General features: G+C 46.3%; 4 protein-coding genes across 11 annotated transcripts in view; all 4 read right to left on the bottom strand.

Annotated features, from left to right (window-relative positions):
* The window catches only part of LOC117656662 (dehydrogenase/reductase SDR family member 13-like), a 13061-nt gene extending 2830 nt beyond the window's left edge, over positions 1-10231 (bottom strand). Inside the window, exons 1-3 of one of the 2 annotated variants that reach the window (XM_087890535.1) lie at positions 9323-10231; positions 9089-9207; positions 2752-2875 (exon numbers count right to left, since the gene is read on the bottom strand). In XM_087890535.1, the coding sequence (XP_087746661.1) occupies positions 2752-2875; positions 9089-9207; positions 9323-9581 (502 nt within the window). In that variant the 5' untranslated portion in view covers positions 9582-10231. The remainder of the gene's footprint in view (positions 1-2751; positions 2876-9088; positions 9208-9322) is intronic. The other variant, XM_060682312.2, reaches the window with a different exon arrangement.
* A 10305-nt stretch (positions 10232-20536) lies between these two features.
* LOC132709236 (dehydrogenase/reductase SDR family member 13-like) lies at positions 20537-39665 on the bottom strand. 6 transcript variants are annotated; one of them, XM_087890593.1, is made up of 5 exons: positions 39530-39665; positions 35922-36040; positions 33346-33469; positions 32169-32480; positions 20537-21039 (listed from the first exon to the last, which is right to left on the bottom strand). In XM_087890593.1, exons 1-5 carry the CDS (start codon positions 39663-39665, stop codon positions 20780-20782), a joined length of 951 nt encoding a protein of 316 aa, XP_087746719.1. In that variant the 3' UTR covers positions 20537-20779. The 6 variants fall into 6 exon arrangements, with proteins under 6 accessions (XP_087746719.1, XP_087746701.1, XP_087746696.1 ...); XM_087890575.1 differs by lacking the exon at positions 39530-39665 and adding an exon at positions 37220-37355; XM_087890570.1 differs by lacking the exon at positions 39530-39665 and adding an exon at positions 36678-36823.
* Positions 39666-44184: 4519 nt separating this feature from the next.
* On the bottom strand, positions 44185-54777 carry LOC117658704 (dehydrogenase/reductase SDR family member 13-like). 2 transcript variants are annotated; one of them, XM_034406825.3, is made up of 5 exons: positions 53969-54777; positions 52985-53103; positions 49926-50049; positions 46695-47006; positions 44185-45064 (listed from the first exon to the last, which is right to left on the bottom strand). In XM_034406825.3, the coding sequence occupies exons 1-5, from the start codon at positions 54489-54491 to the stop codon at positions 44805-44807; spliced, it is 1338 nt and encodes a 445-aa protein (XP_034262716.3). In that variant the 5' UTR covers positions 54492-54777; the 3' UTR covers positions 44185-44804. The 2 variants fall into 2 exon arrangements, with proteins under 2 accessions (XP_034262716.3, XP_060538354.1); XM_060682371.2 differs by having other exon boundaries at positions 54356-54613.
* Positions 54778-65859: 11082 nt separating this feature from the next.
* The window catches only part of LOC117659740 (dehydrogenase/reductase SDR family member 13-like), an 8836-nt gene continuing 5211 nt past the window's right edge, over positions 65860-69484 (bottom strand). The window contains exons 3-5 of the mRNA XM_060685118.2: positions 68712-68835; positions 67323-67634; positions 65860-66267 (exon numbers count right to left, since the gene is read on the bottom strand). Of these exons, the coding sequence (XP_060541101.2) occupies positions 65975-66267; positions 67323-67634; positions 68712-68835 (729 nt within the window). The 3' untranslated portion in view covers positions 65860-65974. The remainder of the gene's footprint in view (positions 66268-67322; positions 67635-68711; positions 68836-69484) is intronic.

The raw sequence follows: 69484 nt of genomic DNA, 5'->3' as shown, positions 1-69484 counted from the left end.
CTTTACTTGCAGTTTTCAACAAAAGCACCTGATAGTGAACTATCGGTTCGCTTAATAACTGCCTCAAAAAAAGGATGTAAAATCGTGTTCGTCACAGAGGTGACCTGCTTTACAACCATCACAACCTACGACTATAATCGGCAGGCTCCATCATGGCCATAAATCGAGAATTGCATGTAAAATATCCAGTTTGGTCTAATGGTTACGGCAATAGGCTTTTTAAGTCAGTTAAATCAGTTTGGTCTAGTGATTAAGCCTACAAAACAGGAGGACATGAGTTCAAATCCCGCCTTAAGCCATGAAAGCCAGCTGGGTGACTTTCAGGAAAATCACCAGGAGACAAGGAGTTCTAGTCCCGCCTTAGGCATGAACTGAGTGACGTTGAGCCAATCACTAGGAGATGGGGAGTTCTAGTCCCGCCTTAGGCATGAACTGAGTGTCTTTGAGCCAATCACCAGGAGATGGTGAGTTCTAGTTCCACCTCAGGCATGAACTGAGTGACTTTGAGCCAATCAGTAGGAGACAGGGAGTTCTAGTCCTGCCTTAGGCACAAAAGCCAGCTGGTGACTTTGGCCAGTCTCTCTGTCCGCCCAACCTACCTCACAGGGTTGTTGTTTAGAGGAAAATAGGAGGAGGAAGGAGAGTTGGATCTGTTCGCCGCCTTGAGTTATTCATAAAAGTAACTCAAGTAACACCAGAGCTCCTGCATGAGCCACCAGAGCATGGGGTCAATAAGCTGACTTTGTATAAATATACAAAAGTATGAAGGCTATTGCTTAATGCATTGTAAGCCGCCCTGAGTCTCCAGAGAAGGGCGGCATATAAATCAAATTTAATAATAATAATAATAATAATAATAATAATAATAATAATAATAATAATAATAATAATCTATATAAATAAAAATGTAAATGTCCATTTGTACATAACCGCACATCTCTGGAAGTTCTTCACCAATTGCTTTCAAATTTTGATGCAACATTGCATTCGACTACTGGCGTGTTTTTATATACCTATATTATATACATGTCACACCTGTGACAGGTAAAACATGAAAAACATTGGAAAACATTGAAAGACATTGACAAACATTGACAAACATTGAAAAACAGCGCCATCTGCTGGACGTAAAACCAACATGGCAGCCTCCCAGCCCTGATTACGCTCAACAGATTTCTGCTCCTTATATTTAGACTCTCCATATTGCTTCCAAGAAACTGCGCATTTGGAAGGCAGAGACGCCCGAGGGTCATATCCTGCCACCAGGCTCGGCAGGTAAGCAGCTGGCTCCCCGCTGGGAAGCCCTCGCAGCTGGCGCTTCTAGAGCTGGGCAGGGCCCACCTGAGCCTGGCTCTGACCTCCCCCTCCCCTGGCCACCCCGCAAAATAGCTTCGCCCGCCGCTGCTGCCCATCCCCCTCGCCAGCCGCTCTCGGGGCTCCCTGCAAAGAACACCTGGCAATGAGGCTGCCTGGGTCTGCCGAGCGGGAACCCTCTGTCCCTCGCCTGGCCTGAATCGCGCCTGGACCAGCGCTACCACGGGCCCCAAGGTCAGAAAGACCAGCCGCTAACTGGCGCTATGCGAATCCATCGGTGAGCGGGAGATGGAGGCAACTGGAGCCTCAGGGTTGCCTTTGACCAACACCGCCTTTGATTTCCAGGTGGGTGCTCTGGCAGTTCATGGAGCCTACACGAAAATTTCGGCCTCTGGCACAAAAGGGGCTCCGGGGAGGCTTTGCGGGGGCGGAAATGGGCAGGAGGGAGGATGGGCGGCCCTCCTTCATTTCGCCTGGAAGAGCGAGGGATTTAATCATTCCCCTGCCCTTGGCAGGTGAGGGAGGAGAACTGCACAGCAGGGTCCAGTGGGGTGTGCGTGACTTCTGGCTTTGCCGCTTTCTTCCTTTGGGCAGGAAGCCCCAAACCAGCCTCGAACCCACCACACCCCCTCCCTCCCTCCCTTCCCTTCCCTTCCCTGCCCTGCTATGTGTCTCCCCGTCGAGCCCCCAGAGAACATCTGTGTAGGGGGGACGGAGGGCCTCCCCAAGTTTCTGCTGTGGTGCGGAGAGCTGCGAAGGCCTGGCCTGAAAAGGTAAGGGTGATGGCGGGGGATGCAGAAGAGGCCGGGCCAGAGACAGAGATAAACAGAGAGAGGGGAGAGAGAGAGACATAGAGAAATACAGAGAGACCGGGGGGGGGGGGGGGGAAAGAGAGACACATACAGAGATACAGAGAGAGAGGGTGGGAGAAAGAGCAAGAGAGACACATAGAGAGATACAGGGGGGAGAGAGACATAGAGAGATACAGAGGAGGGAGAGAGAGAGACATAGAGAGATACAAAGAGAGAGGGGGAGACAGAGAGGGAGGATTTTGTGGTTCCCATTGTTTTTTAGCAACCGGTTCTCTGCCCTAATCACCAGCTGGGTAGGCGTGGCTCGGGGGCTGTCATGTGACTGATGAAAGTGAGTGACGTCGAGTTGGCCACGCCCACCAAATGTTCGTGGAGACTTTGGAACTTCAGCCTCGCTCTTTTAGCCCAGCGGAAGCACCAGACTGGGCCACAGCAACGCGTGGCCGGGTACAGCTAGTAATAATAATAAAGGCGGTATACGAAAAACAAACAACTACAAATAGAAGATAGCTGCTTCTCAAGTTATGGGAGTCTTCGAAGGAACGGGGAAATCCCGGAGACGGCCAGAATCTTCCCCCTTCCTTCCCCCTCTGGAGACCCCGCGGAGGGTCTGCTCTGCCCCCACCTGCATTGTTGATGAGGATGTCCAGACGGGGCTCCGATTCTAAGAAGCTCTGCGCAAAAGCTCGCACGGAGTTCAGGCTGCCCAGATCCAGGATCATCAGGATCACCTCCGAGTTCCCACTTTCCTGGAAAAGGAGCGGAAGGAATCCTGAGCCTCGGGATCCGGTGTGGTGTCCAAGGCTGATTCATTGTTTACTCACCTTCTGCATAGGTCTGCTCAACTCCCGGCAATCTCTCTGGGTGGTGTGTAACAGGGGTCCCCAACACTCAGGTTGCCGCCTCTACCAGGCCGTGACCCGTTGAGCTGCCAAACTGGCAGGCCAGTGCATGAAGCTTCATTTGCCCATGGGCGGGATTTAGGACTAGAACTCTCGCACCCACTGCCGAACGCGCTGAAGGTGTCACCGCCAGCCTGAGGTATCAAAAAGGTTGGGGGCCCCTGGCATTATAGCAAAATGATACAGGTTGTCCTCGACTTTTTACTAACTATTTAGAGATCATTCAAAACCGATAGTTAAGCCACTGGACTGTATCTTTGAAGCTGCCGTCAGGCCAATACTATTTAGTTTGGCAGAGATGGTATTCCTGGTTAGAGAGAAAGATAAATATAAGAAAATAATGTAGCCTGAATGTCTAAGCAGGAGCCACAGATAGCTAAGCAAGAAGTAGATTACAATTGATTTGTGTATAACTATGTGAATAAATGAATACGTAAAATAGATATGTATAGATATGTATAGAGGAAAACAGGTGGAACAGGAAAATAATCCACCGATGCAACAAATTTATGTTCTTTTTGATGTTGGTTTGTTTTTCGTATTGTTTTATTGTATTTATGTTTGTTTGTATTTTACTGTTGTTTTTCTTTTTTAAACAATAAAAAATTGGAAAAACAAAACAAAACAACAAAAAAGCTCGGACCAAAGTATGTGGGGCATTTCCCAATCACTAGACTCATCAACCCAGTCACAGTTGAATTGGAATTGCCGAAAAATTTGAGACGAATCCACCCTGTGTTTCATGTTAGTTTACTAAATTTAATTTAATTTAATTTAATTTAATTTCCAATTTATATACCGCCCTTCTCCCTGAGGACTCAGGGCGGTGTACAGCCAAGATAAAAAACATAGGATACAAATATTAAAACATTTAAAAATATATATAAATTTTGGCCCGAAAGTTAAGAATCACAGACTAATTAAAAGAATTTAAAAATTTTAAAAATTTCTTCTTAGGCCAACCCGGCTTGTTGAAAAAGATGGGTTTTCAGGGAACGACGGAAGGCATTGAGGTCCTGGATTCTTCTTATCTCCGGGGGCAACTGATTCCAGAGGGTGGGAGCCCCCACAGAGAAGGCCCTCCCCCTGGGGGCCACCAGCCTACTAAAACCGGAACTTTTGTCCCCTTTGCGGCCGAACCAGGACTCTCCTCCGGTCCCCATACTGATAGAAGGGGAACAACATTTTGAAGTTTGGACTGACCATAAAAACTTAGAGGCTTTGAAAACACCACGTAAACTGTCACCAAAGTAAGCTCAACGGGCCCAACACTTCAACCGTTTTAATTTCACTTTACACTACCTTCCTGGAGGAAAGAACTTCATGGTGGATGCACTTTCCAGATTGCCTCAATACAACAGTGCCAAGGAGGAAGTGGTTCGGCCTATCATACCTGTGGCACAACTAGCAGCGCCAGTAACTTCCAGAGCACAGTCGAGGGCTGATCCAGCCCTCTCGGGCGATTTGCTTCAGAAACTACAAGAAGCTCTAAAGACTGACAAGTGGTTTCGAACTCACTCGAATGAATGTACACTCTGTGATGGACTAGCTTGGATTGGGACCAAATTGTATGTTCCGGCCATTTTAAGAGTAGCGGTGTTGCAGCAAGCTCATGATGCCAAGACGGTGGGATACTTTGGATTTGTTAAAACTCTACATCTCGTTAAAAGACAATTCTGGTGGCCTGCACTCAAAAAGGACATAGAGGCATATGTAGCTAGCTGTCTGGTGTGTGCCTCAGCTAAGAGACCTTCGGGGAAGCCACCGGGTTTACTTCAGAGTGTGGCGAGGCCAAATGCTCCTTGGAAAGAGATATCCATGGATTTTATTGTAGATCTGCCGGAGAGTGGGGGGTTGCACAGTCATTTGGACAGTAACGGATTTGTTTTCCAAACAAGTGCATTTCATCCCGTGTTCTAAAATCCCTTCAGCTAAAACCCTTGCAAAATTGTTTATTCAGCATGTTTATCGATTACATGGGGCTCCTAAACGTATAATCTCAGACAGGGGTGTGCAATTTACCTCCAACTTTTGGAAGGAGTTTTTAGGGTTAATAGGCTCCGCCCAGGGGTTAAGCTCCGCCCACCACCCCCAGACAAATGGGGCTTGTGAGAGAACCAATGCTGTGTTAGAACAGTACCTAAGATGTTACATAAATTACCAGCAAGATAACTGGGTGGACTTATTGCCATTTGCGGAGGTGGCGTATAATAACTCCATACATAGCAGCACTGGTTTCATTCCATTTAAGGTGGCCTCTGGCCAAGAGTTTGTGCCAATCCCAGAGCTACCACAGGATAGAACCCATAGAACCCCTCTTTAATTGACCCATAGAACCCCTCTTTAATTGAGTGGATCGAACAACTATGGGGTACTTGGGCAGTAACTTGAAAAGCCTTAGATGATGCACACCGAGCACATAAAGCCCAAGCTGACAAAAAGAGGTGCCCGGCACACGTTTACAAAGTGGGTGATATGGTTTATCTTTCCACTAAATATTTACAGACCTCCCAGAAATCAAAAAAGCTCGGACCTATACCCGCGAAAAGGGAGACCTTGGTTTACCGGACTGGGAGCTATACTATAAGGCAGTATCGCTTAATTGGATAAGAGAATGGATAGAATTAAAAAATAAGAGAATGCTATATCTGGAGGGATTTGATTTGAACCGAGGCTGGCACGCTTTCTTGTGGGAGGGCGCCGACAAGCAACAAAGATACTTCCAACAGCATATTATTAGAGGCTCACTGTACAAAACCTGGCAAGAAATTAGAAAGCAGCATTATACTAAAATCCCGAGATGGTTAGCGACCATGGAAGCATCGATCTACCCAAATGTAATGGACATAGAAAAAAATGAGGAGCTATCAAGAATTACTGAGCGAAGAAAGGAATTTATATACGAGGCAGGAACTCGAGAACCAGGGTATAGACATTGACCGGTGGCCGTATCTCCAAATAGAATCAAGATACAAAGCAGATCGGGCAAAATTCGGATTTCAAAATGAACCAAATGAATTAGACAAGATATTAAAAAGTACGGATGAGAAAATGATAACCAAAATTTACAATTACCTAATAAAATACAAACTAGAGGAGGAGACTGTGAAAGAAAATATGATAACTTGGGCAAGAAACATTGGATATACTATTGAATTGGATAAGTGGGATAAATTATGGAAAGAAAATTATAAGATGACAATGTCTACACCTTACAAAGAAAACCTTTATAAGATGTTCTACAGATGGCATCTACCACCGGCACGTTTAGCTAAAATGTTCCCAAATGTGTCACCAATGTGTTGGAAATGCAAGTCACAGAAGGGGTCATACTACCATCTCTGGTGGTCATGGAGAAAGGCGCAACATTACTGGCAAGAAATCAAGAAAATGATTGAAGAAATAATGAAACAGAGAGTTGAAATGAGACCGGAATTTTTTCTCCTTGGAATAATTACCCCACAATTTACTAAGGAAATAAAATATCTCACTATACATATCGTAACAGCGGCACGCATACTGTATGCTTAGAATTGGAAATCTGAACAACTGCCAACAGAAGACAAACTAGTTGCCTAAATAACAGAATGTGCAGAAATGGACAGACTTACAAAGCAATTACAAGAGAAAGATGATTCTGAATACTATTTAGTTTGGCAGAGATGGTATTCCTGGTTAGAGGGAAAGATAAATATAGGAAAATAATGTAGCCTGAATGTCTAAGCAGGAGCCACAGATAGCTAAGCAAGAAGTAGATTACAATTGATTTGTGTATAACTATGTGAATAAATGAATACGTAAAATAGATATGTATAGAGGAAAACAGGTGGAACAGGAAAATAATCCACCGATGCAACAAATTTATATTCTTTTTGATGTTGGTTTGTTTTTCGTATTGTTTTATTGTATTTATGTGTCAGACTTCGATGCTATCTCAAAATAAATGAATTTCCAAACTGCCAATCTTTAAGGAAATCTTTTCTTTAATTGAGCACAGCCACCAGATCATGACTCGATGCGGAAAAGACTGACCTTTTGCCCCCCAATCCCTCCCTTTCCGATCCCCAAATCTCTGCTTCTCATTGGCTATCTTCTAAGTCATTCTTCAGACTTCTTGTCTCATCATTTCCCAGGAATGTCTCCCCCCTTCATTTCCATGATGACCCGACTTCAAAGGGATTTAGCAGGCAAAAGTTCAGAGCTTATATCTCTCTCTCCTCTGCTCTCTATGCCAGCGTCGAAACACTGACATTATGTTTGTTTGTATTTTACTGTTGTTTTTCTTTTTTAAACAATAAAAAGTTGAAAAAAAAACCAAAACAAACAAACAAAAAAAAAAGCTCAGACCAAAGTATGTGGGGCATTTCCCAATCACTAGACTCATCAACCCAGTCACAGTTGAATTGGAATTGCCAAAAAATTTGAGACGAATCCACCCTGTGTTTCATGTTAGCTTACTGAAACCGGAACATTCGTCCCCTTTGCGTCCGAACCAGGACTCTCCTCGGTCCCCATACTGATAGAAGGGGAACAACATTTTGAAGTTAAGGAAATCCTGGATTCTAGGAAGCATCATGGTAAAGTGCAGTATTTGGTGGCTTGGAAGCATTTTCCATTATCTCAAGCTGAATGGGTGAATAAACGTGATGTCCGGCCACCAAAGAAAGTTCCGTTGTTTCACACCAAATATCCTGATAAACCCTAATTTCTGTGTTATGTTGTTTTCTCTTTCCCTATTCAGGACTAACATCTCTTCTGCAGAGGGGCCGAATGTCAGCCTCCGCCTTTTCTGCTTTGGCTGCCATAGTAACGGGAGGGGGGAGAGCAGGTAGCATGGGGGTGGGGGGGAAAGCGTGCTGGAGGAGGAAAATGAAACCGATACTTAAGCTATCGGACTGTATCTTTGAAGCTGCTATTGGGTCAACAGTCGTGGCATTCCTGATTGATGACGCTGGCAGACGTGTGCTTCCACCTGACCCCTGGGAGACCTTTGGATTGGATGATTTACGATGGACAGTGGGAGGGGACGCTTTCTATATGCAATTTTCGCGCTTATTGCCTTTAATTTCATCTTTCCTGGGTTGCGTTCACTTCATCTCTAGTAAAAGTACCTTTCTCTATAAACAATGGAGTTTGGGTCATTCTTTCCTGGACTTTGAAGGAAGCACACCTGACACAGTTGTTAACCGAGTCTTGCCCCTATTTTATGACCTTTCTTGCCACAGTTGTTAAGTGAGCCACCGCAACCGTTAAGTTAGTAACACCATTGTAAAGTACATTGGGCTTTCTTATTGAGTTTACTTGTCAAAAGATTGCTAAGAGATCACATGATCACATGCAATTGTCATAAATAGGAGTCATCTCTCTTTTGATCACATGACCATAGAGATCCTGCAAAGGTTGTAAATGTGAAAAATGGTCATAAGTCACTTTTTTCAGTGCCATTGTAACTTTGAACAGTCATTAAATAAACGGTTGTAAGTCAAGGATTATCTGTGTAACATCTATTCTATTGTGACTCTATGGCGCCATTGATTATGGCAATGTTATCATGCTTTTACCGTAACTTAATGTTTTATCTCGTCTATTGTACTGCCCACCTATTTTTTTTTTTTAAATTTGATTTATATGCCGCCCTTCTCCGGAGACTCAGGGCGGCTTACAATGCGTTAAGCAATAGCCTTCATCCTTTTGTATATTTATACAAAGTCAGCTTATTGCCCCCACAAACTGGGTCCTCATTTCACCTACCTTAGAAAGGATGGAAGGCTGAGTCAACCTTGAGCCTTGGCGAGATTCGAACCAGCAGTAATTGCAGGCAGCTGTGTTAATAACAGGGTGCTTAGACCACTGTACTATCAAGGCTCAAAACATGATATACATGTATTTGTTGACGCTTTATTTAAACATACATTTGTGTTTGTGTGTATAATGTGTTTTATCTGTGTTGCGTATCAGAGATCGCATGATCCCTTTAGATGCCACATGCTAAATAAATGAATAAAAACCATCAGGAAAACACCTGAATATCAGAAGAGTGGAGGGATGGCCGATGCTTACCCGTCTGATGTCGTACACGGCTGATTCTCCCCTCGCTTTGTCGCGGCATGCCAGAACAACACGGGCGCCTCTCCGGGCCAGATCCACCGCGGTGGCCTTCCCGATCCCTGAATTTCCACCTAGGAAAAGGCAGAGAAAGGATCCATGGAGATCGCCCAGCCTTTGATGGGGACCCAGGAGCCGAAGGAAGAAAAACCAGAAAGTCCAGTTGCCTCTCAGAAAGAAAAAAAGCACCTTTGGGACAACCTGTCACTTTGGCTTCCGCTGCAATCCTTTCCTGCGCAGCCAGCAGAGACCACCAGAGTTTCCCGCAACCATCAATGCTGGCAAGGAAGCGAAGCAGGCGCGAGATTCGCCCTTCCGAGGCCCCCCCTGGCTGGTCCAAGCAGGGTCTCCGGCAGCCCAGCCCAGCCCTCCCCCCCGCTCTTCCGCACCCTCCTTCCTCCCTTCCTTCCTGGCCGGGGGTCCGGGGAAGCCCCAGGACGGCTGGCATCTGCGGGGGTCCCGGGTCAGTTCTCAGCCGGTTTCTTCCCGAGGGGCTTTTTTGGCCGGACTTTCTCGGCTGCCTCTGAAGCCCCTTTCAGTCGGGGGCAAGCAGGACCTGCACGGGGCAGAATCTGCACGGAGCCACTGAGGTGGGAGGGAGAGAAAGAAAGAAAGAAAGAAAGAAAGAAAGAAAGAAAGAAAGAAAGAAAGAAAGAAAGAAAGAAAGAAAGAAAGAAAGAAAGAAAGAAAGAAAGAAAGAAAGAAAGAGAGCAATGCCTCCTCCAAGACTCCCCTTCCCCCCCCAGCTGACCTGTGATGAGCACCGTCTTGCCCCGCAGGCTGACCGCGTTCCTGCACCGGGTGGCGACCCCCAAGTAGTAGTGGAGCAGCGCGTAGAGACCCAGCAGCAGCGCCGCCCCCGCCCCCAGCGCCCCCAACGCCTCCATGGCCCCGCAGCCCCACGCCGCTTCCTTCCCTTTCCCCGGGACGCCACTCCCGTCGCCCTGCCTCCCGCCCCGCTCCCGCGTGGGAAAGCCACTCTCTCGCCCCCCCTCCTGGCTGACAAGGAAGGAAGGAAGGAAGGAAGAAAGGAAGGAAAGAAGGAAAGGAAGGAAGGAAGGAAGGAAGGAAGGAAGGAAGGAAGGAAGGAAGGAAGGTGGGTAGGTGATAGGAATGAAGAGGAAGGATGGAAGAGATAGACAGACAGACAGACAGACAGAAAGAAAGAAAGAAAGGAAGAGAGCAATGCCCCCTCCAAGACCCCCCCTTCCCGCCCAGCTGACCTGTGATGAGCACCCTCTTGCCCCGCAGGCTGACCGCGTTCCTGCACCGGGGGGCGGCCACCAAGTAGTAGTAGAGCAGCTCGTAGAGCCCCAGCAGCAGAGCCCCCAGCGCCCCCAACGCCTCCATGGCCCGATGTCCGCTGGCCCCGCAATCCGCCTCCGCTTCCCTTTTTATCTCCCAGGAGCCCGTCCCCGCCCCGCCCTGCCTGGGACGCCCACAGCTGCCCGCTGTTCTGCCAACCTCTCGCTCTCCTGATGGTCTCCCGTCCGGCATCCGAAGCGGGGTGGGTGGGTGTGTCCCCGGCCACCCGCAGCCTGTCGCCCTTTCGCCCTCCACTCGTCCCCCCTAGGGAAGGAAGGGAGGAGAGAGAGGGAGGGAGGGAGAAAAGTGATAGGAATGAGAAGAAGGGAGGGAGGAAGGAAGGAGAAGGAGAGAGGGATGGGGGAAGGAAAGGAAAAAAGCAAGGAAAGAAGGAATGAGGAGGAAGGAAGGAGAGAAAGATATGGCATAAGGCAAGGCAAGGCAAGGCAAGGCTGGCTCCTCAGGGGGAGATCTAGGGAGCAATTTCATTCTAGGGAGAAGAACTCATCCGTGGAAGGGCTTCCCTCCAGAAGCTGTGGGTCTCCATCACTGGAGGTTTTTAAGGAGAGACTGGACAGCCATTTGTCTAAAGTGGTATATAGGGGTTTCTGCCTGAACAGGGGATCCGACTGAAAGAACAGACGAGAATACCAGAGTTGGAAGGGACCTTGGAATCTTCTAGCAATCAAATTTCTCTGGCATGATCTGTTTTTGACAAACCCATCTTGGCTTCGTTGCTTGATTATCTTTTCCAGAATCTTCCCAGGGATTGAGGTCAGGCTGGTAGGTCTGTAGTTTCCTGGCTTCATTTTTCCCCCTTTTTGAAGATGGGAACCACATCAGCTCTTTTCCAGTCCTCCGGCAGTTCCCCGGTGCTCCAGGATCTTGGAAAGATACAGTTCAGTGGTTCTGAGATCTCGTCTGCCAGGTCCTTCAGGACCTTGGGCTGTAATCCATCCCGTCCTGGTGATTTGAACCCACCTAGGGTGGACAGGTGCTCACTTACCATTTTCTTCCCTATTTTAACTTGTGTTCCTAATCTGTTTTTTATGGTGGTATTTTTGATAGGTTGGACTGGTTTTTCCCCTTTGTGTAAAGGTGGACGCAAAAAATGTTCTGCTTTCTCCCTGTTGCTTGTCACCTTCTTGCCATTTTCTCCCATTGATGGAGCAATCGTTTCCTTGACCTTTTTCTTGTTTTTTACATGCTGAAAGAAGTTTTTGTTTTGTTTTGTTTGACTTTTGTCACATTCTGAGTTCATTTTGAGCCTTAGCTTTCCTGACTTCATCACTGCAGGCTCGGCTATTTGCTGATATGCTGCCCTAGTTATGTGCCTCTCTTTCCACTTTTTATATTTGTCCTTTTTGTCTTTCAATTTCTCTTTGTGCAGCCATCCTGGTTTCTTTTGAGAACTGTTATATATATTTCTTCTTCATTGGTATAGTGCATGTTGGATTTTTCTTTTTAAATTAATCTTTATTTACATTTTTTGTTAAAAAACATAGAAAAAACACATCATAAAAAGATAACACAAAAAAAACAAAACAACAATAAACATACATACTTCCTTGCTTCTTTGTAGTACCTTAATACACAAATATTCGGTACTCTATCTCTACATTATAATCCGGGGAAGACAAAACAACTTACATGCCTTAATATATCAATTAGGTCTGTCCGACCTCACTTATCTTATATAAGATAGGTTTCTCAATAGGTATCATTCCTCCTCTAAAATGGGATTTACTTTCCTCTTTTCTAGCCATTTATAAAATTTATCCCATACTAAACCTCCCTGTGATTGCTCTCTCTCCTTTAATTTTTTGGTTAATGTATCCGCTTCCGCACAATCTAAGATTTTTTTAATAATAGCCTCTTCTGTTGGGATATTCTAGTTTTTCCAGAGTTGGGCGTAAGTCAACCTCGCTGCTGTGATGATATGTAAAGCCAAATACCACAAATATTTTTTTATATTTTCCGGCTTGAACCCAAGCAGGCATGCCTCTGGTCTCCAATCTATTTTTACCACTAGAATCTCATTGAGCCATTTTTTTATTTCCCCCCAAAATTCCGTTGCTTTCGGACACGTCCACCACTGATGATAATAAGTGCCATGTTCCCACCCACATTTCCAACATTCTGCCGTATGTCCCGGGAACATTTTTGCTAATCTATCGGGGGGCAGATGCCATCTATATATCATCTTATAGATATTTTCCTTATACGCCGTAGATACAACTAATTTCATATTATCCCACCAAATCTCTTGCCATTTGTCTAAATATATTGGGTATCCAAAAATTTTTCCCCAAGCGATCATGGTGTGCTTAACTGTTTCCTCACCTCTCTCCATTTTCATAAGCAATTTATAAGTTTTTGAGGTCATGCCTTTTTCTTGGCCCATCAGAATTTTATCTAGCTCTTGTGTGTCCCCATTAATGCCTTTCCCATCCTTATCCTTTTGAAATTTAGATTGGATCTGCAAGTAGCTCCACCAATCTATTTGCACCCCTTTGGAATTTAGTTCCTGTCTAGATTTTAATCTCCCTTGTCTGTTCATCAACTCCTTATATGTTAATTTTTTGGCCACGTTGTAAAGGTTGGGATATGTCACTGCTTCTAGAGGTGCTAACCAGCAAGGCGTTTTAGTGTAATATTTTCTACTAACTTTTTCCCAATTCCGAATTAAGATATTTCTTAAGTAGTGTCGGGTAAACCATTTACTTTGTGGGGTATTCTCACGCCAAAGTGCCTTATGCCACCCTTGTTGAAGGTCAAACCCTTCTAATTTAAGGAGACGACTATTACCTAAGGTAATCCATTCTTTTACCCAAGTTAATAATGCAGCCGAATAATAATTCTCCCAACTAGGTAATCCTAACCCTCCTCTTTCTCTTAATTCTTGCATCATCTTTCTTTTGATCCACGGTTTCTTCCCCTGCCAAACATATTTAGTTATTCGTTTTGAGCCTTAGCTTTCCTGACTTCATCACTGCAGGCTCGGCTATTTTTTTTTTTTTTTAATTTTGATTTATATGCCGCCCTTCTCCGAAGACTCAGGGCGGCTTACAATGTGCTTACAATACAGCTTACAATATTTGCTGATATGCTGCCCTAGTTATGTGCCTCTCTTTCCACTTTTTATATTTGTCCTTTTTGTCTGGGTGAGCCGACATCGATGTGAGGTAAGCATACATTTTTATACTCTTATTTTACAATGGAAGTTCTTTGTTTTCTTTTGTTCTTTTGTGTGTGTGCTCGCTGATCTTCTTGTGGGATCCGGGAGGACCTGCTGCCCCCAGCAGTGAGTACTGGCACCTCCTCACACTATCTCCGCGTCTGGACTTTTCGTACTTTTAGACACACCGGGATTCCCTTAATTTCCTTTTATTACCCTCTTCACTTTCATTTGACGTTCGCTCGGCTTCCATTCCCTTTAAAAGTCCCACATTCGGTGACCCCCCCCCCTTGCTTTCTCTATGCTACCGGTCATGGCTTGGTGGAGCTAGCGGTAGGCAGAGGTGTGGCTACAGGTCGCTCAAAGAGGTGAAATCAGACTTGCTTTTCCATGCTTTAAAATTAACATTTAGAGGTACTCACCTTCTTTCCAAGCAGCCTTTGAGCTCAAAACTCAAAACCCCTTTAAAACCTAGTTCCAAATGGCCAAGGTCCAGGAAAACCTGCCCACAGACTCAATGAGTCTGCTGCTAGCAAGGGAGGCTTACCTGGGCCAGATCCATTGGTTAGGTTAGCTTGGAGTCCCATCTGTGTGGGCCAAATTGTAGGAAGAAATATCCTTCTGGGTTCAGCTCCAAGTGGGAAAGAGACACTGGAAACATGGAGACTGCTTGGAAAGATGGTTTAATGGTGGACAGGATCACATGGTTTGAGTTCCTGAACAGAAAAGGGCGGAGTCCCCAGGTTTTATGCCCTTTCTAGCTTTGAACTTCCTGGAGCCCAGAAAGAGCATCCTGATTGGTTGTCAGACTCCCAGGGGGTGGGGGTCTTAGCTAGCTTTGCTGGCTAATGTAATCTTCCCAGGTGCCATGTGGTGAGTTTCTGTTGCTAGATGGGTCCTATTGTGTTGCAGATGATGGTCCATTGACAAAGATTGAGTTTCTGCCTCTGGCCCATTGACAAAGGGTGGGGGCAGGAAGATGGGAGCTGCTTCCTCTTTAAAACATGCTTCTCCATTTCTCATCCAGGGAAACATAATATTCTGCCTTTTTAATATTTCCCAAAATATTTCATTCTTCTAGGAAAGGGGTGGGTGCTAACTTCCTCCGCTGGCACGTCCTGCTCTTTGTACTGTCTTCATGAGTTCTCTTTTGTTTCCTAATAGCCCTGATGTTCCTGTGTTTCAATTTTGGGAAGGTCATTTTTTCTAAACCTATGCATAGCTCCATGTAGCTGCTCTCTCCGCCTCATCCTGGTATTTTAAAATCTATTCCCAACTTCCCAGCAAGTTGGGAAATGGAAATTGCATCCATTTAAATAACACAGAATTAAGGTGCAATAAGGTGCCTCATGGCTGGTTCATATTGTGTGGGCTACAAGCCTACTCATACCTACCAGCCAACCAGGGGGGCCAGGTACCCTAGGGAAGCTAACCATGTCAATGCCATCCTTACAGAGACGACGACAGGAGGGCTTTCCATTTTCTAGAGGCAGACTGTGACTCCCAAGTGAGCCTACTCACCAATGTAGAATATATTTCATTGGCTATTTCACTAGTGGGAGTGCCAGGGCTAGCAGTTCGAAATTCTAGAAACTTGAATATCCTGGCACGCACCCTAGCAAAAGATCTAAATTCAACTTCCCATGCATTAGACGCCCTAAACAGAGAATTGAGACAAGTCAGGGAGACTACCCCTGACCGAGGTGGCGCAGTGGTTAGAGTGCAGTACTGCAGCTACTTCAGCTGACTGCTAGTTCAGCAGATCAGCAGATCAAATCTCACCGGCTCAAGGTTGACTCAGCCTTCCATCCTTCCGAGGTGGGTAAAATGAGGACCCAGATTGTTGGGGGCAATATGTTGTTCATGTTGTCTTTGTTGTACACCTCCCAGAGTCCTCGGAGAGTGGGCGGCATAGAAATACGAATAATAAATAAATAAATAAATACCCTTGAGAATCGAGCAGCAATCGATTATTTACTATTAAGACACAATCATGGCTGCGAAGAATTTAAAGGGTTATGCTGTTTTGACTTGGAACAAACTCAAAAATTGTAGACGCAGACATCAATCATCTGAAAGAACTGGCACAGAACATTGGCCATAGCCAGTCATCCCTAGATTTCTTTTGGCTCTTTTCTTGGTTGCCAGACTTCTCGGGGCTTAAAGCGCTCCATGGCATAGGACCTGGGTACCTTCGAGACCGTCTTCTGCCACCAATAGCCTCCCACCGACCAGTCTGTTCCCACAGAGAGGGTCTCCTCAGGGTGCCATCAGCCAAGTTATGTCGGCTGGTGACACCCAGGGGGAGGGCCTTCTCTGTGGGAGCCCCAGCCCTGTGGAATGAACTGCCCCCGGAAATACGTAAGATCTCCGACCTCCGGGTGTTCCGCTGCGCACTGAAGACCCTGTTGTTCCGCCAGGCAGGGCTGTCAATATAATAATTTTAAATTGGGGTATTTTAATTTTTAGGGTTTTAAATCGGCCAAATCTATTTAATTATTTTAATTTTTAATTATTGTTGTGTTTTGTGTTTTTAAATTGGCTGTACACCGCCCTGAGTCCTTCGGGAGAAGGGCAGTACAGAAATAAAATTATTATTATTATTATTATTATTTAAAATTGTCCTAACAGGTATAGTCACTATCTGTGTGCTGGGAGCCCTCATGTGTTGTCTCTGTCACTGTATTCCTCCCTGCCTTAGCCACATAGGGACTTGTAGGCCGAACCGTTCCCAGCAAAAGGCAGGAAACAATCAAGCAGCTCTCATGATGGTCCAGATTGACCACGAGTATCAAATCTACTCAGACCTGGATCCAGCTAAAATAAAGGAAGATGTAGAAACACCTGAATAACACACATAAAGAAAAATATATATATTAGGGATTGTAGGAGAGGAACACCACCAAGACAGTGCCAACTCTGTCAGAACATAATAAAACTTCATAGTTCAGGATCAACTCAGAGAAATAAAAGCCACACAGATATAGGAAAACGACCTCCCCAAATAAAACACATAAACATCAGGGCTATTAAGGAACAAAAGAGGACTCACGATGTAACACAAAGACCCAGAACATGCCAAGAAAGAAACAGCAGAAACAGCAGAAACAGCAGAAATTAGGAGAGCAAATAACGGGATGATTAGCTTAGGGCAAAGAAAGAGGATTTAAGCAATAGCTCAAGCGATCTAATAAGAGTTAAGCCGGACCTAAGGGCTTATTCGATAACAACTGTGAAGTTTCCAAAAGATACATTAATTAATTCATGGGCCTGAGTCAAACTTCAAAAGAAATACAGTTGTTTATTAGGAGCACCATTTCGGCAATACTCGGATGCAGTTAGAACTAATCCCACGTAGATTTACGTTCCCCTATGACCCTGTCTCTCCCCTCCTCCCTGGCCAAGTCATAAATCACATTCTCCAATTAACCACTTTGGCTGGCTGTGAAATCCTACTGATTGCTTCAGTTAGGGAAATCAATCAGCTGTCAACTTGCAAAGCTTTCAAGTTGCCACGAGCAGGAGGGAGGTAGAACTGATAGAGCTGATCCCCTCCTTTGCGAAGATTGCCAAACCCATGACGGACCTCCTAAAGACAGGGAGCCCAGGAACAAAACCCCGCCCAGGACAACCTCTATAGTTTGGCTGGCTCGATGAACCCTCTTTGGCTGGCTCGATGGCGCAATCTGCCTCCCGGTGGGGAGGCAGGACGTTGCACTCAGCCTCGCTGAATACTTCTGCAAGGTCCTCGGGAACTGTTCAGTCTCTGGGTTTTTTTCGGATGTGGCTGCCAGTTGTTCTGGTGTGCTCTTTCGGAGGGTTCCCTGCATGGGCGGTGTTTCTGCTCGCTGGTGTGGGAGGGGTTGGGCCCCCTTGCTATTCTCAGTCTGCGGGTACCCCCTTGCCACCAGATGGTTGGTCCCCACTTGTCTAGCCAGGAGAGTCCCAGTATGACTGGATGTGTCATTTGGGGGCTATTACGAATCGAATTACTTCCCAGTGATCTGCTAGCTCTAGCCTCCCTGGTTCGGTCAGGTGAGTGGCATAGGCTCCCCCCATTAGGGACCCATCGACCTGTTCGAACCAGATTGGGTGGGTCAGTCTTTTTGCTCTGATCCCCCGTTTCAGGACTGTGGTTAGGTTGATCAAGCATCTAGTGCAGCCTGAGTCTATCAGGGCATGAAAAGCCCCCTGGGTCCCCGTTTTTGGGGCTGTGAGGCGTATTGGGAAAACGAAAGGGTGGACTGGTCCCCTCACCATTGGGTCGTTTTCGCCCCCGTCCTCGCTGTCATAGGATTCTGGCGACTGGTCATCTTTGCTTGGGGTTGCCCCCTCCCTTTCGTGTCTGGTTGCTTTTTCATGTTGTTGGCACACAATCCACTGTCGTCTTTTATTGCTACTCAGAACCACTCAGAGAGCTGATTTGGGATGTCCCAGTAAGCAGTTCCTGGGCAATTTGCTTCTCCAGGCTTGTTCTGAAAAAGTGCACCAGCAACCGCTCTGATAAAGGGGGGGGGTAGCCTCCCAATGACTCTCCTAAATTCACGAATGTGCTCTTTAATGGGACGGCCCTTCTGCTTTAGATAGCTGAGCTCATCTTCTGCATATGGGTCTTCCTCCACCTCCTCAAATCTCAAATTCGAACCCAAGGAGAAACCTTGAAAAAATTCCAACAAGTGTCATCTGCAAATTTGATGAGTTCCCCTTCTATTCCCTCATCTAAGTCATTTCTGAAGATATTGAAGAGTACTGGGCCTAAGATGGAACCTTGTGGTACCCCACTGCTTACTTCCCTTCCTGCAGATGTAGCACCGTTAAGGATTACTCGCTGAGTATGATTTGTTAGCCAGTTACAGATCCACCTGATGGGGGTGTTTGCTGTCTATCCTGCACTTCACTAGCTTGCCAAGAAATAGATTGTGGTCTACTTTATCAAATGCTTTACTGAAATCTAAGTATGCTATAGGGACCTGGTGGCTCAGTGGCTAAGACGCTGAGCTTGTCAATCGAAAGGTCGGAAGTTCAGCAGTTCGAATCCCTAGTGCCGCGTAACGGGGTGAGCTCCCGTGACTTGTCCCAGCTTCTGCCAACCTAGCAGTTCGAAAGCACGTAAAAAATGCAAGTAGAAAAATAGGGACCACCTTTGATGGGAAGGTAACAGGGTTCCGTGCACCTTTGGCGTTGAGTCATGCCAGCCACATGACCACGGAGACATCTTCGGACAGCGCTGGTTCTTTGGCTTTGAAACAGAGATTGAGCACCGCCCCCTAGAGTCGGGAACGACTAGCACGTATATGCGAGGGGAACCTTTTAAGTATGCTACAGTCGCTGATCTACTAATTTGGTCATTGTTGAAGAATGAAATGAGATTTATTTGGCACGATCTGTGTTTTTTTTTTTTTTTTTAATTTGATTTATATGCCGCCCTTCTCCGGAGACTCAGGGCGTCTTACAATGCGTTAAGCAATAGCCTTCATCCTTTTGTATATTTATACAAAGTCAGTTTATTGCCCCCACAATCTGGGTCCTCATTTCACCTACCTTAGAAAGGATGGAAGGCTGAGTCAACCTTGAGCCTTGGAGAGATTCGAACCAGCAGTAAATTGCAGGCAGCTGTGTTAATAACAGGGTGCGTAGACCACTGTACCATCAAGGCTCGTTTTTGACGAACCCAAGTTGGCTTCTGGTTATGACCTTGTTTGTTTCTAGGCGTTTCTAGATGTGCTGCTTGATTATCTTTTTCTAGATCTCCTAGGTATTCATGTCAGGCTGATTGGTTTGTAATTTCCTTGATCTGTTTTCCAATAAGCCAGGTCAATGGGCGTGGGAAGCTGGGTTTACTTAATGACGATGGGTGACATGATAGCAGCCTTCCAATATCTCAGGGGCTGCCCCAGAGAAGAGGTCAAGCTATTCTCCAAAGCACCTGAGGGCAGGACAAGAAGCAACGGGTGGAAACTAATCAAGGAGAGAAGCAACCTGGAACCAAGGACATCATAACTTGGCCATCTGCCAAGTTATATCGGCTGGCGACACCCAGGGGGAGGGCCTTCTCTGTGGGAGCCCCTGCCCTGTGGAATGAACTGCCCCCGGAAATGCGTAAGATCCCCGACCTCCGGGTGTTTCGCTGTGCCCTCAAGACCCTGTTGTTCCCCCAGGCCGGGCTATCAACGTAATAATTTTAAATTGGGTGTTTTAAATTTCTGAGGTTTTAAATCTGAGCCAAAATTATTTAATAATTTTAATTAATTTTAACTGATGTCTGTCCTTGTGTTTTTAATATACTGTACACCGCCCTGAGTCCTGCAGTAGAAGGGCGGTATAGAAATATTTATTTATTTATTTATTTATTTATTTATTTATTTATTTATTTATTTATTTATTTATTTATTTATTTATTTATTTATTTATTTATTTATTTATTGAGACATTTCCTAATGCTCCAACACTGGAAGTGTTTAAGAAGAGAACGGACAACCATGTGATGCACTTAACGCTTAACCATGGCAAAAAGGTCATGAAATTTGGCACAATTCACTTCACAACTGCCTGGCTTAGTAGTGGGAATTCAGGTCCCAACTGCAGTCTTAAGTCGAGGACTACTTGCATGTGCAACCTATTGAGGAGTTTCTGACACGGGCAACCCAAAATGAAAAAGATTCCCCCCCACTTGAAGAGCTGCAAAAGACCCACTGCCTCACTGCTACCATTTCAGGCTACATGGACCAAACGGTTTAATTCCCAGTTCTGGAAGGGACCTCGAAGGTCATCTGTCCAACCCTGCCGACCCCACTCCCTTCCAGCACTGATGACATTACCTAGTCAGGTAATGAAATGCCTCAAGGGATGGGGAGGAGTAGCCCCTTTCAAGACTGGGGGGGAAAGGGCCAGGATGGAGAAAAGAGAGACCAAAACCTGGATGGAGTTTCTTTCTTTCTTTCAAAGATTCTTATGGCCGCCCACCTTCCAAATCAACGCTGGGCAACTCACCATGAGAAAACCCAGAATGCTTTCCAGTTTTTAAACTTCTCGGAAACTCAACGCTTGTCTCAGTCACACCACGACCCCAGGGAAGTTTCCAGATTCCCTGCAGTTTAACCTTCCCAGGTTAATGGGATGCCAGCTTTCGGTTACCCCAAACTCCGTCTCTGTCCCTTCCCGTCTTAAGTGGTCAGTCCCAGCAGCCTCTCGCTGAATTCCCAGAGCTTCTTGGCCATGTGGTCATCGCAGGCCTGTGACGAGGGTTCTAAGGGGTGGCAGTCCATGAAATACTGCCCGCTCAGCCTCTCGATGCCCTCCTCGGTGGCGCAGTAGATGGAGGTCTGGGCACCCGCGTCGCAATCTCGTCTGAACATCTTGGCGAACCAAAGGAACCAAACTATCCACCAGGCACAGGAGTAACCAAGTTCGGTTCCAACGGTTCCTGAAAGGAAAAGAGAGTTGATTGTGTGAACAGCCTCGGACAGAAAAAAGCACCTGTCAGCGTTCCAGAAATCCCGAACTCCAATTAAAAACTCCTGTGGGGCAAGGCTGAGGGAGAGAAGGGGAGAGGATAGGGGAGGCCTCTGTTGGGCAAGGCTGAAGGAGAGAAGGGAAGAGGATAGGAGAGGCCTCTGTGGGGCAAGGCTGAGGGAGAGAAGGGGAGAGGATAGGAGAGGCCTCTGTGGGGCAAGGCTGAGGGAGAGAAGGGGAGAGGATAGGAGAGGCCTCTGTGGGGCAAGGCTGAGGGAGAGAAGGGGAGAGGATAGGAGAGGCCTCTGTGGGGCAAGGCTGAGGGAGAGAAGGGAAGAGGATAGGGGAGGCTTCTGTGGGGCAAGGCTGAGGGAGAGAAGGGAAGAGGATAGGGGAGGCCTCTGTGGGGCAAGGCTGAGGGAGAGAAGGGGAGAGGATAGGGGAGGCTTCTGTGAGGCAAGGCTGAGGGAGAGAAGGGGAGAGGATAGGAGAGGCCTCTGTGGGGCAAGGCTGAGGGAGAGAAGGGGAGAGGATAGGGGAGGCTTCTGTGAGGCAAGGCTGAGGGAGAGAAGGGAAGAGGATAGGGGAGGCCTCTGTGGGGCAAGGCTGAGGGAGAGAAGGGGAGAGGATAGGGGAGGCTTCTGTGAGGCAAGGCTGAGGGAGAGAAGGGGAGAGGATAGGAGAGGCCTCTGTGGGGCAAGGCTGAGGGAGAGAAGGGGAGAGGATAGGGGAGGCTTCTGTGGGGCAAGGCTGAGGGAGAGAAGGGAAGAGGATAGGGGAGGCTTCTGTGAGGCAAGGCTGAGAGAGAGAAGGGAAGAGGATAGGGGAGGCTTCTGTGGGGCAAGGCTGAGGGAGAGAAGGGGAGAGGATAGGAGAGGCCTCTGTGGGGCAAGGCTGAGGGAGAGAAGGGAAGAGGATAGGGGAGGCTTCTGTGGGGCAAGGCTGAGGGAGAGAAGGGGAGAGGATAGGAGAGGCCTCTGTGGGGCAAGGCTGAGGGAGAGAAAGGAAGAGGATAGGGGAGGCTTCTGTGGGGCAAGGCTGAGGGAGAGAAAGGAATAGGGTTGCCAGGTCTGCTTCCAAAAAATAGCGGACAAGCGGAGGGGGGGTTGTTAAGTAGTAAAAAAATAAAAAAAATTACAATTAAATTATATATTTTCTTACAAACATTTTAAAACGTATTAAAATAATCACTTCAAAACTTTACTTAAAATTCAAAACATCAAATATAATAATATGTAAAATATTAAATTACATTTTACTTTGCTGTCGTGTGTATTTTTTATTTGACTGCGCAGCTTTGATCAATTCTTTGTGTTTAAGGAATAATTCTTTAATTTCAGTACAACCTTGAGAAATATTAAAAAATATACAAAGTTCACTTCGAACTGATGGTACAAGCAGTCGGTTACGTTCGTCAGTCCACAAATTTCCCATGATGCTGAAAATTCGTTCAACGTTTGCATTTGATACCAGAATTGATGCACAATACTGGAACAGTTTCAGTAAACTCGGAGCTGCCTCTTTCTTGAAAAAGTACGTCCACTTATCAAGGGATGAATCGCCCTGCAGATGAACATAAACTTCTTCTAAGGCAGAAATTTCATCGAAGAGAGTGTTGGGTGGAAGTTCTTCTCGCCATGGTGATAATAACCAGATGTTCGTCATTTCTTCTAAAGTTGGAGTATTATTGCGATCAATTAGATTGAAACAACTTAGCGTCTCATATACTGAATCGATAAAATTATACCACTTTTCTAGGTACGCAATGGCTCTTTGATACACGTTGATGGCTTCTTTCTTGAACTTTTGCACGGCTGTCAGGTATGCTTCCTTCAGTATCCAGGAAAGAAAACCCCAAACTCAAGCATTTTGAAGAATTTGGTACTTTTACTGAATATGAAAAGATTAACACCCCAGTGAAAAGCTGGAAGTGACCAAAACGCGTGAAATGCATCTACTAAGCTTCTTCCCCCCCCCGTGTTTATATTTTCTCAGCCAATCTAAAGGTCTTCCAAAGGTCAGGTGGCAACACGTCTGGCAGCGTCATCCATCAGGAATGTCGAGACAGTTGGTCAGCCATCCCCTTCTGAAATCCAGTTTCGATTCCCACGAAGTCCCCTCCTACAAAGACAAACCCCCTCCTGCTCTCTTCCCCCCCTTTGCTCCATACCTAATCCCTCCCTGTTTCTTATGGCAGCTAAAGCAGGAAAGCTGAGGCTGACATTCGGCCCCTCTTGCAGAAGAGACGTTAGTCCTAATTAAAAGGAAAAAGAGAAAGAGAAACAGAATCTATACAATGATCAAGGTTTATCAGGGTATTTGGCATAGAACTGTTGTACTTTCTTGGGAGCTCGGACATCCCGTTTATTTACCCATTCAGCCTGAGATAGTGGAAAATGTTTCCAGGCAATTAGATATTGGACTTTACCATGGTGTTTTCTAGAGTCCAAGATTTCCTTAACCTCAAAATGTTGCTCCCTTTCTATGAGGATGGGAATTGGAGGGTTGCTATGATCAACCCTTAGGGGAGATGAGTGTTCAGGTTTCAATAAACTAACATGAAATACAGGATGTATCCATCTCAAGGTTTTTGGTAATTCTAATTCAACTGTCACTGGATTTATCAGTCTGATCACACGGAATGGTCCTACATACTTAGGCCCCAGCTTTTTAGATCTCTGGGTGGTTTGTAAGTATTTGGTAGACAAATAGACTTTATCCCCCACTTTGTAAATGTGAGCTGGGGACCTTTTCTTATTGGCTTGTGCCTTATGAGCTCGGTGTGCCTCATCTAATGCCTTCCGAGTCACTGTCCAGGTGCTCCTTAATTGTTCCATCCAATCTATCAAAGAGGGATTTTGGGGATCATCTTGAGGTAACTCGGGAATGGGTACAAAATCCTGGCCCGATGCAACCTTAAAAGGGGTGAATCCGGTGCTACTATGCACAGAATTGTTATACGCCACTTCTGCAAATGGCAACAAGTCTACCCAATTGTCCTGTTGGTAATTCACGTAACACCTAAGGTATTGTTTGAGCACCCCATTGGTTCTTTCACAAGCACCATTTGTCTGAGGGTGGTGACTGGAACTCAACCCCTGTGCGGAGCCTATCAGTCTTAAAAATTCTCTCCAGAAACTGGAAGTAAATTGCACACCCCTATCAGAAATTATTCTTTTCGGAGACCCATGTAGTCGGTAAATCTGCCGAATAAATAATTTTGGGAGGGTTTTTGCTGAAGGGATCTTTGAGCAAGGTATGAAATGTACTTGTTTGGAAAACAAATCAGTTACTACCCAAATGACAGTGCAGCCCTCACTGTCGGGTAAGTCCACAATAAAATCCATAGATATTTCCTTCCATGGGGCGTTCGGTCTAGCCACATTTTGCAGTAATCCAGGGGATTTTCCTGGAGGTCTTTTAGCCGAGGCACATACTGGACAGCTAGCCACATATGCCTGTATGTCCTTTTTTAGTGCAGGCCACCAAAACTGTCTCTTAACAAGATGTAAAGTTTTGACAAACGCAAAGTGTCCTGCGGCTTTGGCATCATGCGCATATTTCAATACGGTTGGTCTTAATGTGGTCGGAACATACAATTTTGATCCAACCCAAGCTAGTCCGTCGCGAAGTGTGCATTCATTGGAGTGGATTTTAAACCACTCGTCAGCTTTTAGCGCTTCTCGTAACTTTTTGAGTAAATCCCCTGAGAGTTCTGGATCGGTTTTACTCTGCGCTCTGGTAGTGACAGGTGTTGCCAATTGCGTTAAGGGGATCATTGGTTGAACCACTTCCTTCTTTATGCTGTTGTACTGTGGTAATCTGGAAAGTGCATCCGCCATGAAATTTTTCCCCCCAGGAAGGTAACGTAAAGTGAAATTGAAACGCTTGAAATGTTGGGCCCAGCGTGCCTGTTTGGGTGACAATTTGCGTGGTGTTTTTAATGCTTCTAGATTCTTATGGTCAGTCCACACCTCGAAAGGGTGTTTTGCCCCTTCTAAAAATTGTCTCCATGTTAACAGCGCCCATCTAACTGCAAACGCTTCCTTCTCCCATATGGCCCATCTCCTTTCTGTCTCAGATAGCTTACGGGATGTGTAAGCACAGGGTTGTAATATTCCATTCTCATTCTTTTGCAAGAGTATCGCTCCTACGGCAACGTCGCTAGCATCTGCTTGTACTACAAAAGTTTGTTCTATGTCGGGGTGTTTGAGCACAGGTTCAGCTGCAAACAACCGCTTCAGTTTTTCGAAAGCGGCCTGACAGTCCATAGTCCATTCTAGTGGGTTCGAGGGTTTGGGTTTTATTTCCCCTTTGGTTTTGAGCAAGTTTGTAATTGGCAGTGCGATTTTTGCGAAAGAGGGGATAAATTGTCTATAAAAGTTAGCAAACCCTAAGAAACTCTGCAACTGTTTACGGGTGCGTGGTGCGGCCCATTCCATTACTGCCCGGACCTTTTCCGGGTCCATCTCTATTCCCTCATGCGATATACGATATCCAAGATAGTCGATTTTGTCTTGATGGAATTCACATTTAGAAAGTTTGGCATAGAGTTCAGCTGCTCTGAGTTTATTCAAGACCGCTCGAACCAATCTTATATGGTCAGCCATGTTGTCAGAATAAATTAGAATATCGTCCAAATAGACCAACACCCCCTTATATAGATGCTCATGCAACACTTCGTTGATCAACTGCATGAATACGGCCGGGGGCCCCTGTAGTCCAAAAGGGAGTACTCTAAATTGGAAACACCCCAGTGGGCAATTAAATGCTGTCTTCCATTCATCTCCCTCTTTTATTCTCACTCGGTAGTATGCCTCTCTTAAATCAAGTTTGGTAAAAAAAATTCCCTTTCCTAAATGGGCCAACATGTCCTTCATAAGTGGGAGGGGATAGACATTTTCCACGCAAATGGCGTTCATGTTTCTATAATCAACAAAAAATCTGAAGGATCCATCTTTCTTTTCGCGGAACATTACTGGCGCTGCTACCTTGGGTTTGGCTCATTCGATAAATCCCCGTTCTAAGTTTTTGTCAATAAAATTCCGCAATTCCTCCAATTCTCGAGGTGTCATGGGGTATATTTTTGGTTTGGGAAGCTTCACCCCTGGGAGTATTTCAATGGTGCAGTCAGTGGCCCTGTGGGGAGGCAGAGTATCAGACGCTTTTTCACTAAACACTTCCTTGAGGTCCCAATATTCCTTCGGAATTTTCTCTTCTCCCTCAATATAGTTAATGGCTACTGCGGCCCCTTCTGGTCTTATGTCGTGCCTTAGGGAGGGGCCTTCCTTTTCCGGAATTGGTTCTGCCGTACGGATGCGCAGGACCCCCGTTTTCCAATTTACTCGTGGGTTCCATTTACGAAGCCAGGGCAGTCCTAGAATTAGGGGCCTTTCCATGCCAGGTGCTACGATAAAGCTGAGCTTTTCCATATGATTCCCCAACTGTAGTTCAAGGGGTTCGGTCATAAAACTAGCTGGGCCCCCTCCTGCAATCGACCCATCTAATTGACAAAATGCAATGGGTCTTTTTAAAGTTTTCAGTCTCAGTCCCATTTCCTCCACTACTTTGGGGCTAATTATGCACCTAGTGCACCCCGAGTCCAACAGGGCTAACAATTGCGCGTGAGTTCCTGTGGAGGGCACCCTTACTTCTACGGGGATGAGTAAGGGTTCTTCCGTGTGACTCACCCATTCATCGGTGTCCGAGTCGGAGTCCGTCTCGCTGTCGTCATCGTTGGTCGGAGTTCCCAACTCACGCTGGTTCCGGGGAGTGAACTCAACGACTTCTCCTTTCAGGGCGGTGCCGCGGGTTTTGGCGGGTATTTTATCGCTTTTCTTTTGGCTGGCCCCGGTGGCTTTTGGCGGTGGTTTGGAGAAACATTCGGCCGCCCGGTGACCCTCCTTCCCACATTTGAAACAGGTGAAGGGCTTTGACTTGGGTTTGAATTCGGTCTTCCCGCCAGTCATCTTGGCCGCCCCCTTACGGTAGAAAGAGGATGACTGGTCCCCCATCCGCCTTCCTCGGAGTTCGCTCCGTTTCAGCTCGATCTCCACATCCTCAGCTACTATGTACCATCTATCCAAATCATCGGGGACCCCCATGCTCCTGCAATCTCGATATATCTCATCATTCAATCCATCCTTGAAACTCTCCAAAAGCACCATTTCTGACCAGCCTGTCATATAAGGTGCCAGTTCACGAAACTCTTGGATATACTCTGCCACCGGCCTCCGGCCCTGCTGAATGCTCTTCATTCTGAGTCTCGCCTTTCGTTCAGCTAAATGGTCTTCAAAACGCCTTCTAAGGGCCCTCATGAACTGGTTGTAATTTCTCAGCAGGAGGGAGTTGTTATTGTGGAGAACTACCATCCACTCAGCCGCCACTCCCTCTAGGGCATTCGCAACGCTTCTGACTTTAGCCGCATCCGTTTCGTAGTCCTCCCCCCAATCCTGCATGTGGTTCCACACTTGGGTCAGGAAAAATCCCAAGGTTTTAGGATTTCCATCAAACTTCCCAGGAAGGGGGGGGATTTTTGGCTTTTTACGTCTGCGGGGGGGGGGGGCCTGCAGGGCTGGGGTTCTCTGGCCGGCTGCATCTCTTCCTCGAGCTGCCGAAGCCTGGGATGTTCCCTCCTCAAACTCTTCCTCTCCCCCGCCGGCTGTCTCTTCGGCCTCCCCCCTGGGGTCTGCTTCCCCCTTCTCCACAGGAGTTTCAAAAGACTCACGGTTTTTTCTGCTTTCTTCCACATCACGGATAAGCTGCAAGGCTTGGTCTATCATGAGACGTTCCTTCTGCTATTGCATCCACACTGCCTCCCTTTTTCGGGGTCTGGAAGTCGTCACTCCCCGGGGATTCTCCCCCCAGTCCGGCAGTCTCCCCACTCCTTTGGACCATCTAGCTTCCTCCGGTTCCAAACGGAGTTTTTCCAGCCATTCTGCAGTTTCTCTTTCCGACTGGAGGGCGATTGAACTCACTGCCCCCATCTTCCCTTCTTCATCACTCCCTCGATCTGACATACTTTGGATTTTCAGTCCCCTCGGGTTTTGTCCGGGATGACTGAGATGACTTCCAGCTTAATGTCAGGTATGCTTCCTTCAGTATCCAGGAAAGAAAACCCCAAACTCAAGCATTTTGAAGAATTTGGTACTTTTACTGAATATGAAAAGATTAACACCCCAGTGAAAAGCTGGAAGTGACCAAAACGCGCGAAATGCATCTACTAAGCTTCTTCCCCCCCTCGTGTTTATATTTTCTCAGCCAATCTAAAGGTCTTCCAAAGGTCAGGTGGCAACACGTCTGGCAGCGTCATCCATCAGGAATGTCGAGACAGTTGGTCAGCCATCCCCTTCTGAAATCCAGTTTCGATTCCCACGAAGTCCCCTCCTACAAAGACAAACCCCCTCCTGCTCTCTTCCCCCACTTTGCTCCATACCTAATCCCTCCCCGTTTCTTATGGCAGCTAAAGCAGGAAAGCTGAGGCTGACAACGGCATTCTCAGGCAAATGTTTTTTACGTAAGGCAAATAAAACTTTCATTCCAAAGAACTGCTCATCGTATTTTTTTTGCAAAGAATCATGCAGCTTACACATGATAATGTGAAGATCGCATGCAAGAATTTTCTTGCTTTCCAGCTTCAGTAGGGTGTCTTGCATTATTGACATGAAGAAGTGCGTGAAATATAAATACAATTCTGAAATTGTTGGTTCATCGTCCTTTGCGAGTTCATTTTCCTGATCCGAAATAAGGTTCCAGATAACCTTATGGCACTCATCAGATCCAAGAGAAATAAAATACGATTTTAGAGGTATCCAGTTTAAAAGAAGTCTTTCGACCGCTTTAAACAAACTTAACCAACGTGTTGGAACATGGCGCAAAACTTCATGGAATTCTGACTCGCAAAACTCAAAATATGATTTCAACTCTTCTCGTTTCTTCGCAGAATTCGAAAATTCGGCAAAAACCTTCAGCACTACATTTTCAATATCAAAAGATAACTGCTTTAATGCATTTTTTGCACTGTTGTGTAAAATGTGATTATTGCAATGAGCAGCTACAATATTGTCATTTTCCAGCAATAATTTTTGGTAAACAGATTTGTTCACTCCATAACTGACCGATGCATTATCTGCTGAGTAAGCTGAAACATTATTTATTTCCAATTCGTTATCACTAAGAACTCCACACAGCTGATTTTTTATTGATATAGAATCTTCAAAAGAATCCTCATAAAAATCTAAAATTTTCACACACAGTCCTTCTTCACAAGTAAAATATTGTACAACAACGGGATACATTTTGCGATTTCCCTTGTTTGATGCATCAGTGGAGAGAGAAAATGGAATTCCAGTTTTAAGATCATTGAGAACCAACTCAATAGAAAAATATACAAAACCTCATTGACAATAGCTGATGATTTGGTTCTTCCACAAGACATCTTTTTTACAATTTCTGAATCATCAAAAATTTGCTTCATTAACTTAATACCGCAATCTTGAGCCAGGAAAGAAATATGGTGTTTGATCCCATGGTAAGTTTCAGCCATTTCAGCTACAGTCACTTTCTCACTGAAAGAGTAGTCTTTAACAATGAAAAACGAATTGATTTGCTTGTTGCTGGAAGCTATTTTCTCCTTATCTAAATGATTTTTTGTGCTTGCATGCTGTGTGACAGCTTTTATACCATTATATTCAATTGTGAACGATTTCTGACACAATATACAGTAGGCCGTCATATTTGTTCTGTTGGTTTCGTTGTTGGTAATCCATGCAAAAGTAGTTTCCCAGTCTTTGGTGTATTTGCACACTTCTCTCTTTCGTTTTAAAGAATTCGAAATCTCGCCACTGTCACTCTCATCACTCGACACCATTTTAGGTCAGTCGACACAAGCTACAATACATTTTAAAAATGTGAACTGTACATAATTTTATAATATATTTTTATTTAATCTCATCATTAATTTTTTCAGAGAATCGAGTTCAATGGATATTCTAACATGAAAAAAAAGACAAAATGCGATTCTCCTATCCTTATTCTCTTAGACTGTACAGCTTTAGATTACGTACCATTTCATCATAAAGCTTTTGAATAAAAAAAATGTCCACTATTTTGTGACAAAAAAATAGTGAACATAATGTGAAAAAAGCGGACTGTCGGCTCAAATAGTGGACACCTGGCAAGGGTAGAAAGGGAGAGGATAGGGGAGGCTTCTGTGGGGCAAGGCTGAGGGAGAGAAGGGGAGAGGATAGGGGAGGCTTCTGTGAGGCAAGGCTGAGGGAGAGAAGGGGAGAGGATAGGAGAGGCCTCTGTGGGGCAAGGCTGAGGGAGAGAAGGGGAGAGGATAGGGGAGGCTTCTGTGAGGCAAGGCTGAGGGAGAGAAGGGGAGAGGATAGGAGAGGCCTCTGTGAGGCAAGGCTGAGGGAGAGAAGGGAAGAGGATAGGGGAGGCTTCTGTGGGGCAAGGCTGCGGGAGAGAAGGGAAGAGGATAGGAGAGGCTTCTGTGGGGCAAGGCTGAGGGAGAGAAGGGGAGAGGATAGGAGAGGCCTCTGTGAGGCAAGGCTGAGGGAGAGAAGGGAAGAGGATAGGAGAGGCCTCTGTGAGGCAAGGCTGAGGGAGAGAAGGGGAGAGGATAGGAGAGGCCTCTGTGAGGCAAGGCTGAGGGAGAGAAGGGGAGAGGATAGGGGAGGCTTCTGTGAGGCAAGGCTGAGGGAGAGAAGGGAAGAGGATAGGGGAGGCTTCTGTGGGGCAAGGCTGCGGGAGAGAAGGGAAGAGGATAGGAGAGGCTTCTGTGGGGCACGCTTGAGGGGGAGAAGTGGAGAGGAGAGCCAATCGTAACTACTCATTAATTATCTTTTTTTTTTAAAAAAAAAAACCTTTATTAAAAAAGATAAAATATCACATCAACCACATACATTGTAAAATATGAAATAAAGAAAGATAAAAGAACAGCAGGAAAGAGGAAAAAAAGGGAGGGAGACAGAGGAGAGGAGGGAACACAAAGGAGAAAAAAGAAAAGAAAAAAGAAAGAATCTTTCCCCTTTAAAACGTAAATTTTAATTTGTTTTTAAAATTATTGGGTGTTTTAAATTTGTCTCGGCCAAATTGTTTAATTCGGTTTTATTCTGTTTTTAAATTTTGTATTTATGTGTTTTATTCTGTGGCTGTTCACCGCCCTGAGTCCTTCAGGAGTAGGGCGGTATATAAATCCAATAAATGAAAATGAATGAATGAAATGAAAGAAGAAAATACACACAATATAACAATACAAACTATAGTATATATAGACATATATAGACATATATATATATGTCTTTCTCTTTAGCCAGGTTCTACCTATGTAAACCAAGATGTTATGCAGCCCTAGTTCAGTGAAATCACAATTCACTAGTTTCTGGGCTTTTTTTTTCTCTCTCTCTCTCTTTCTGGCAGCCAGCAGACTCTTTGCTGCCCATTGGGAGACTAAGATAGATCTATTTCGGCCTTATAAGGCCTCATCAGTTAGCCACACCCTCATCTCATGTATCCTCCCTGTAAAGGTACAATATTTGTTTTTCTTTCTTTTTCGTAGGTTTTATGTGTCTTTCTCTTTAGCCAGGTTCTACCTACGTAAACCAAGATGTTATGCAGCCCTAGTTTAGGGAAATCACAATTCGCTAGAAACTAGTTCTAGTACCAATAGCTCCAATGATCAGCTGGGAGCAAAATGGTTTGCTCTGACGATCAGGCGGGCCCGCCCACCCCTGAGCGCTTTATATACCTTTATCCTCTCAGCTGATTCGCGCGGCATAGTGGATTGCTGCGCCTCAGCTGTGTTACTGCCCAAAAGTAATGTGGAAGTTTAGTTTTGTTAAAACTGTGCACACATGCATGAAACAAGCAATCCCTGAACTGGTTGTTAAACCGGAAGGATCCCACCACTGCTTCCCACCCTAAGATTCTAGGATTCTGGAGCTGAGGGGTGGTGGTAGGAGACGTCTCCCTCTGTAGCTGAGCTCGATGGAGGAAACTCTGCAGACGGGGTCGAGGGAGCCCCCAGTGGGAGAGAAACGTCTGGTGGGGGGGCCTCCATCTGGGGCAACTTGGAGCCGAACTTCCACTCACCTGGATGAACCGCGTAGCAGGTGACGTTGGTTGCTTCCAGCCGATTGGCCAACTCTCTTGCGTGAAGAATGTTGGCTAGTTTGCTGCTGCTGTATGAACATAGAACTTTCCACATTCCCTCCCCTGGCTTGTGGATGGTCCGAAAGTCGATCTTCCCAAAGGTGTGCCAACTCGAGGCCACAATTACGATCCTGCTTGGGGCGCAGTGCTTCAGCCGGTCCAGGAGCAGGTGGGTCAGCAGGAAGTGGGCCAAGTGGTTGACCTGGAAGGCCTGGTCAAAGCCATCGGAGGTTTGGCCATCCTGAAAGACCCCTGCCAGAAAGATAAGTGGATTACATGCAGTCCTTGGCTTACAACACATCACTTTGTGATCATTCAGTGTTGCAACAGATGTAATTACCAAAGGGATTTACAATCCACTTCCAAAGTTCCCCCTTGTGATCACATTCTGGGTGCTTGGCAAACAGCCTGCCTTTGGCAACCTGTCAAGTGACCCGTGATTTACAACATTTTTGTCACAAAAGGCATTTACAATTTTTAGCAAAAACATCTGATAGTGAACAATCAGTTCATTTAACAACCACCTTGGAAAAGGTCGGAAAATCGTGGTCACAGGGAATGACCTGCTTTAGCACCAACACAACTTACAAAAATAATTGGCAGACTCCATCACGGTCATAAGTCAAGGACTACCTGTAAAGTATTCAGTTTGGTCTAGTGGCTGAGTCTTTTTAAGTCAGTTTGGTCTAGTGGTTAAAATGGGAGGCCATGAGTTCAAATTTTGCCTTAGCCATGAAAGCCAGCTGGGTGACTTTGGGCCAATCCCCAGGAGACGGGGAGTTCTAGCTCCACCCTAAGCACGAAAGCCAGCTGGGTGACTTTGGGTTAGTCCCCCCCCTCTCCCTCTCTCTCTCTTTCTCAGCCCAACCCCACCTCACAGGGTGGTTGTCGTGGGAAAATAGGAGTAGGAATGTGAGTTGGATCTGTTTGCCACCTTGAATTACTCATAAAAATATTAATAGAGGCAGTATACGAAAAACAAACAGTCATAAATGGGAGAGAGGTGCTTCTCAGGTTATGGCCAAATCCCCAAAGGAAGAGAGATCCCGGAGACAGCCAGAATCTTCCCCCTTCCTTCCCCCTCTGAGACTCAGGGGAGGGTCTGCTCTGCCCCCACCTGCGTTGTTGATGAGGATGTCCAGACGGGGCTCTGATTCTAAGAAGCTCTGCGCAAAAGCTCGCACGGAGTTCAGGCTGCCCAGATCCAGGATCATCAGGATCACCTCCGAGTTCCCACTTTCCTGGAAAAGAAGTGGAAGGAATCCTGAGCCTCGGGATCCGGTGCGGCTTCAAAGGTTGATTCCATTTTACTCACCTTCTACGTAGGTCTGCTCACCTCCCAGCAATCTCTCTGGGTGGTGTGTAATAAAACAATACAGACAATCCTCGCTTTACAACCATTCATTTAGTGACCGCTCAAAATTACAATGCCAATGGAAAAAGTGATTTACGACCAATCCTCACACTTTCAACCCTCGCAGCATCCCCAGGGTCATGTGATCAGAATTTGGGCACTTGGCAACCAGCAATAATTCCGGTGGTGGCAGTGTCCTGGGGTCATGTGATCACTATTTGTGATTGTCCCAAAGGATTCAGACAATTAATGTCAATTGGGGGAGCTGGATTCACTTACCCATGTGATTCCCTTAAAACTGCAGTGATTTGCTTAAAAGCTATGGTGTAAAATTGTGTCAGATGCACTTAACAACCGTCTTATTTAGCAACAGGAATTCTGGCCCCAACTGTGGTTGTAAGTCAAGGAGTGCCTGTATTTAGCCATCAATCTTACAATCAACTCTGGGCAGCTCTCAAAATCTAAAACATAAAAAAAAACCGTAATAAAACTATAAAACTGGAAAAAAGCGCTCGAATAGATCTAATTTATTGTCCATCAGAAGATAATTTGGACGATCTCATGGCAAAGCCATTGGGAACGCAAAGCCACAAGGATTTTGTAAAGCAACTTGGTTTAAATGCTGTCCAGGTATAAGTCGGAGGAGTGTTAAGATATTGAATTTCATAGCTGGAATAGTAAAGGGTACACTTGTAGTTGAGTGCTGGCTCCTGCATGAGGCAATCTGCACTATGATTGGTTGCTGTGAGTGTAAAGGGGGAGTTTCCCTTTTTCCCCGCCTTTTTCTTCTATGGGCTCTGTTTACTGTTTGATTTACCTCATGAATGTTCCTGTGTTGCTGACTATCTTGTCAGCTGTATAGAAGTTAAATATATTTATTTATATAAAACTACAAGTTTGTGTCAGTGTCTCTGATTTCATTTGGACAGTTATGCAGTTCCCTGACCCAGATCCAACAAAACCACTTCCAGGAATGAGGCTGCCCCGAAAATATGGAGCCCCCTAAATAGAACCAGGACAGGCCCTGCCAGAATTCAAGGCAAAGCTCTTTATGTGGGGAACAGCCGAGAGTCCATAATGCGACTGAGGCGCATCAGAACTGTTGGGATATTGAATGGAATAGCTGCAACAGTAAAGTGTACAGTGGTAGCTGATTGGTTGGAGGTTGCTGGCTCCTGCATGAGGCAATCTATGCTATGATTGGTAGCTGTAGGTGTAAAGGGGGTGGTTCCCTTTTTCCCGCCTTTTTCTTCTGTAGCCTCTGTTTACTGTTTGATTTACCTCATGAATGTTCCTGTGTTGCTGACTAGCTTGTCAGCTATATAGATGTTAAATATATTTATTTATATTAAACTACAAGTTTGTGTCAGTGTCTCTGATTTCATTTGGACAGTTGTGCAGTTGCCTGACCCAGATCCAACAAAACCACTTCCAGGAATGAGGCTGCCCGGAAAAATATGGAGCCCCCTGAATAGAACCAGGACAGGCCGTGACAGAATTCAAGGCAAAGCTCTTTATGTGGGGAACGGCCGAGAGTCCGCACTGCGACTGAGGCGCATCGGAACAAACAATAACACACATAGTCTAAGATTGTCCCTTCAGAAATTTCAAGACACCTGGGATGATCTCATCGCAATCACACCAGAAGGAGTTAGATGGTTAGATATCAAATTACAGGTCGTCCTCGACGTACCACCACAACTGAGCCCCAAATTTCTGTTAAGCAAGATAGTTGTTAAGTACATTTTGCCCCAATTTATGACCTTTCTTGCTATAGTTGTTAAGTGAATCACTGTGGTTGTTAAATTAGTAACAAGGTTGTAAATTGAATTCCCCATTGACTGTGTTTGTCAGAAGGCTGCAAAAGGGGATCAGGACACTATGAGTGAGTTGCCAAGTGTCTGAATTCTGAACATGTGAACATGGGGATGCTGCAACGGTCGTGCAAAAAATGGTCCCAGATCACTTTTTCAGTGCCATTGTCATTTTGAACAATCACTAAATGACCTGTTGTAAGTCAGGGACTACCTGTATAGCATCTATCGCATTGTGACTCTATGGGGCCATATTATGGAGATTTTATGATGATTGTACCCTAACTTAATATTTTACTTCCTCTGTTGTATTGTCCACCCATTTGATATACATGTATTTGTTGACACTTTATTTAAACATACATTTGTGTTTGTGTGTATAGTGTGTTTTATCTGTGTTGCATATCAGAGATCGCATGATCCCTTTAGATGCCACATGCTAAATAAATGAATAAAAACCATCAGGAAAACATCAGAATATCAGAAGAAGGGAGGGACGTAGAGAACCGCATGGCAGGCGCTTACCCGTCTGATGTCGTACACGGCTGATTCTCCCCTCGCTTTGTTGTCGCATGCCACAACCACACGGGCGCCTCTCCGGGCCAGATCCACCGCTGTGGCCTTCCCGATCCCTGAATTTCCACCTAGGAAAGGGCAGAGAAAGGATCCATGGAGATCGCCCTCCCATTGATGGGGACCCAGGAGCCGAAGGAAGAAAAACCAGAAAGTCCAGTTGCCTCTCAGAAAGAAAAAAAGCACCTTTGGGACAACCTGTCACTTTGGCTTCCGCTGCAATCCTTTCCTGCGCAGCCAGCAGAGACCACCAGAGTTTCCCGCAACCATCAATGCTGGCAAGGAAGCGAAGCAGGCGCGAGATTCGCCCTTCCGAGGCCCCCCTGGCTGGTCCAAGCAGGGTCTCCGGCAGCCCAGCCCAGCCCTCCCCCCCGCTCTTCCGCACCCTCCTTCCTCCCTTCCTGGCCGGGGGTCCGGGGAAGCCCCAGGACGGCTGGCATCTGCGGGGGTCCCGGGTCAGTTCCTGGGTCAGTTCTCAGCCGGTTTCTTCCCGAGGGGCTTTTTTGGCCGGACTTTCTCGGCTGCCTCTGAAGCCCCTTTCAGTCGGGGGCAAGCAGGACCTGCACGGGGCAGAATCTGCGCGGAGCCACTGAGGTGGGAGGGAGAGAAAGAAAGAAAGAAAGAAAGAAAGAAAGAAAGAAAGAAAGAAAGAAAGAAAGAAAGAAAGCAATGCCCCCTCCGAGACCCCCCCTTCCCCGCCCAGTTTACCTGTGATGAGCACCGTCTTGCCCCGCAGGCTGACCGCGTTCCTGCACCGGGTGGCGGCCCCCAAGTAGTAGTGGAGCAGCGCATAGAGCCCCAGCAGCAGCGCCGCCCCCAACGCCAGAGCCCCCAACGCCTCCATGGCCCCGCAGCCCCACGCCGCTTCCTTCCCTTTCCCCGGGACGCCACTCCCGTCGCCCTGCCTCCCGCCCCTCCCCGGCACCGCTGCCACTCTCTCGCCCCCGTCCTGGCTGACAAGGAAGGAAGGAAGGAAGGAAGGAAGGAAGGAAGGAAGGAAGGAAGGAAGGAAGGAAAGAAGGAAAGGAAGGAAGGAAGGAAGGAAGGAAAGGAAGGAAGGAAGGAAGGTGATAGGAATGAAGGGGATGGAGGGGAGAGAGGAAGGAAGGTGGTAGGAATGAAGAGGATGGAGGGGAGAGAGGAAGGAAGGATGGAAGAAAGAGAAAGAAAGAAAGAAAGAAAGAAAGAAAGAAAGAAAGAAAGAAAGAGAGCAATGCCCCCCCCGGACCCCCCCTTCCCCCCCAGCTGACCTGTGATGAGCACCGTCTTGCCCCGCAGGCTGACCGCGTTCCTGCACCGGGTGGCCGCCACGAAGTTGTAGTAGAGCAGCGCGTAGAGCCCCAGCAGCAGCGCCGCCCCCGCCCCCAGCGCCCCCAACGCCTCCATGGCCCGAAGTCCGCTGGCCCCGCAGCCCCCCCACCTTTTTATCCCTTTCCCCGGGACGCCACTCCCGTCGCCCTGCCTCCCGCCCCGCCCCGGCACCGCTGCCACTCTCTCGCCCCCCTCCTGGCTGACAAGGAAGGAAGGAAGGAAGGAAGGTGATAGGAATGAAGAGGAAGGAGGGGAGAGAGGAAGGAAGGAAGGGAGGAAGGAAAGAAGGAAGGAAGGAAGGAAGGTGATAGGAATGAAGAGGAGGGGAGAGAGGAAGGAAGGAAGGATGGAAGAGAAAGAAAGAAAGAAAGAAAGAAAGAAAGAAAGAAAGAAAGAAAGAAAGAAAGAAAGAAAGAGAGCAATGCCCCCCCCGGACCCCCCCTTCCCCCCCAGCTGACCTGTGATGAGCACCGTCTTGCCCCGCAGGCTGACCGCGTTCCTGCACCGGGTGGCCGCCACGAAGTTGTAGTAGAGCAGCGCGTAGAGCCCCAGCAGCAGCGCCGCCCCCGCCCCCAGCGCCCCCAACGCCTCCATGGCCCGATGTCCGCTGGCCCCGCAGCCCCCCCACCTTTTTATCCCGTTCCCCGGGACGCCACTCCCGTCGCCCTGCCTCCCACCCCGCCCCGGCACCGCTGCCACTCTCTCGCCCCCCTCCTGGCTGAGAAGGAAGGAAGGAAGGAAGGAAGGAAGGAAAGAAGGAAAGGAAGGAAGGAAGGAAGGCAGGAAGGAAAGAAGGTGATAGGACTGAAGAGGAAGGAGGGGAGAGAGGAAGGAAGGAAGGTGATAGGAATGAAGAGGAAGGAGGGGAGAGAGGAAGGAAGGAAAGAAGGTGATAGGACTGAAGAGAAAGGAGGGGAGAGAGGAAGGAAGGAAGGAAGGAAGGAAGGAAGGAAGGAAGAGGAAGGAGGGGAGAGAGGAAGGAAGGAAGGTGATAGGAGTGAAGAGGAAGGAGGGGAGGAAGGAAGGAAGGAAGGAAGGAAGAGAAAGAAAGAAAGAAAGAAAGAAAGAAAGAAAGAAAGAAAGAAAGAAAGAGAGCAATGCCCCCCCCGGACCCCCCCTGCCCCCCCAGCTGACCTGTGATGAGCACCGTCTTGCCCCGCAGGCTGACCGCGTTCCTGCACCGGGTGGCCGCCACGAAGTTGTAGTAGAGCAGCGCGTAGAGCCCCAGCAGCAGCGCCGCCCCCGCCCCCAGCGCCCCCAACGCCTCCATGGCCCGAAGTCCGCTGGCCCCGCAGCCCCCCCACCTTTTTATCCCTTTCCCCGGGACGCCACTCCCGTCGCCCTGCCTCCCGCCCCGCCCCGGCACCGCTGCCACTCTCTCGCCCCCCTCCTGGCTGACAAGGAAGGAAGGAAGGAAGGAAGGTGATAGGAATGAAGAGGAAGGAGGGGAGAGAGGAAGGAAGGAAGGGAGGAAGGAAAGAAGGAAGGAAGGAAGGAAGGTGATAGGAATGAAGAGGAGGGGAGAGAGGAAGGAAGGAAGGATGGAAGAGAAAGAAAGAAAGAAAGAAAGAAAGAAAGAAAGAAAGAAAGAAAGAAAGAAAGAAAGAAAGAAAGAGAGCAATGCCCCCCCCGGACCCCCCCTTCCCCCCCAGCTGACCTGTGATGAGCACCGTCTTGCCCCGCAGGCTGACCGCGTTCCTGCACCGGGTGGCCGCCACGAAGTTGTAGTAGAGCAGCGCGTAGAGCCCCAGCAGCAGCGCCGCCCCCGCCCCCAGCGCCCCCAACGCCTCCATGGCCCGATGTCCGCTGGCCCCGCAGCCCCCCCACCTTTTTATCCCGTTCCCCGGGACGCCACTCCCGTCGCCCTGCCTCCCACCCCGCCCCGGCACCGCTGCCACTCTCTCGCCCCCCTCCTGGCTGAGAAGGAAGGAAGGAAGGAAGGAAGGAAGGAAAGAAGGAAAGGAAGGAAGGAAGGAAGGCAGGAAGGAAAGAAGGTGATAGGACTGAAGAGGAAGGAGGGGAGAGAGGAAGGAAGGAAGGTGATAGGAATGAAGAGGAAGGAGGGGAGAGAGGAAGGAAGGAAAGAAGGTGATAGGACTGAAGAGAAAGGAGGGGAGAGAGGAAGGAAGGAAGGAAGGAAGGAAGGAAGGAAGGAAGGAAGGAAGGAAGGAAGGAAGAGAAAGAAAGAAAGAAAGAAAGAAAGAAAGAGAGCAATGCCCCCCCCGGACCCCCCCTGCCCCCCAGTTTACCTGTGATGAGCACCGTCTTGCCCCGCAGGCTGACCGCGTTCCTGCACCGGGTGGCGGCCACCAAGTAGTAGTAGAGCAGCGCGTAGAGCCCCAGCAGCAGCGCCGCCCCCGCCCCCAGCGCCCCCAACGCCTCCATGGCCCGAAGTCCGCTGGCCCCGCAGCCCCCCCACCTTTTTATCCCTTTCCCCGGGACGCCACTCCCGTCGCCCTGCCTCCCGCCCCGCCCCGGCACCGCTGCCACTCTCTCGCCCCCCTCCTGGCTGACAAGGAAGGAAGGAAGGAAGGAAGGTGATAGGAATGAAGAGGAAGGAGGGGAGAGAGGAAGGAAGGAAGGGAGGAAGGAAAGAAGGAAGGAAGGAAGGAAGGTGATAGGAATGAAGAGGAGGGGAGAGAGGAAGGAAGGAAGGATGGAAGAGAAAGAAAGAAAGAAAGAAAGAAAGAAAGAAAGAAAGAAAGAAAGAAAGAAAGAAAGAAAGAAAGAAAGAAAGAGAGCAATGCCCCCCCCGGACCCCCCCTTCCCCCCCAGCTGACCTGTGATGAGCACCGTCTTGCCCCGCAGGCTGACCGCGTTCCTGCACCGGGTGGCCGCCACGAAGTTGTAGTAGAGCAGCGCGTAGAGCCCCAGCAGCAGCGCCGCCCCCGCCCCCAGCGCCCCCAACGCCTCCATGGCCCGAAGTCCGCTGGCCCCACAGCCCCCCCTCACCTTTTTATCCCGTTCCCCGGGACGCCACTCCCGTCGCCCTGCCTCCCGCCCCGCCCCGGCACCGCTGCCACTCTCTCGCCCCCCTCCTGGCTGAGAAGGAAGGAAGGAAGGAAAGGAAGGAAGGAAGGAAAGGAAGGAAGGAAGGAAAGGAAGGAAGGAAGGAAGGAAGGAAGGAAGGAAGGTGGTAGGAATGAAGAGGATGGAGGGGAGAGAGGAAGGAAGGAAGGAAGGTGGTAGGAATGAAGAGGATGGAGGGGAGAGAGGAAGGAAGGAAGGAAGAGAAAGAAAGAAAGAAAGAAAGAAAGAAAGAAAGAAAGAAAGAAAGAAAGAAAGAAAGAAAGAAAGAAAGAAAGAAGCTGACCTGTGATGAGCACCGTCTTGCCCCGCAGGCTGACCGCGTTCCTGCACCGGGTGGCCGCCACGAAGTTGGAGTAGAGCAGCGCGTAGAGCCCCAGCAGCAGCGCCGCCCCCGCCCCCAGCGCCCCCAACGCCTCCATGGCCCCGCAGCCCCACGCCGCTTCCTTCCCTTTCCCCGGGACGCCACTCCCGTCGCCCTGCCTCCCGCCCCGCCCCCGCGTGGGAAAGCCACGGATTCTGGCACCGCTGCCACTCTCTCGCCCCCACTCCTGGCTGACAAGGAAGGAAGGAAGGGGAGGGAGGAAAGGAGGAAGGATGGGGGACGGAGGGAAAGAAGGAAAGAACGAAGGAAGGGAAGGGAGAAAAGGAGGATGGAGGGAAGGAAGGGGAGGGAGGTAGGAAAGGAAGGAAGGAAGGAAGGAAGGAAGGAAGGAAGGAAGGAAGGAAGAGGGATGGAGGGAAAGAACGAAGGAAGGAAGGAAATGGTTGAAAGCTGGTTTGAGGGAACCTACAGTTGAGCCCCAGCAGCCCTGCTGCACTCTCGCCATCCCCTTGCCCCCTCCTCCGGGCCTCTCCTGGTGGTCTCCCATCCTATCCCTGAGGATGCCTTGCTAACGCAGCTGGGTCTCTTCACATGGAAAGGGAATGGACCACCCTCTAAACCCCAGGCTCTGCCTTCTGCCGCCACATGCAGGTCCCTTGGCTCTGTGCCCAGCCCCTGAGGCCAGGGGTGGGCAGGGGGGCAGCCTTGGGTCAGAAGTGGTGTGGGGACCTAAGGCAGCCCCTCCCTTGAGAAGGGTGCGCCGTATTCAAAAGATGCCAGACCTTGCCTGGAGACCGCAGAAGAGGGGAGAAGGAACTGGAGAAGATCACAAAATACACAAACATCTGCAAGTGGAAAGCAAAGTTTGCAGCAACAGCAATAGGCGCCTTGGGTGCAGTCCCAAGTGGGTGCAAGGGCAGCGGTCGATAGCCGTCCTCTGGAGGGCAGCGTGTTTTCTACAGGTAGCCAGTTACTACGTTTTACGTCGATGGCGATTCATAGTCATCCAGATCATGGTTGTCCCAAAGATGCTTTTTCAGAAGGCAACTGGATTTGGTTTTCCCTTGAAGACGTTTCACTTCTCATGCAAGAAGCTTCTTCAGTTCTGACTGAATGGTGAAGGATGGAAGGATTTATATTGCTTACAATCCTTTGGGCAATAGCACTCTTTCTGCAAAGGCAACTCTGAGGTTTATTTGTGCCCTCGAATAGTTCAAATGGCTGTGAAACCTTCTTGGAACTGCTGAAAGGATTGTAAACAGGAGAGAGGTGGAGTGGTATCCCTCCCCCACACACATTGTGAGAGGGCTGTTAAATGTAGATGACCTCTTTGACCCCTCTTTCCAACTAGCAGTCCTCTCTATCCATAATCTTGCCCTGATGGGTTTGTTCTTCTATGCTGTGCCATGCGTTTGTGAAGTGGTTGTTTTGTTTCTCCAACATACAGATCTGTACATGTCTGACTGCTTTGAACTGCAATATATCACATTGCTCAGTTTGTGTCCGGGTGTTTTCTCCTTGGAGTGGACAAGCTTCTGCCTTAGTGTATTTTTGTGTTTAAAGTGTGTAGGTATGTTGTGTTGGTTGAAAATTATTGTGAGGTTTTCATATATTCCTGCAACGTACGGAATGACAGTGTTGCTTCGTTTATTGTTCTCTTTGTTGTCTGTTATGGAGTTGCTCCTGCTCAGTCCTTTTTTGGATTTGATGAAGGTCTAGTTGAGATAGGCATAGGTTCTGAGGACTTCCTTGTTGTATTTTAGTTCCTTTTCTTTTCCCTCTTTGCTGATCAGTCCCATTTTGTGCTCCAGTGAGTGGTGAGAATCAAAATATATAAATACCGTATTTTTCATAGTATAAGACGCACCTTAGTTTTTGGGGAGTAAAATAAGAAAAAAGCTGATTGGCAGGTGGATCGGCTTCCCGGAATACCCCCAATCAGCTGTTCCCAGAGGAGAATTTTAGCAACAGGTTCCTTGGTTGTGAGCTCTGTGCCTTGCTTTTTTTTCTGCCTCTGAAACTTCTGAAACTCCTTTCAGAAAAAAAAAAAATTCTGCCTCTGAAAGCCTCCAAAACAGAGCTTCAGAAAAAAAAAGCCTCTGAAGCTCTCTTTGGGGGCTTATTTTCTGAAGCTTCATTTCTGATGCTTTTTTTGAAACCTCCGTTTGAGAAGCTGGGCGGGGCTACATTCGGAGTATAAGACACACCCAGATTTTCAGCCTCTTATTTGGGGGGGGGGGAAAGGTGCATCTTATACTCCGAAAAATACGGTACTGATCTCTCTGTGGGAGGGGGGGGGTTCCTGTAAACGTCAGTGTTGAGGTTTCTGTCTTCCTATTGGACAGTCTAGGAAAGCCAGTGTCAGCGTTTCAACGCTGGCATAGAGTGCAGAGGAGAGAGAGATAAGCTCTGAACTTTTGCCTGCTAAATCCCTTTGAAGTCGGGTTGTCGTGGAAATGAGGAGGGGGGACATTCCTGGGAAATGACGAGACAAGAAGTCTTAAGAATGACTTGGAAGATAGCCAATGAGAAGCAGAGATTTGGGGATCGGAAAGGGAGGGATTGGGGGGCAAAAGGTCAGTCTTGTCCGCATCAAGTCATGATCCGGTGGCTGTGCTCAATTAAAGAAAAGATTTCCTTAAAGATTGGCAGTTTGGAAATTCATTTATTTTGAGATAGCATCGAAGTCTGACAGCCAGGCTGTTTTCCTTGACATCTTCCTGAGTGAACTTAATGTACCTGCCCATAGAATTGATGTGTTGGTGAATGTGTTGCTTCCAATTCCTGTGGTTAAATCTCGACCCAGGTATTGTCCACAAAGCTATGCCACTGGGTCTAGGCATACCAGTAGGGGGTATGGGGTGGGGGTGGGGGCATCCTTAGCAGTCTTCCCTCAATGCTCAGACTGGGAGAGGCCGAATCCCCTTCAGCAGGGGGGTTCCTGTAACTGGAATGCAATGGGCAAGGTTTCTAGGAAGGAGGGAGGGAGGGAGGGAGGGGTGCATCCCAGAGGAGGAAGAGGCAACATAGCCAGTGGACGTATTCAGCCGGTTCTATCGAGTTTGGGTGAACCGGTAGCGGTGGCTGTGGGTGGCTCTGCGGGGATGTAATCACGTCCCATCTATCCACGTTTTTGACGCTTTGTGTATATGTGGAGGTGTCCCGCGCGCACTCACATTTGCAAACCAGTAGTGAAGGTAAGTGAATACCAGCCCTGAACATAGCATAGAGATTATATTTGGGAGAAAAAGGCTCAGGCCGGCTCCTCCCTTATCATTTGCAGCTAATACACCTCTTGTACATAATAATTTGCTTTGATCTGGCAAGATTCTGTCTCTAGGTATTGAACTATCAAGGAATCTCTTGGCAGAATCACTGCCTGTCTTTTTGGATCCTGACGTTTCCTGACTCAACTCCGTGCCCTGCTCTATACAGGTAGTCCTTGAATTATGACAATTGAGCCCAACATTTCTGTTGCTAAGCAAGACCGTGTTCTGACCCAGCCTTCACAAGCAATGAGAAGCCACTTACTCACAAGTAAAACATACCCTGTTTTAAAACAGGAACAGTCTTTATTCACGTTGGATAGATAAAAGCAAAAATAATTAGTCACAAATGAGTCTGGGTAGCTTCCAGATTCCCTGCACTTTGATGTCCCAGGTTAATCGGACTCCCACTTTCAGCTAGGAAGGAAGGAAGGAAGGAAGAGGGATGGAGGGAAAGAAGAAAGGAAGGAAGGAAGGAAGGAAGGAAGGAAGGAAGGAAGGAAGGAAGGAAGGAAGGAAGGAAAGAAAGAAGGAAGGAGCCCAGCATTTCTGTTGTTAAGCAAGACCATGTTTTGATCCAGCCTTCGCAAGCAATTTGAAACCACTTACTCACAAGTAAAACATACCCCCTTTTAAAACAGGGCAGGAACAGTCTTTATTCACGTTGGATAGATAAAACCAAAAATAATTAGTCACAAATGAGAGTCTTTGGGCAACACTGGGCAACTCACCATGACAAATCCCCCAATGCTTTCTAATGTTTAAACTTCTTGCAGATTCAACCCTTGAATTTCCACATCAAACACAACCTCTGGGTAGCTTCCAGATTCCCTGCAGTTTGATCTCACAGGTTAATCGGACTCCCACTTTCAGCTACTGCAAACTCCGTCTCTGTCCCTTCCCGTCTTAAGTGGTCAGTCCCACCAGCCTCTCGCTGAATTCCCAGAGCTTCTTGGCCAGCTGGTCATCACAGGCCTGTGGCCAAGGCTCCGAGAGCCTGCAGTCCACAAAATACCGCCCACTCAGCCTCTCGATGCCCTCCTCGGTGGCGCAGTAGATGGAGGTCTGGGCGCCCGCGTCACAATCTCGGCTGAACAGCTGCATGAATGAGAGCGACCAATGCAACCACCGTGGAAAGGAGCGACCAATTTCGGTTCTAACAGCTCCTGAAAGCAAAAGAAAGTTGGTTGTGTGAACGGCCTGGGATGGCAGGAAGCATCCCTTGAATACGGTGCCCCCCTCTCAAGGGTTAAGGATAGGGTTGACCCGTTGCCCATTTTAAATATTTTTCGGAAGACCCAATGCTGAAGTGAGTGGGCAATGGTTCAAAGGTATGTCTGTGTGTCTGTGAACATCTGTGTGCTGCATTGCACACCTGAATCCACTGCCGTTGGGTGCAGTGCTGGGTTGCTCCCAGTTCGCACCGGTTCGCAAGAACCGGTAGTAAAAATTTGTAGTAGTTCCGAGAACCGGTAATAACATTGGCTGGCCACGCCCCTGAACCGGTCCTCGGCCCAGTCGCCGCTCACTTACCCTGCCCACCTCATCAGAGGCTTTTTTTTTTTACTTTTAAAAGCACTTTTTCTACAATATCTTTGGCCGAAGAGGTGGTGAAAAAAATGCTTTGAAAAGCCTCTGGCGATCCCAGCTGAGTTGCCTAATCGGCAGAGGCTTTTCAAAGCATTGTTTTCTGCAACCTCTTAAGGTTGTAGAAAAAATTCTTTTAAAAGTTTATTTTTAAAAAAAGTGGGCCACGCCCACCCAGTCACATTACCCCACCACCAAGTCATGCCCACAAAATAAGCCACGCCCACAGAACCAGTAGTAAAAAAATTTAGAACCCACCCCTTGTTGGGTGGCTAATAGATTCAAATAAATAATATTACGTAATGATGGTCTATCTGTTCCAATGATGCGTTGCTACCGGTTCACCCCGGATTGAGCAAATCGGTGGTGGTGGTGGGAGTCTCCGCCCACCCTCTTGGATGCTTCTGCACATGTGCAGAACCATCACACGTGCCCGCGAGTGTGCAAGCGCCCACAAGCAAACCAACAGCGATGGGTTTTGAAATCCACTGCTGATCTGTTCCCTGAGTTGGTTAAAATAGCATTTTAGGTACAAGTCCGGATTAGGCGAGACGTGGCTCAAAAACAGTAACTCTGAGAGGGACCTTGGAGTCCAGCAGACAATCACTTAAACGTGAGCCAGCCGTGTGCGGCAGCAGCCAAAAAAGATAATAAGTGTATTTAAAGGCCTGCAAGAAGTGGGTTTGGCCAGTCTAGAGAAAAGAAGGACTACAGGTGACATGACAGCATCTTCCAATGTTTGAGAGGCTGCCCCAAAGAAGAAGGGGGTCAACCTATTCTCCAAAGCCCCAGAAGACAGGACAAGAAGCAACGGATGGAAACTCATCAAGGAGAGAAACAACCTGAAATGAAGGAGAAACTTCCTAACACTGAGGACAACTAACCAGTGGAACAGCTGGCCAGCAGAAGTTGTGGGTGCTCCATCACTGGAACTTTTGAAGAAGAGATTGGATAACCAATTGTCTGAAATGTTATAGGGTTTCCTGCCTAATCAGAGGGTTGGACTAGAAGACCTCCAAAGGCCCTTCCTACCCTAAGATTCTAGGATTCTGGACCTGAGATGGTGGGAAACATCTCCCTCCGCAGCTGAGCTCGATGGAGGAAACCCCCGGGATGTCTCTGCAGAGGGGGTCGAGGGAGCCCCCAGTGGGAGAGAAATGCCTGGGGGGGGCTCCATCTGGGGCGCCTTGGAGCCAGACTTCCACTCACCTGGATGAATCGCATAGCAGGTGACGTTGGTTCCTTCCAGCTGGTTGGCCAACTCTCTCACATGGAGAATGTTGGCTAGTTTGCTGTTGCAGTAAGAAAGTAGAGCATTCCACATTCCCTTCACCGGCTTGTGGATGGTCCGAAAGTCGATCTTCCCGAAGACATGCATACTGGAGACCACAGTTATGACCCGGCTCGGGGCGCAGCGCTTCAGCCGGTCCAGGAGCAGGTGAGTCAGTAAGAAGTGGGCCAAATGGTTGACCTGGAAGGCCTGTTCAAAGCCATCAGCAGTTTGACCAGTCATAAAGACTCCTGCCAGAAAAGTAAGCGGATTACATGCAGTCCTTGGCTTACAACAGGTCACTTCGCGATCTAATTAAAATTAACTACCAGCCAGTTCCCAAGTTCCAATGGCTCCCCCTTGTGTCCATATCACATAATTGCATTCTGGGTGCTTGGCCACCAGTCTGACCTTGGAAAGTGACTGTGATTTATGACATTTTGGTCAAAAAAGTGTTGAGGGTAAAACTGCCCTCTGCAAAATGGTGCAACGGACCAGAAAGCGAATAGATACGTTGCTTAGCAAAACACACAGATACTCACAGACTCTGAACGTTTAAAGAAAAATAAACAGTCTTTACTTGTAGTAAAAAAAAACAAACTTGGCTTCTCAAAACAAAGATAACACTTCTTCAAATAATCACGGTTCAACACGAAAACATAGTTTGCTTACAATTCCGGTTCTCTTCAGTAACACAGACACAGTTCCTTTCAATAGTTCAACCTTCTAATAGCAGGAGGAGAAGTGAATGAACTTCCTGCCTTCTTCCTGCTGGGTTTAAAATGAAGAGACCACTGGAAGTGGTATTTGCTGATTTAATAGGGCCAATGAAGGCTAGTTTAGGGGGTGCTTGCTATGTTCTCAGTATAGTTGACCATTATTCCAGGTATGGTTTTTGCTACCTATTGAAGACTAAGATAGATACTTTTCGGTATTTTGTTCAATGGATTAAGTTTGTGGAGAGAAAAACAAATCAAAAAATAGTTACCATTGTAACTGACAATGGTACTGAGTTTGTAAACACAAGGTTTAAATCAATGTTAGATAATGCTGATATAAAGCACAAATGTTCAGCTCCATATAGACCACAACATAACTCATATGTTGAAAGGAGAGGACAAACCCTACAAGCAATGATGAGATCAATGTTAGCTGATGCAGTTTTACTGGCTAATTTATGGGGAGAAGCAATTATGTGTGCAAATACACTCTTAAACAACACCATAAATACAACCACTAACAAAATTCCATATACCGTATGGCATGGAAGGAAGCCGGATTTAAGCTACATACACACATTTGGATCACCTGCATGGGTACATATTCCATCGCAGTTAAGGTGTAAGGGCCAGAATAGGGCACAACAATTAATATTTGTTGGTTATAATTCAAACCACAGGTCCTACAGATTTTAGGTAAAAGGAACAGCAACAGTAGTTAACAGTGCAAATGCCAGGTTTATGGAGCATGTAGGGTGGAATAAATTAGATACTGAAAATGAGGTTATCATTGAAACTCAGACTGAAGCTACCAATGAAATGCCAGAGATCCAGAGCGAAGAGGTAGAGAAAGATGTAGTACAGGAAGAGGTAAAGGTGGAGAGGCAATCTGTAAGTCCTGAACTCCCGAGAAGGTCGAGTAGAGTAACAAGACCACCTGATAGGTATCAGGCAATTACAGTCTATCAAGTAAATAAAGTCCCTACTACATTTAATGAGTTGACCACGTTTCCACCTGAAGACCAGAAAGTGTGGAGAGGAGCAATGACTAAAGAAATACAATCTTTGCAGAATTTGAAAGTGTATGAGTCTGTAACAATTCCAAAAGGGAAAACTATACTCGGTAGTAAGTGGATATATAAATTAAAGACTGGGATAGATGGGACACCAATATATAAAGCTAGGCTGGTAGCTCAAGCAGTCTCCTAATGATTATGATGAAATATTCGCTCTAAGTTTAAAAGCCATTACATTAAGAGCAGCGTTGGTATGGGCAGCTAGAAATAAATATATAGTTAACCATTTAGATGTAGAGACTGCATATCTGCATGCACCATTACAGCATGAAATTTATTTAAAGAAACCCTCAGGATTTGAGGAAAATGGGAAGGCTGACTGTTGGTTATTAAAGAAAAGTCTGTATGGGTTAAAACAGTCAGGTTATGAATGGAACCAGTGCATTGTAAAAACATTGAAGAATATCAGATTTAAAGCAGGATTAGCAGATCCATGTTTATTTAAAATGGAAAGGGATGGTATAGTATCATTATTACTTCTTTTTACGGACGATATAGCTCTGATTACAAAGAATGAGCAAGAGGCCAACAGGATTGTTTATGAATTAAAAGCTCATGTCAGGATTAAAAATCTAGGGGAGATACAACAATACCTAGGTGTAAAGATCGAAAAAACGGGAGGACATGAGTTCAAATCCCGCCTTAAGCCATGAAAGCCAGCTGGGTGACTTTCAGGAAAATCACCAGGAGACAAGGAGTTCTAGTCCTGCCTTAGGCATGAACTGAGTGGCTTTGAGCCAATCACCAGGAGATGGGGAGTTCTAGTCCCGCCTTAGGCATGAACTGAGTGACTTTGAGCCAATCACTAGGAGATGGGGAGTTCTAGTCCCGCCTTAGGCATGAACTGAGTGGCTTTGAGCCAATCACTAGGAGATGGGGAGTTCTAGTGCCGCCTTAGGCATGAACTGAGTGGCTTTGAGCCAATCACTAGGAGATGGGGAGTTCTAGTCCTGCCTTAGGCATGAACTGAGTGTCTTTGAGCCAATCACCAGGAGATGGTGAGTTCTAGTCCCGACTCAGGCATGAACTGAGTGACTTTGAGCCAATCAGTAGGAGACAGGGAGTTCTAGTCCTGCCTTAGGCACAAAAGCCGGCTGGTGACTTTGGCCAGTCTCTCTGTCCGCCCAACCTACCTCACAGGGTTGTTGTTTAGAGGAAAATAGGAGGGGGAAGGAGTGTTGGATCTGTTCGCCGCCTTGAGTTACTCGTAAAAATAATAATAAAGGCGGTATACGAAAAACAAACAACTACAAATAGAAGATAGCTGCTTCTCAAGTTATGGGAGTCCTCGAAGGAACGGGGAAATCCTGGAGACAGCCAGAATCTTCCCCCTTCCTCACCCAGAGACTCTGGGGAGGGTCTGCTCTGCCCCCACCTGCATTGTTGATGAGGATGTCCAGACGGGGCTCCGATTTTAAGAAGGTCTGCGCAAAAGCTCGCACGGAGTTCAGGCTGCCCAGATCCAGGATCATCAGGATCACCTCCGAGTTCCCACTTTCCTGGAAAAGGAGCAGACGGAATCCTGAGCCTCGGGATCCGGTGTGGCGTCCAAGGCTGATTCATTGTTTACTCACCTTCTGCATAGGTCTGCTCCTCTCCCGGCAATCTCTCTGGGTGGTGCGTAACAGGGGCCCCCACACTCGGGTTGCCGCCTCTACCGGCCCATGACCCATTGAGCTGCTGAACTGGCAGGCCGGTGCATGAAGCTCCGTTTGCCCATGGGTGGGATTTAGGACTAGAACTCTCGCACCCACTGCCGAAGGCGCCACCGCCAGCCCGAGGTATCAAAAAGGTTGGGGGCCCCTGGCATTATAGCAAAACGATACAGATTGTCCTTGACTTTTTACTAACTATTTAGTGATCATTCAAAGTGACAATGCCACTGAAAAAGCTATTTTCGAACAGCCGCCACACTTATGACTCTCCTAGCATCACCAGGGTCACTTGATCCCTATTTGTGATCGTCCCAAGAGGTTTCGGACAAGCAAAGTCAATGGGGGGAGAAGCTGGATTCATTTAACAACCATGTGATTCGCTTAACAACCAAAACAAAAAATGTCACAAAATTTGGTCATAAAACAACTGTCTTATTTAGCAATGGGAATTTTGGCTTCAACTGTAGTCATAAGTCGAGGATTGCCTGTCTGTAACCGCCAAACCTATAATCAATTCTGGGCAGCTCTGAATTTAAGTTAAACAACATAAAAAACGGTAATAAAACTATAAACCTGGAAAAAAATGCTCGTAAAGATATTGGTGAACTTGAGTCCAACTTCGGGGAGGATCTGTAGTGGGAGAACAGGATGGTGATGGACCTCTGTAGCTGTGCACTGTGTGGGCATTACAGGTAATCCTTGATTTATGACCACAATCAAGGCCAAAATTTCTGCTGCTAAGCAAGACAGTTGTTAAGTCCTTGACAGTCCTTCGGGAGAAGGGCGGTATAGAAATTTAATAAAATAAAATAAACCGAGTCTTGCCCCCATTTTATGACTTTTCTTGCCACAGTTGTTAAGAGCCTTGATAGCACAGTGGACTAATGCACTGTTATTAACATCTGCTGCCTGCAATTACTGCAAGTTCGAATCTCTCCAAGGCTCAAGGTTGACTCAGCCTTCCATCCTTTCAAAGGTAGGTGAAATGAGGACCCAGATTGTGGAGGCAATAAGCTGACTTTGTATAAAATATACAAAAGAATGAAGGCTATTGCTTAACGCACTGTAAGCCGCCCTGAGTCTCTGGAGAAGGGCGGCATATAAATTAAGGCAAAAAAAAAAGAAGAAAAAAAGTGAGTCACCGTAACACCATTGTAAAGTAAATTGGGCTTTCTTACTGAGTTTACTTGTCAAAAGATTGCTAAGAGATCACATGATCACATGCGATCGTCATAAATAGGCATCAGTTGCCAAGCATCTCTCTCTGGATCACATGACCATAGAGATGCTGCAAAGGTTGTAAATGGGAAAAATGGTCATAAGTCACTTTTTTCAGTGCCATTGTAACTTTGAACAGTCATTAAATAAACGGTTGTAAATCAAGGATTACCTGTGTAACATCTATTCCATTGTGACTCTATGGCGCCATGATTATGGCAATGTTATCATGGTTTTACCGTAAGTTAGAATAGACTAGACTAGAATAACAGAATTGGAAGGGACCTTGGAGGTCTTCTAGTCCAACCCCCTGCCCAGGCAGGAAACCCTACACCATTTCAGACAAATGGTTATCCAACATCTTCTTAAAAAGTTCCAGTGTTGGAGCATTCACAACTTCTGCAGGCAAGTTGTTCCACTTATTAATTGTTCTTAACTGTCAGGAAATTCCTCCTTAGTTCTAAATTGCTTCTCCTCCTTGATTAGTTTCCATCTGTTGCTTCTTGTCCTGCCCTCACGTGCTTTGGAGAATAGCTTGACTCCCTCTTCTTTGGGGCAGCCCCTGAGATATTGGAAGATTGCTATCATGTCTCCCCTGGTCCTTCTTTCCATTAAACTAGACATACCCAATTCCTGCAACCGTTCTTCATATCCTTCTGTATCTTGAGCCTATCTTCTGGAGTGTTGGCTATTCCTGCCATCTTGGTGTCATCTGCAAATTTGTTGAGTTCCCCATCTATCCCCTCGTCCAAGTCATTGATGAAGATGTGGAAGAGTCCTAGGCCTAAAACAGAGCCCTGGAGTACTCCACTGCATAACCTCCCTCCATGTAGATGCAGTTCCATTGAGGACATGTTGAGTGCAGTTGGTCAGCCAGTTACAAATCCTTCTGGTGGTGATGCTGTCTAACCACATTTTTCTGCTTTATCTAGTAGTAGGTTATGGTCTACTTTATCATATGCTTTACTGAAGTCCAAGTAAATTGTATCGTCAGCATTCCTCTGGTCCACTAATTTTGTCACTTTGTCAAAGAATGCAATAAGATTAGTCTGGCATGATCTGTTTTTGACACACCCATCTTGGCTTCGTTGCTTGATTATCTTTTCCAGAATCTTCCCAGGGATTGAGGTCAGGCTGGTAGGTCTGTAGTTTCCTGGCTCCATTTTTCCCCTTTTTTGAAGATGGGAATCACATCAGCTCTTTTCCAGTCCTCTGGCAGTTCCCCGGTGCTCCAGGATCTTTGAAAGATACAGTTCAGTGGTTCTGAGATCTCGTCTGCCAGGTCCTTCAGAACCTTGGACTGCAATCCGTCCGGTCCTGGTGATTTGAACTCACCTAGGGTGGACAGGTGTTCACTTATTTGATATACACGTATTTGTTGACGCTTCATTTAAGCAGATTTCCATTTGCACATATAGTGTGTTTTATTCGTGTTGCGTATCAGAGATTGCATGATCCCTTTAGATGCCACATGCTAAATAAATGAATAAAAAACCACCAGGAAAACGCCTGAACATCGGAGGAACGGAGGGACAGAGAGAACCACACGGCAGGCGCTTACCCGTCTGATGTCGTACACGGCCGATTCTCCCCTCGCTTTGTCGCGGCATGCCAGGACGACACGGGCGCCTCTCCGGGCCAGATCCACCGCTGTGGCCTTCCCGATCCCTGCATTTCCCCCTAGGAAAGGGCAGAGAAAGGATCCATGGAGATCGCCCAGCCTTTGATGGGAACCCAGGAGCCGGGCCTGCATTTTTGTGCCTGCAGTTTTTGTGACGTTACAAAGTGAAGCATTTGTTTGGCAGCGTTTCTCAACCTTGGAAACCTTAACTTCAACTGCCAGAATTAAACTCAGGGTCACCCGAGAAATGCAAATGGGTGTGGAGCCGTCTTGCAACTGCTGAAAGGACTCTGTTGTAGAAGGCTCCACACCCATTTGCATTTCTCAGGTGACCCTGAGGACACACATAAACCTCCAGGGGGCTTTAACGACTCTCTAAAACAGGGGTGTCAAACTCGATTTCATTGAGGGCCACATCAGGGTTATGTTTGATCGGAGGGGGAGAGGAATATAATATATATCCTTCACCATTCAGAGCAGAACAGAATAACAGAGTTGGAAGGGACCAAGTAGGAGTCCCTACACCATTTCTGACCGATGGCATTCCAGGCAGAGCTGAAGAAGCTCCTCGGATGAGAAGGGAAACATCTTCAAAGAAAAACCAGAAAGTCCAGTTGCCTCTTGGAAAGAAGAAAAGCACCTCTGGGGCATTCCTATACTTCTCTCTGGAGGAGGGCAGGAAGGAAGGGCCGTTCCCTCGCTGCGCCTCGTTGCACAATGCAGAAAAAGACAGCCGATCACTTGGGCTTCCGCTGCAATCCTTTCCTGCGCAGCCAGCAGAGACCACCAGAGTTTCCCGCAACCATCAATGCTGGCAAGGAAGCGAAGCAGGCGCGAGATTCGCCCTTCCGAGGCCCCCCTGGCTGGCCCAAGCAGGGTCTCCGGCAGCCCAGCCCAGCCCTGCCCCCCCCCGCTCTTCCGCACCCTCCTTCCTCCCTTCCTGGCCGGGGGTCCGGGGAAGCCCCAGGACGGCTGGCATCTGCGGGGGTCCCGGGTCAGTTCCTGGGTCAGTTCTCAGCCGGTTTCTTCCCGAGGGGCTTTTTTGGGCTGGGCTTTCTCGGCTGCCTCTGAAGCCCCTTTGGGGCAAGCAGGACCTGCATGGGGCAGAATCTGCGCGGAGCCACTGAGGTGGGAGGGGGTGAAAGAAAGAAAGAGGGAGGGGGAGGGGGGAGAGAGAGAAAGAAAGAAAGAAAGAAAGAAAGAAAGAAAGAAAGAAAGAAAGAAAGAAAGAAAGAAAGAAAGAGAAGGAAGAAAGAGAAGGAAGGAAGGAAGGCAATGCCCCCCAGGACCCCCCCTTCCCGCCCAGCTGACCTGTGATGAGCACCGTCTTGCCCCGCAGGCTGACCGCGTTCCTGCACCGGGTGGCCGCCACGAAGTTGTAGTAGAGCAGCGCGTAGAGCCCCAGCAGCAGCGCCGCCCCCGCCCCCAGCGCCCCCAACGCCTCCATGGCCCCGCAGCCCCACGCCGCTTCCTTCCCTTTCCCCGGGACGCCACTCCCGTCGCCCTGCCTCCCGCCCCTCCCCGGCACCGCTGCCACTCTCTCGCCCCCGTCCTGGCTGACAAGGAAGGAAGGAAGGAAGGAAGGAAGGAAGGAAGAGGATGGAGGGGAGAGGAAGGAAGGAAGGAAGGAAGGAAGGAAGGAAGGAAGGAAGGAAGGAAGGAAGGAAGGAAGGAAGGAAGGTGATAGGAATGAAGAGGATGGAGGGGAGAGAGGAAGGAAGGAGATGGGAATGAGAAGCAGGGAGGGAGGAGGAAGGGAGGGAGAAAGAAAAGAAAGGGAGAGGGGTGAGAGAGAGAAAAAAGAGAGAAAGAAAGACAGAGTAAGTCAGGGAGGGAGGTGAGAAAAAGAAAGACAAAGAAAAAGAAAGAATGATAGTCAGGGAGGGAAGGGAGAGAAAGAGAGTGAACATCTTTGTTTGCTCTTTCAAACCTTCTTGGAACAAACTGTTCCTGTCTCACTGGAGTCTCCCTTTCGAAACATTTCTCTGACCTTTTCTCAGACTTCGAACCACTTTCAGGCCTTATTCAAGGTGCCTGTGTGAATGCTCATCCACTGGACACAGAGGTGGGCTTCAGCAGGTTCTGACCAGTTCTGAAGAACTGGTAGCGGAAATTTTGAGTAGTTCTGAGAACCGGTAGTAAAAATTCTGACTGGCCCCTCCCCCATCTATTCTCTGCCTCCCGAGTCCCAGCTGATTGGGAGGAAATGGGGATTTTGCAGTATCCTTCTCCCGCCATGCCCACCAAGCCACACCTACAGAACCGGTAGTAATAAAATTTGAAACCCACCACTGACTGGACACCTCTGACTGACAGGCGTTTAAACTTCAGTATTGGCATGTACCTTTTCCCAATCCACATATTCAGAAAAATTTGCCGAAAGTGAAATAATGTTTTTGTGTCCCATCTATAAATCTATATGCCTTTGATCCTGATTGATATAACCTATCAATTTCAATTTCCTTGCCTTTGGCTGTCCTTTCCTCATAATTGTTTTGGGAATGTACACCTGTGCACTGCTGCCAAAGATTCCTAAATGTGCCAGAGTGTCGTTTATATAATATGTCATACAGGGGTGGGTTCTACTTACCTTTACCACCAATTTGCAACAGTTCACTGCGCATGTGCAGATTGCTGATGATGACATCTGGGGTGATGGGCGGGGCCTCCCGGCGGTTTTATTACCGGTTCTTGCGAACTGATCCGAACCAGGGGCAACCCATCACTGCTGTCATATGGAGTTTCATTCATTGCTGAACTTCGTCTATTTACCAAATGATTGGCGGTTAAAATCGCAATATTGCTTACCCATTCCTGCATCTGCTACAGTAGATTACACTTATGTGTAATCTACATTGCACTTATGTAATGACTATCATTAAGTGTTGTACCTTATTATTCTTAACAAATGTATCTTTTCTTTTTATGTACACTGAGAGCATACGCACTAAGACAAATTCCTTGCGTGTCCAATCACACTTGGCCAATAAATAAATAATTCTAATTCTAGTAATACATCTTTCATAGTTTGTAACATATCATTCCTGCGTTTAATAACTCCATTCCCTGCCGGAGTGTAGGGTTGGTTTTTCTATAGGTTATGCCTTTCTTTCTCAGCCACTGCTGAGAACTGCATGTTAGATGTGAACTCTCTAACTCTGTCTGTTTGCAGCTGATGCACACTTTGATTACACCTCCTCTCTATTAACATTACCCACTGTTTAAATTATTGAAACACTTCTGTTTTGCTTTTTAATAAGTAACAAAACCAAGAGGGATCATTAACAATTACCAAAGCATATTTGGCCCCCCTCCCATTGATATACAGGACCAATTAAATCAGCTGTTCTGCCCCAGCTATGGCCCCCAAAGAACGCAGCACATACAAAGTCCGTTCAAACCTTAGTTTACTAAATTAAATCAATCTTTTACAAGAACGGCTGTTAATTAACTGCATTAACAACTGCCAAGAGTTCAAAGAATAATAACTGAAACCTTACTGTGGTTGGCAGAATGCCCAGAAGCAATTTGCAGGAACTGATAAGATAAGCAAGACCGAGACACGAAGGAATGTGAGAAGGAATGTGAACGAGGTTGTTCCCTGCAAATTGCCTCAGTGGGCGTTCTTCCTTAAATAGGCTAAGGGAGTGGCCAACTAGCCCCAAGCCTTACTCTTGAGGAGACCTCCTCCTGAGGAGCCACTCCTGCCTTTTGGCAGCTCTGCGCGCCTGTGCATCGAGAAGAGGCTCCTCCTCTTCGTCCTCTTCACTTAAGGGAGCTTCTGGAGGTTCAGAAGAGCCTGGCTGAATCCCCGCCTCTGGCACCACATCTTCTCCAGCCTCCTCATTGTCCGACTCGAGCGCCAGCTGCACAGGCTGCTGGCGCAGCACCACACCAGCCTCCTCGCTGTCGGAATCAGCTACTAGCTGCACAGGCCGCTGACGGGCCACAACATCAGCATGAACTAACTGAAAAATCCTTTCATATTTTCTATCCCTTCTTTTGCTGACGGGTTACACTTTTGATTTGGCCTCTGCAAACAGCACAATCCAAATAATTGTCACAATCTTTTACATTCAAACCTACAGCCAGGTCAGGCATTTTCTGCAATATTTTAAAGTTTGCATGACCCAGCCTAAGTTCTGGGCAACAAATGTGCACACCCATTATGCTTTGGTTCCTTAGAAAAGATTATCTGTGCACTGCCACCCGTTTCCTTGTGGTTCAAAACATATAAATTGTTCAGTTTCGAACGTTGTGCACAGACACTCTGTTTTTCTTCATGACTTTGCATGTACCCTTTGCAAAAATGATCTCATACCCTTCATTATCTAAGCGAGACCCGCTCAGCAAATTGTGATCTAAATCTGGTACACATAAAACCGTATCAAACGACTTAACAATACATGGTACATGTACTGTTCCTTGGCCCTGCACAGAAGAATGATTATCATTTGCCAGCCTTACATATTCCTGGGCAACTGGTCCCAGACTGGAAAAAAGGTGTGGGATATTTACAATATGCTCACTTGCCCCACTGTCCAACAACTAAATGTATTTGTTGTTTTTGTTGTTTGCTTCCACGGAAGAAATCTGTGTGTCTTCATTCTTCTGTGTCTGTGCTTCCTCTCTCCTGCTTGAAACTTTTAATCTTCTTACTGGGCAATTTCTCTGGATTGATGAGTAGATCCACATGCAAATCCAGACTGTCTCTCCCACCTTGGTATCTACCTGGAGTTTACTGAAGTGTAAATTACTTTGGTTTCCCCAAGGTGCTATGTTCCTTTCCAATGGTTTCTGTTCTTCCTCCAAAACGCTAAATAGTTAAATAGCTCATAATTAAATCATACTCCTTCATGGACTCAAGGCTTGTTACTAACACGTCCCAAAAATCATTAAGAGAACTAAGCACAACATATACTTTATGTGCTTGTGGAAATACCATTCCTCGCTCTTCTAATTCGAGGAAGTTTCCCCCCATAAACTGGGGGTGATCTGACAGACTTTCTCCAGACGGTAGCCTTGCTCCATAAATTTTTCTGGTAAGAGTAACTTTGCTGCTTGCAGTATCCCTGATATAAATTCTGTGTAAAGCCAGCCATCATTCCCTAGCAGATTTAAGCCCATGCACATATACAGGTAGTCCTCGATTTAAAACAGTTCATTTAGTGACTGTTCAAAGTTACAACGGCACTGAAAAAAGTGACTTACGACAGGGGTGGGCAACTGTGGCCCTTTCATGACTTGTGGACTTCAACTCCCAGAATTCCTGAGACAGCTAAACTGGCTCAGGAATTCTGGGAGTTGAAGTCCACAGGTTGTAAAAGGGTCACAGTTGCCCACCCCTGACTTATGACCATTTTTCAATTGCGACCTTTGCAGCATCCCCACGATCACCTGATTAAAATTCAGATGCTTGGCAAGTGGTTCATATTTATAGCCGTTGCTGTGTCCCATGGCCACGTGATCCCCCTTTTGCGACCTTCCGACAAGCAAAAGTCAATGGGGAAACCAGATTCATTTAACAACTGGGTTACTACCTTACCAACTGAAGTGATTCACTTAACAACTGTGGCAAGAAAGGTCGTAAAATGCACATGTACAGAAATGCATTTAACCAATGTCTCATTTAACAACAGAAATTTGCGGCTCAGTTGTGGTCATACATCGAGGACTACTTGTATTACTTGACTGTCTTCCAAGCACAAAATTATGCCGGCTAGTGCTTTTTCATTTTGTCTTTGCCTCTCCTTATATTGAGACCTGCTGGAGAATTGCTTAAACAGTCCACAAATCCTTCCTCTGCAGAAATATCCCCATCTTTAGCCTCCATGAGAGATCATTCATTTCACTAAGAGGAGCCACAGGATATCCTGCTCCTGTCACAGCGAACATATTGCTGTCTTCACAGGCCAGTCGTCCTCAAGCTCCCACAGGTTCACGAAGAAACGTTTACCTCAGTGGTGAAATCCAAATTTTTTTACTACCGGTTCTGTAGGCGTGGCTTGGTAGGCATGGCTTGGTGGGCGTGGCAAGGGAAGGATACTGCAAAATCCCCATTCCCTCCCCACTCCTGGGGGAAGGATATTGCAAAATCTCCATTCCCACCCCACTCTGGGGCCAGCCAGAGGTGGTATTTGCCAATTCTCCAAACTGCTCAAAATTTCCGTTATCGGTTCTCCAGAACCTGTCAGAACCTGCTGGATTTCACCCCTGGTTTACCTCAGAAAAATACTACTGGCACTTCAGGGCGTTTCTGGGCCCATAGCCTGTTAGGGAATTGCACAACTCGTGTCCAAATAGAGTCAGAAAGGCAGACACGAACCAGTTTTATATAAATCAATATATTTACAGTAAAGCAAACAAGAAATCAACACAGCGCAGGGACATCATGAGGTAAATCAGAGAGCATAGGGCATACACACAGAGAGAAAAAAGGCGGGAAACCAGGGAATTCCCCCTTTTCACTCACAGCAACCAATCACAGCTCAAGTTGCCTCAGGCAGTGGCCAGCTCTTGTCAAGCAATTAGCTACAACTGTGTGTTCTTATTCATTATCCGACCTTTCACTACTCCAGCTATTGAAATTTAAACATCTTAACAAGGCTGAAAAGTGTTCACTTGGATTGTTGGACTAGTAGGAAGGCTCGTTTTCTACTGAGGAACAAAAGGAAGTCAAGGAACAGGAGCGAAAGGAAAAGCTGGATCTGGTATCTTCGCCAGCCATCACTATGGATTCATCCCGTCGGCTCATGGCATCTTATATAAACTATTTCAGTCTGCCCTGAAATAAAGGCCAAGAAAGAATTCTATTCTATTCTATTCTATTCTATTCTATTCTATTCTATTCTATTCTATTCTATTCTATTCTATTCTATTCTATTCTATTCTATTCGCCAATTCGGGGTGCCTACTCTTGGCAACCTTAAGATATGGACTTCAACTCCCAGAATTCCCCATGCTCAAAGATCACCAAGGACCCCACAGTTCTCTTCCTCCTCTTTCTCCTCCTCTACTCTGCAAACCTCCCTCCCTTCTAGCATTGAAGGTATTACCTAGTTGGGTAATGAAACATCTGCACGAAAACCACCAAGCTCAGAGAGCACCAAGGATCCCACAGCCCTCTTCTTCCTCCTCCTCCTCCTCCCTTCTAGCACCGAAGAAGTTCCCTAGTTGGATCATGAAAATCACTAAGATCAGGGAGCACCAACGACCCCACAAACATTCAAATACTTGTACAAATACTCCAACTTGCTCTGAGATACAATCGTCTTCTCTGCCGGTAAAAATGCTATATTTGGAATTTATTTTATTTATCTGTGTGTGTGTTTGTTAACATTTTTTATAATTTATTATTTACTATTTACAATTTATTTGCCACCCATCTTGTATCCAACGACTCTGGGCAGCTTACAGTATAAAACATTAAAGAAGACAAGACATTAAATTCAACAGCCATGGCACACAGCAGATAAAATCATTCACAATTACAAAGCATGACCTTTTGACAGGACCATGCAGCAAAGCCCCTGGGATATCCCCCACTTTCCTATGGAACCCACTTGAGTCCATCAAACGGTGGAGGTGAAGCCCTCCTGGTCATCTAGGAAAACTCATGGACACCAACCCACCACAGCCATCTCGCCACATCCTGCCACAGCCAACAATTCCACACAGGATAATACCACATGATAAATGTTACCCACCATTGTTTCTTCGGCATTATTTTTATTGACAGAAATAGAAATAATGTTGAAGGAACAGTGGCGGATGACATTTATCGCACTGAATTTATCCCACGTGGATTGTCCCGTGGCGAGTTGACTGCAGTGAGACAGGGGCTGCATAAGAGAATCTCAGGGGAACCAGGCACGGTCTGATCACGATAAATGGGGAATAATGTTAGGTTAGCCCACCAGTTCAGGTTCCGACAAGAAAATCATGTCTGGGACTTCCGGGTTGGCTCCGCAGCGCCATTGACGGTCTTTTTAGACCGCCGCCCCCGTGATCCCGTTGAGCCGTTCTGACAGCGCTAATCAGCTGTCAAACGGCTTGAAAATCTCCCCTTCGGGAAAAGAAGGGGAGGAGAGCAGGTGGGTGAGGGTAGAGCTCCCCGAAAACCCCTGGATTAATTCCAGGGGTTAGGAGGGTGAGAGCTCCCCGTTCAGCCCACTGAAGCTCCGGATCCGGGGGGACTCTGTTTTTTTTTTACAGAGCTAGGCGTTGCGTCCAATTTCTGCTGTCAAACAGAAGATTAAATGATTTCAAAAAAGCAGGCGGAACAGAAGCAGGAGGACAAGCTTTTTGCAAGTATAATACTTAACTCCGGGGATACAATGTTTCTAATTGGATTTGCTGAGCTGGAAGTAAAGATGGCGTTTCTTTGTTGTGATTTTAAAAGTGAAAGCTAGAAAGGAAAGTCTTCGCTAATAGACTCGTGCTCAGAGACTGGCTTTAAGTTGCTGGAATAGATTTTGAAGAGCTGTTTGGGAAAAGATTATTTCGTTTGGTGATTTATAAAGAAATTGCTGAAAGCTGCTTAAAAGGATGGCTCTGACTTTATGATTTTATGGTTGTGGGAAGAAAGGAAATCTTTTTAAAATAAAATGGCTTCTAAGAAAGGAGATCTTGAAAGTGCTGGAAGCTATTTGGAGGTGTCAGAAATGGAACAGTTGTCTGATTTACAGAGCTATAAGGATTTTGATGCAGAATTTACAGAATTTATAAAAGAAGCCATGAATAATCATACTGCAGCTATAAGTAATCAAATAGCAATTCTTAAAGGGATAACAACAGAAATGACTGAGGAGACAAAAACTAGTATGGAGCATGATGGCAATTCAGGAGATATTCTGATTGCAGCAGAGAAGGTGGAAGAATCTTCTCAAGAATTTTCGAGCTTATTCTCTGCTCTTTTTGAAAAAATTGATAGAATCTTTCAAAATTACGACTTGGTTTGGAAAAAAGCAGTAAATGACCAGACTTTCGAAGTTTCAGAAGATGAAGGAGATTTGCCAGTGGCATTTATACATTTAATAGAAAAGAAACAACTGAACTTTTTTTCACAAACTCTTGACAAACTTTGGTCCTACAGACGAAGGAATGAACTGATTTATATAAGCAAGAAGAGGCGATTTGGGGGCTCTAAATCAGAGGAAATTTTCTTAAAAAGGGGACAATCTTTGCAGTTACATCAACCTCAAATCAAAATGAAAAACCTCCTCAAAATAGAAGTAGGAGGGATGCATAAAGACTGGAAAAAATATAAAAAGAAAGCAAGAATGGAAGATTAACCTTTTCTTTTGGCTTTGCAGTTGTTCTACTCATGGTTAAAAATGATTATGTTTTAGGTGTTATAACTACTGAGGGGGGAAAAGCATAAAGTTAAATATTGATTTTAAATATGATGCATTAATGGTTGAATGTAAGATTAACCCTTTTTGGTTTTCTAGTTTATGTATTAATGGTTAATTATGTTGATGATTATCTTTTAAAATTCTAAAAGTTGGAGGGAGGAATAATGAAGGGAAAATTTAGGAACAAAATGTAGAAATTTAACTACTGAATAGCTAAGGTTTATTTTTGGTTATGAGATTTTAAAATATCTGAACTTTGAGAAAAGCAGGAGGGGGAAAAATGTTTTAGCAAATGAATTGAATACTTTACTGATATATTAAGAGAATTTTTAAGGTTTGAATGTTTAATATTTGTTAATGGCTTTAAAACTCTTAGAGTTGTTCTATTCATGGTTAAAAATGATTATGTTTTAGGTGTTATAACTACTGAGGGGGAAAACGCATAAAGTTAAATATTGATTTTTAAATATGATGCATTAATGGTTGAATGTAAGATTAATCCTTTTTGGTTTTCTAGTTTATGTATTAATGGTTAATTATGTTGATGATTATCTTTTAAAATTCTAAAAGTTGGAAAGGAATAATGAAGGGGGAAAATTTAGGAACTTAAAAAAAAATGTAGAAATTTAACTCCTGAATAGCTAAGGTTTATTTTTTGTTATGAGATTTTAAAATATCTGAACTTTGAGAAAAGTAGGACGGGGGAAAATGTTTTTGCAAATGAATTGAATACTTTACTGATATATTAAGAGAATTTTTAAGGTTTGAATGTTTAATATTTGTTAATGGTTTTAAAACTCTTAGAGTTATTGGATTATACGCTACTTTGAGTTTATAAAAAGGGAGGTTGATGAAATTGTAAAAGGGGAGTTAAGGGGTCTTGGGAGTTATTAAATCTTGTAGTTAGCTAGTTTATTTTAGCGAATGTTTGGTGAAACCTATGCCCTGTTTTCTGTTCTGGGAAGTCGGGGGGGGGGGGTGAGGAGGGGTTGAAGATTGAGTTTACCAAGGATTGATTTTTTTTTCTTTTTCTTGATGATAGTTTGAATGATTGTTTATATTGTATACTTGTTTGATCAGAAAATAAAAACTTTTTTATTAAAAAAAAAAAGAAAATCATGTCTGGGTGTGACCACTGTCCTGAGTCAGGCCCAAGATGATTGACTCAATAGGGTTGTCAGGTGTCCACTATTTGAGCCAACAGTCCGCTTTTTTCACATTATGTTCACTATTTTTTTTGTCACAAAATAGTGGACGTTTTTTTTATTCAAAAGCTTTATGATGAAATGGTACGTAATCTAAAGCTGTACAGTCTAAGAGAATAAGGATAGGAGAATCACGTTTTGTCTTTTTTTTCATAAGTTAGAATGAGACAAAGATCGAATGCTTATTGCAATAATCACATTTTACACAACAGCGCAAAAAATGCATTAAAGCAGTTATCTTTTGATATCGAAAATGTAGTGCTGAAGGTTTTTGCCGAATTTTCGAATTCTGCGAAGAAACGAGAAGAGTTGAAATCATTTTTTGAGTTTTGCGAGTCAGAATTCCATGAAGTTTTGCGCCATGTTCCAACACGTTGGTTAAGTTTGTTTAAAGCAGTCGAAAGACTTCCTTTAAACTGGATACCTCTAAAATCGTATTTTATTTCTCTTGGATCTGATGAGTGCCGTAAGGTTATCTGGAACCTTATTTCAGATCAGGAAAATGAACTCGCAAAGGACGATGAACCAACAATTTCAGAATTGTATTTATATTTCACGCACTTCTTCATGTCAATAATGCAAGACACCCTATTGAAGCTGGAAAGCAAGAAAATTCTTGCATGTGATCTTCACATTATCATATGTAAGCTGCATGATTCTTTGCAAAAAAAATACGATGAGCAGTTCTTTGGAATGAAAGTTTTATTTGCCTTACGTAAAAAACATTTGCCTGAGAATGCCGTGCAAAAGTTCAAGAAAGAAGCCATCAACGTGTATCAAAGAGCCATTGCGTACCTAGGAAAGTGGTATAATTTCATCGATTCAGTATATGAGATGCTAAGTTGTTTCAATCTAATTGATCGCAATAATACTCCAACTTTAGAAGAAATGACGAACATCTGGTTATTATCACCATGGCGAGAAGAACTTCCACCCAACACTCTCTTCGATGAAATTTCTGCCTTAGAAGACGTTTATGTTCAGCTGCAGGGCGATTGATCCCTTGATAAGTGGACGTACTTTTTCAAGAAAGAGCCAGCTCCGAGTTTACTGAAACTGTTCCAGTATTGTGCATCAATTCCGGTATCAAATGCAAACGTTGAACGGATTTTCAGCGTCATGGGAAATTTGTGGACTGACGAACGTAACCGACTGCTTGTACCATCAGTTCGAAGTGAACTTTGTATATTTTTTAATATTTCTCAAGGTTGTACTGAAATTAAAGAATTATTCCTTAAACACAAAGAATTGATCAAAGCTGCGCAGTCAAATAAAAAATACACACGACAGCAAAGTAAAATGTAATTTAATATTTTACATATTATTATATTTGATGTTTTGAATTTTAAGTAAAGTTTTGAAGTGATTATTTTAATACGTTTTAAAATGTTTGTAAGAAAATATATAATTTAATTGTAATTTTTTTTTTTTACTACTTAACAAACCCCCAACCCCCCCCCCGCTTGTCCGCTATTTTTTGGAAGCAGACCTGGCAACCCGAATTGGGACAGGCCCAGGGCTGCCATGGAGGCCATGAACTCCTGGGCCTCTTCCGAGGCTGCACCCAGGGGTTCAAAGTCCCCCATAAGCCTGGGGAATTCCACTACCAGCCCTGAAATGGCCTCCAGCGGATCAGGCAGGGTGGTAGCTACACAGCAGAGAGGCTGGTATACCAATCCCTCCCTTATCCTGGTTGCCGCCATGGATGGGGAGGAGTAGCCCTTTTCAAGACCAGAAAGGCAGACCAAGGAGATCAACAACTTGGTGGATTTGGTTTACGGTACTTAAATCAATATGCCTGCCTGTCTTAAAACGCAACAATGGGCAGCTCACCACAATGAATTCCACAATGATTTCCAGTTTTTAACTTTATCAGGAATTAAATGTTTGTCTCAGTTGTGACAAAAAACCCTGTGGGGGACGGAGGGGGTTCGGGTTCCCCAGAGTTTCATTTTCTGGTTTACAGGAAATCCTCGAGTTAAAAACACACCTGGGACCAGAATTTATGTTCCTAAGCAAGACAGTTGTTAAATGACTCGTGCCCAATTTTGCAACCTTTTCACCATGGTTGTTATGGGAACCACTTTGGTTATTAAGCGAATCGTTCAGTCGTTAAGTGAATCTGGCTTCCCCCATTGCCTCCGCTTTGTAGGAAGGCTGCTGGGAAGGTCACAGATACGGCAGTCACGTGGCCCCAGGATGCTGCAACCGTCACAAATACATGCGAGTTGCCAAGTGCCCGAATTTCGATCGTGTGACCGTCGTAAGAGCAAAAACTCACTTTTTTTCAGTGGTGTTATAGCTTTGAATGGTCACTAGGTGGAGGGTTATAAATCGGAGATTATCTGTAATCAGACGCCCACTTTCGGTTACCCCAAACGCCGCATCTGTCCTTTCCTGTCCGAAGTGGTCAGTCCCAGCAGCATCTCATTGAATTCCCAGAGCTTCTCAGCCATCAGGTCATCACAGGCCGGTGGCGAGGGCACCTTTGGTTGGCAGTCCACGAAATACCGCCCGCTCAGCCTCTCTATTCCCTCCTCGGTGGCGCAGTAGATGATGGTCTGGGCACCAGTCTTCCCATCTCGGAGGAATGGTTTGATGGTCCGAAGCAGCCAAGCTACCCAACGCGGATGGGAGTGAGTAATTTTGGCTTGAACAAATCCTGAAAACAAAGCCCGTGAAAGAGCCTTGATAGTACAGTGGTCTACGCATCCTGTTATTAACACCAGCTGTCTGCAATTACTGTAAGTAATTTCTGCTGGTTCGAATCTCGCCAAGGCTCAAGGTTGACTCAGCCTTCCATCCTTTCTAAGGTAGGTGAAATGAGGACCCAGTTTGTGGGGGCAATAAGCTGACTTTGTATAAAATATACAAAAGGATGAAGGCTATTGCTTAGCGCATTGTAAGCCGCCCTGAGTCTCCGGAGAAGGGCGGCATATAAAAATCAAATTAAAAAAAAAAAAAAAAGTAGGGCGGGGAGGAAAGCTTGTCCAGATTTGGGGTGTGGGCTGGGGGGAAGATCCTATATGAATCCTTCGCACAGCACCTCTTTCTCCCCTCAGGAATCATGGGCCATTTGGGCAACACAGAGAACGTTTCAGAAGACCAAGAGCTGACGTTGAGTGCTAATGGGGCATATGTGATTGTGTTTGTATGTGTGTATATATGCGGGTATGTGTGAACTGCTTTGAACACATGAATCCATTGCAGTGGGGCGGCTAATACGTTCAAATAAATAACATTAAATAATAATGTTCTGATAGAATATTTGTAGCTCAGGATTGAAGTGTGGAAGTGTTGAAGTTTCATCACCCAACTATCTTACATGATCAGTGCTAGAAGGGAGTGGCGTTTGTGGGCAGGCGGGAGGGGAGGAAGGGGAGGAGAAGGGGGGAGGAAGAGAAAGAGAAGGAATAAAAGGTGAAGGAGGAGGGGGAATAAGAGGAGGAGGAGCAAAGGGAAGAGGAAGGATGGGAGGAACAGAAAAGGCGAAGGAGGAGTAAGAGACTGGGGAAAGCGTCATCCCTGCCTTAGGCAGGGGGTTGGACTAGAAGACCTCCAAGGACCCTTCCCACCCTAAGATTCTAGTATTCTGGACTTGGGAGGGTGGGAGACATCTCCCTCCCCAGATGAGCTCTGCAGAGGGGGTCGAGGGAGCCTCAGTGGGGGAGAAATGCCTGGTGGATCCTCAGGCCTTGGGGCTGGACTTCCACTCACCTGGATGAACCGCGTAGCAGGTGACGTTGGTTCTTTCCAGCCGGTTGGCCAACTCTCGCACATGAACAATGTTGGCTAGTTTGCTATTGGAGTACGATCTTACGGCCTGCCACATCCCTTCCACTGGCTTGTAGATGGTCCGAAAGTCGATCTTCCCAAAGAAATGCATATTCGAGGCCGCAATTACAACCCGGCTCGGGGCGCAGCGCTTCAGCCGGTCCAGAAGCAGGTGGGTCAGCAGGAAATGGGCCAAGTGGTTGACCTGGAAACTCTGGTTAAAGTCATCAATGGTTTGGCCCCCTTTAACGACCCCTGCCAGAAAAATAAGATTACATGTAGTCCTCGGCTTACGACGTGACATTTCGCGATCACTGGAAGTTACCACGGATGTAATAACCAAAAGATAATTACGACCAGGTTCTGAAGTTCCAGTGGCTCCCCCTTGTGGTCACATGATTGCATTTTGTGTGCTTGGAAACAGGCTTGCCCTTGGCAACGTGTCACATGACTGCAATTTATACTACTTTTGTTCAAAAAACCAGCGTTTACTTGAAATTTTCAGTAAAAACATCTGATAAAGTAAAATCGCATTGGTCACAGGAATAACTTGCTTTACCACAGGGGTGAAATCCAGCAGGTTCTGGAGAACCTGTAGCGGAAATTTTGAGTAGTTCGGAGAACTGGCAAATGCCACCTCTGGCTGGCCCCAGGAGTGGGGAGGGAATGGAGATTTTGCAATATACTTCCCCCAGAAGTGGGGATGGAATGGGGATTTTGCAGTATCCTTCCCCTGCCACATCCACCAAGCCACGCCCACCAAGCCACGCCCACAGAACCGGTAGAAAAAAAAATTGGATTTCACCACTGCTTTACCACCATCACAACCTATGACCATAATTGGCAGACTCCATCATGGTCATAAGTCAAGGACTACCTCTAAAACATATAGCTTAGTCTAATGGTGAAGGCAACAGGCTTTTAAAGACAGTTAAGAGAGTCTGGTCTAGCGGTTAAGCCCGGAAAACATGAGGCCATGAGTTCAAATCCCACCTTAGTCATGAAAGCCAGCTGAGTTACTTCGGGCCAATCACCAGGAAACAGTAAGTTCTAGTCCCGCCTTAGGCATGAAAGCCGGCTCTCATCCCAACCCACCTCACAGGGTTGTTGTTTGCAAAAAATAGGAGGAGAAAGTTGTGTTGGCTCTGTTCACTTCCCTATTTGTAAAAATAATAGTAAAGGCAGTATACGAAAAAACGAACTACCACAAATGGGAGAGAGCGGCTTCTCAAGTTATGGCCAAATCCCCAAAGGAAGAGAAATCCCGGAGATGACATAATATTCTCCCCTTCCTAACCCGGAGACCCTGGGGTGGGTCTGCTCTGCCCCCACCTGCGTTGTTGATGAGGATGTCCAGACGGGGCTCCGATTTTAAGAAGGTCTGCACAAAAGCTCGCACGGAGTTCAGGTTGCCCAGATCCAGGATCATCAGGATCACCTCCGAGTTCCCACTTTCCTGGAAAAGGAAAAGAGCAGAAGGAATCCTGATCCTCGGGATCCAGTGCGGCTTCCAAGGCTGATCCCGGTTTATTCACCTTCTACGTAGGTCTGCTCGCCTCCCGGCAATCTCTCTGGGTGATGCGTAATAAAACAATACAGGCAGTCCTTGACTTATAACCACTCATACTTTTGACCCTCGCAACATCCCCAGGGTCATGTGACCAAAATTTGGGCGCTTGGCAACCAGCAATATTTCCGATGATGGCAGTGTCCTGGGGTCATGTGATCACTATTTGTGATTGTCCCAAGAGGATTCAGACAAGCAAGGTCAATGGGGGAGAACTGGATTTACTTAACCACCATGTGATTCGCTTAACAACTGTAGTGATTTGCCTAACAACCATGGCAAAATATTGGGTCTGGCTGACTTAACAACTGTCATGGCTGCCTTTGCTCCATCCCTAGGAAAGAAAAACCCTCAATTCCATAGAATTAGAGAAAAAGGTACTTTTGCTAAGAAAGAACTGAATACAGCTAACTCAGGCAAGATCTGAAGCAAAAATGCGCAAAGCACCAAATTGAAACTAACTCTAGAGCCCACCCCCACCTCCTCAGTAGGCAGGCAAGCAGAGTTCAATCATTGGCCAAGAAGATGTTTTGGGAAA

This window comes from Pantherophis guttatus, chromosome 1 (assembly GCF_059756535.1).
Source record: "Pantherophis guttatus breed Tessera chromosome 1, ASM5975653v1, whole genome shotgun sequence".
In the NCBI taxonomy this organism is placed as follows: Eukaryota; Metazoa; Chordata; class Lepidosauria; order Squamata; family Colubridae; genus Pantherophis; species Pantherophis guttatus.
Note: the sequence above shows the minus strand (reverse complement) of the source record. Positions and strands in the feature narration are given on the sequence as shown.

What these genes read in the sequence shown, in the direction of transcription:
- LOC117658704 (XM_034406825.3), bottom strand. Translation starts at nt 54,491, where the DNA reads ATGGAGGCGTTGGGGGCGCTGGGGGCGGGGGCGGCGCTGCTGCTGGGG. An exon ending in CATCCTCATCAACAATGCAG is followed by an intron (nt 47,007 to 49,925) that starts GTGGGGGCAGAG and finishes CTTTTCTGGCAG; the next exon opens with GAGTCTTTATGACTGGTCAA. An exon ending in CTGCTATGCGATTCATCCAG is followed by an intron (nt 45,065 to 46,694) that starts GTGAGTGGAAGT and finishes TTTTGCTTTCAG; the next exon opens with GAGCTGTTAGAACCGAAATT.
- LOC132709236 (XM_087890593.1), bottom strand. Translation starts at nt 39,665, where the DNA reads ATGGAGGCGTTGGGGGCGCTGGGGGCGGGGGCGGCGCTGCTGCTGGGG. An exon ending in CATCCTCATCAACAACGCAG is followed by an intron (nt 32,481 to 33,345) that starts GTGGGGGCAGAG and finishes TCTTTCTGGCAG; the next exon opens with GGGTCTTTCAGGATGGCCAA. An exon ending in CTGCTACGCGGTTCATCCAG is followed by an intron (nt 21,040 to 32,168) that starts GTGAGTGGAAGT and finishes TTTTCCTTTCAG; the next exon opens with GAACCGTTGGAACCGAACTT.